This window comes from Rhipicephalus sanguineus, chromosome 5 (assembly GCF_013339695.2).
Source record: "Rhipicephalus sanguineus isolate Rsan-2018 chromosome 5, BIME_Rsan_1.4, whole genome shotgun sequence".
NCBI lineage: Eukaryota > Metazoa > Arthropoda > Arachnida > Ixodida > Ixodidae > Rhipicephalus > Rhipicephalus sanguineus.
The window spans coordinates 198585005-198657093 of NC_051180.1; the positions used below are offsets into that span (position 1 = coordinate 198585005).

The 72089-nt window shown below is 48.7% G+C and overlaps 1 protein-coding gene across 1 annotated transcript; it reads left to right on the forward strand.

Annotated features, from left to right (window-relative positions):
• The first annotated feature begins 18669 nt into the window (after positions 1–18669).
• Positions 18670–53740, forward strand: LOC119395176 (alpha-mannosidase 2C1). Its single transcript, XM_037662456.1, has 3 exons — positions 18670–18685; positions 20218–20460; positions 53499–53740. The coding sequence occupies exons 1-3, from the start codon at positions 18670–18672 to the stop codon at positions 53738–53740; spliced, it is 501 nt and encodes a 166-aa protein (XP_037518384.1).
• The last annotated feature ends 18349 nt before the right edge of the window (positions 53741–72089 follow it).

A 72089-nucleotide genomic window follows, 5' to 3' on the forward strand; every position in this document is an offset into this window, starting at 1 on the left:
GCAATGCTTCAATATAGCTTGCTGAATCATAGAATACAAACGTAATCTTTATTAGACTGCTGTGAAAGCGGAGCCAACACTGGAACTACAGACGTTGATCTGATATGACGCGTGTATCGTAGGAGTACATATCGTAGGAGTATCATGTAGTGTTTATTGCTTTCTTGTAAAATTAGATAGCCAGCACCACAAGCACAATTGGCGTAGCACCGATATTACGCCTGCGTAGGCTCTTTTTCCAAACCAGTTTATAGACCTGGCGTGGCTCAGCGGTAGAATACCTGATTGCCACGCAGAATGCTTGGGTTCGATTCCTGCTGGGATTCTAATATTCATTCTTTCTATTCGTTGAGTCCCCGCTGCCGATGTTGGTTTTCCTTAACGTTTTAGCATTTAAGTAACCAATGTCTGTTCTCGCCATTCTTAGGTAGATATAAACTGTCAATCACCTGTGGCGCATACCCGTACACCGCGGCCCATGGTAAGCGGGTATGTGCCACACGTGACTAGTGGAAAGGGTTTGACGACGTACGCGACAGGATTTTAACGTTATTCCTGTCATGACCCGGCAATCATATTCGTCAAATCCTCTTACCCTCCCAGGCAAATTTTGGTCTACACCAAGTAAAGGAGGCGATCATGAGAGCACCCAGACGTAGGCGGCTAGATAGATAGATAGATAGATACGTAGATAGAAACGCTCAAAGTGCCAGAGGTTCGCTAAGAAATGCTTCGCATTTAATACTCAATCAATTGTACGCGCGTATTTATCGAATGAGATTAGAGTCGACAGAAAGCCTCTGCACTTGTCGCACTTTGGAAAAAGCGAGAAACGGCTATTAAAAACTTCGGCGCAGTAGCTCCTTGCTCCACTTGACATATTTCTTTGGAGTTACGTTGTGAATTCTAAAAGAAAGTTAGCGCTGTTGCCATTATCGACGTGCCATTCGTCCCCGGCAGCAGTTTGTTTGCGTTTAATAACTACGCAAATTTTAGTAGGATGTGAAGTCTGTCTCCAGTATGAGACATACAAAGCTGAAGCCAAACGGTGTATTCGTATGTTGACTAGTCATTTTGCAAGTCGCTAAGCAAGTGTCAGCGTGGCGTAGTGGTAAAGTACTCGGCTCGGCATCCGCAGGTCGGACGTTCGATTCCCAGTGGCGGAAGTTTTTTTTTTGCGCACGGTTTCTTTTTTCTTTTTTTTGTACTAGTGCTTTCTACATCGCCTTCTGTACAATTATTTATGTGTGACGGCTAGGCACGATGTTGCCGACGCTGTAGATCCGTTTTACGCTCCGTCATTCTCCAGCATCCATCATGCCAGCATCCAGCATACACCACGTGCCACCATCTTCCAGCACCATAATCCACCATAATGGTGGATGGTGGAATCCACCATTCCTCATGGTGGATGAATTTTCAATAGGGATCCTATGCTTCATCAGTCTGCTCTGCGCCGGAGAAGAAATCCACGCTGGGGGACTCCCGGGGGCACAGCGCAGCAAGCAACACGCCGGAAACCCAACACCCCGAGGCAACGCGGAGCCGCCGCCGACCCGTCTCGCCAGCTTCAAGGGTCACTTACGCTCGGTGCCGGTGTTGAAGGACTCTGCTGCGCCCGGTTACGTATGTCAATCGCTTGACTTAGTGGACTGCGAACTCTAATTGTTGGTTCAGCTTTTGCTGTTTGGTCATCCATCCGATTTTGCTCATTGTCGCTACATATTTCAACTTTCATGCATGATGCACTTATTCGCAATAATTGTGGAATGTATAATTAGTTCACCCTTGTATTCTAGATAACTGTTCGGTTATTGTGGAAATATCTTTATCTTTGTTTAAACACATTATTAAAGCTTGTTGTTCTTTGATTGGAGAAGGCCCTTGACTCCTTCATACCGGCGATTGGCGCAAGCCATACACCAGAGGCCCAACCCCCATGCCACATTTTGGGAGAAGCTTGTGCTTCGGCCTCGAGTCGTGACATTATCTGGCGTCCGCGACAGGACCCTTGGTGCAAAGCAGCCACCTTGAACGGGTCAGGAACCTTAGCCAATTATCCTTTTTGTGCACTGAGAGTTTTGTATTGTGAGCAACGGCAACAAAGTGAAAAACCTGCATTGATAAGTGCATGATCGCTCATTTGCGTGCCTAAGGTTTGCTTTCACTATGGAGCTGGAAAAGCTTGCATCTAACGTCAGCTCGTGGTGAAGCCTCTTCCCAAGAACATGCTATCGGGCAGACATGACGGAAGGCGGTCTGCCAGAGCGAAAGACCTTTATGAAAAATACAAAAACAACCAATTCGTTGCGTATGTGGACGCGACCAAACAAAATGACCAATGGTATACCGTAAGTGTGGTGACCGGAGAGGGGCAGATTATCAATACCGCCTCGGTACAGGTGCCCTCCGCCGTAGAAGCTGAAGAGACCGTTATTGCTTTGGCCATGACGAGCGCCTCCGCTCGAACGATTTTAAGTGACTCGAAGAGAGCCATCATCAATATCTCGAAAGGGAGCATAAACATTAGAGCGGCGAGGAATTTAAAAAACTGCCAGCGTGACAAAATAATTGAATTAGTATGGGTCCCTGCCCACTCGGGGAACCCTGGGAACGAGGAGGTGCACCGCGTAGCCCGAGGTCTAACAAACCGGGAGGCGCGTCTCTCGGACCCGGTCTACCCTGGTGAGGCACCGACTTCTTTTAATGATATAACGAATATCTATAAAAGTGAACGGCGAGTCTACCCTCCGCCCGATGAAACCCTCACGAGAGCGCAGGCCACGATCCTTCGCCGCATTCAAACTGACTCATTTCCTAGTCCTCATCGGCTGGCGCTAATTACATGCGGATCGGTTAGCCCAATCTGCCAAAATTGCAGCCCGCAAGAATTGGCCACACAAAATCACATATTGTGGGGCTGTGAAGGCTTTCCTCCCCCCAGAACGCTCCTGCCAGCTCGCTCACAGTCAACGTGGGAGGAGCTTATTAAAACTCCCATTAAGGAAACGCAGCTAGCTATTGCTGCCTGGGCCGAAAGGGTCGCTGCCCACGTGGAGCCACCCTGAGGACCGCACCATATGTGTAAATAAAGTTAGCGGAACTGAGAAAGTGGATAGAGGAGGAGCAGGCGAGACAGCGTGAGGAAAGAGCCTTGGCACGAGAGGCAGCAGAAAGAGAGCGAGAAGCAGCGGAGAGAGAGCACGCAGCATCACTTAAAGCAAGCGAATGTGAGGTAGAAGCATTACGTGTTAAACTGGAACTTCAAAAGCTGAGGAGAGAGAATGATAGTGATGTTAGCAGCACTCAAGAGAGGGATGCCGACATCGGCTTGCGGTTTAATGCGAGCAAACTCCTCATCGCATTTGATGAAAGGAAAGATGATCTTGATGCGTACATACGCCGCCTTGCGCATGCTATCAGTTCTTTCTTTCTTTCACCGAGTATACATGTGTGATGTTTTCATCAAATAAACAGTTGTTAGTTTGCGCTCGTGCGTGTACTACCTGTTGTTTTTCCGTCTGTCTTCGTGTTCAAAAACAACGCGTCGCAAGTGTTAACATGTACAACCAACTAACCCCTACCATGGCCCTTCTAGGCGATGTGCCCAGCGGGCGAGGCGGCCTGTGGGATCCTTCAATGACGACAACTAGAATAGTAATGATGGTCGGTGACGACATCAAATTGGCGACCATACTGCCACGCGCGCTTCTTTTATTATTTTTATCTAACAAGTCCGTTGCGCGAGCATCCGCTGCCTTGCGCAAGCGGCGCCGTAAGGTCTGGGAACCTTCTAGATTATGTTAGAATCTTCTTATAGGCCTGAGCGCGCAGACGCGAACAGCTGAGATTATTCTGGAACTAACGCGGCCACCAAAGGCTCGAATGTCCGATGCCGCATGTATGAAAAGCCGGTGCGCCTTGCCGCGGTTCTGTTTATCGTATAAGGGTACTTGCTTGGGCCAGTTGGTATCTATTCATTGTTACGTTATTGCGAAACACTTTGAGGACGAGGACTGAACCACAGGTTTATCGACGGTAGACGCTCTGCTCGGCACTATCAGTGTACAGCGTGCATTGCTTGTAGTCTGACTTTCCGTTTCCCGGCCACAAGTTCAGCCAAATAAAGAGCTTCATCTTGAACACGCCGACTGCTTCCTTCGTCAACGTCACGACCCCGTGATATTACAAATAAGGGCGGGACTTTGTAAGGGCCCAGATGATCGCCAGGCACTCTTTATCCGTGACGGTGTGATTGGTCTCGGTCTCAGTAAGCGTACGACTTGTATATGCCACGACATATTCGGGAAACCCTAGTTTGCGCTTCGCAAGGACATCGCCGAGGCCTACACCGCTGGCGTCCGTGTGTGGGGCGCCAACGGAGTGGCGTAGTATGGGAGGAGACGTCAACAAACGACGGAGCTTTGCGAACGCGTCGTCGCACTCGGACCACCACGTATTTAGGGGCCCGTTACTTCCAAGGAGCTTCGTCAGCGGCGGTACGATGGTGGCAAAGTTTCGAATGAAGCGTCGGAAGTAAGAACACAACCCTACGGATCTGCGCAGCTCTTTGACGGACGTAGTTGTTGCAAATTCGCCCACGGCCCGATGCTTGGCTGGAGCGGGGAGGATTCCGTCCTTGGACACGACTTAGCCTAGGATTGTCAGCTGCTGTGCTGCACACCGGCACTTCTTCAGATTAAGTTGGAGGCCGGCGTTGCTGAAACGCGTCAAAACATGCCGCAGACTTGCCCCATCTCTGCGGCATCTCTGCGGCATGCCGCAGACATGCCGCAGAGATGCGTGGAGAAGTCCGGAGCGAAAACGACGACGTTGTCGAGGTAGCAGAAGCACGTGTGCGATTTCAAGTTGCGCAGAACGGTATTCATTCGCTGGCGCATTGCACAGTCCAAACGGCATGACGTTGAATTCGTACAAGCCGTCGGGCGTATCAAAGGCCGTCTTCGGTCGAGCGTTATCAGACATGGGTACTTGCGCTGAGCGCAAATAGTGTGATGAAAATAATGCTGCTTGTTGCAGGTTGTCAACGCCGTCGTCTATTCGAGGTTGGGGATAAACGTCCTTACGGGTGATCTTATTGAGTCGTTGGTAGTCCACACAGAACCGCACAGAACTGTGCTTCGTTGCAACGAGAACGACAGGAGACGCCCACGGACTGTTTGAGGGTCGAATAACGTCGCGGCGAAGCATGTCTTCCACTTGCTCGTTAATTACACGACGCTCTGCTGGCGATACGCGATATGGACGTTGCCGCAGTGGTGGTTGGATGCCAGTGTCGATGCGATGCGTTACAGCGGACGTGCGGCCGGGTCAAGTTTGCGCGACATCGAACGAAGTTCTTCCAACAGGCAGAAGAACTGGGAACCCTAGACCGGCGTGAAGTTGTCAGCGATGGAGGATAAGTACATCAGCGGGTGACGAATCAGATGTGGAAACATCACTGAGCATACGGGAGCTGGCGCAACGAGTGTTATCCGGTGCGTCCATAACATGTGCGTCTCCGAAGTGTTCCGCTTTGTCGAGACATTCACCTCGCACCTTCGTAACAATGTACGGGAGTCGGTTGCCGTTGGTAATAAAAATTTCGGTAACGACTTGCGTGGTCGCAAATGGCACCAGCAAGGTCCCACGGTGCAAACGCGGTCAAACGGAGAAAGGCGTGCAACGGTGTCAGAGAGACCGGCGCAGTTGACTGACATAGCTGTTGAGTTCGGAGGCATTTTGCTGATCGTCTTTGACGAGTACCTTGCTCGAAGCCGATGGACTGTCTGCTGGCGTCAACTCTGATATTGGTGAGGGTTCTATTTCGGCTGGTGCGCAATGAATTACGGCGTCGTGGCGGGAGAGAAAATCGCATGCCAGGATGACGTTGTGAGAGCATGCAGAAAGTACGATCAATTCGACGGCGTACAGAGCACCTTGAATGATGATACGGTCTGTGCGTACTGCTCTAGGATGAATTCTTTGGCCGCTAGCTGTACGGAGGGAGAGCCCGGAAAGTGGCGCCGTCACTTTGCGTAGTAAGCGGCTGACGACGTTTGGTGAGACTCGAGGCACCTGCACGCGATTGCAATAGCGTGCGACGTGACCAGTTCAACCGCACGGAAAGCAGATGGGGCGGTTGTCAGAAGTGCGCCATCGGTTCGTCGTGGTAGGCCCCATCCATGTCGTAAGACGCGATCGACAGGGTGGCTCCTGGTATGACTGCAGGGTGGGCTGCAGTCGGGGCGTTTGTATGACTTCGGCGTACGCACCCGGCACTCTCGCTTCGAAGGCCTGTGGTCTCGCGAAGGCTTCGGCGTAGCTAAGCGTGCCAGCAACAGGGATCGCTTGGGGCGGCTTTCCTGGCTACAACTTGCGCGTAGCTGAGTGGCGCAGGCACTGGAGGCGGCTGGTGGTATTCAGGAATGACCTCCGCGATTTCCTGCTGAATCGCTCGGCGGAGGGGAGGCAGAAGTGTAGTTGGCTGCTCAACATGTTGCGGCGGAGCGTAAGCCAGTAGAGAGAGAGCAATTTTTGGGCAAGTTGGTGATCCATTATGTGACTAACAGCGCAAAAGAGGACAAGGGACCAGGAAAAAGCCCTGGCGGGCAATTTCCTCCAGCACGAACGACTTGATTCGGCGTGAGGATATATATATATATATATATATATATATATATATATATATATATATATATATATATATCGATACGGTGAGCAAGGCGGACTAGTCAGAAATGGCCGACAAGACAGCGAGATCAGCGTGATGTGATGGTGGTCGACGGGTCATGAAGCGCTGCCGGCGCAGCTCCTCGTAGCTTTGTCACAGCGTGATGACCTCTGCCAGTGTGCGAGGGTTTTTGGCGAGCAGCATAGTGAACACATCGTCATCGATGCCTTTCATAACATTCCTGATTCTGTCAGACATTCTCGCGTCGGCTTTCTTGCCGAGTCAAGGATGTCTTCAATGTAGCTCTTGAAGGATTCACCGTCCTGCTGAGCTCGTCCACGTAAACGCTGTTCGGCTGGGCGGCCAAACAAGTCGAGAAGGGCGGTCTTGAAATCGGACCACGTCGGGAAATCGGTCGCGTGGTTGTTGTTCCACAGGCCTGCCACACCCGAGAGGTAGAAAACCAAGTTGCTGAGTTTGCCTGCCTCGTCCCATTTATTAGGGACGCCCACGCGCTTGTAAATCGCAAGCCAGTCCTCCATATCGGTGCCATCCGCGGCGGTGAAGGCAGGTCGGGGATACGGGCAGGGATGCCACTGACTTTCCTGTCAATGTCGCCAAAAGTCGCCATATTTCTTCAAATTTCGCCAAAAATGTCGCCACTCTAAATATGCGTGGCATGCCGAGTAATAAAAAGTGAAAATTATGTGTAGCCCTGTAGAATACAGTACAATCCATAACTCCTAAATTATACTGACGTGTTCCAATGCAGTGGCATCGCCAGCTTTACCATGGCAGTGCTTGGGGCGTCTGGTTCTCCGACTAGCCGTCAGATGGGCTTGTTCGCGCATGGATTACCAGCCGTTATGAATGGAACGCTCATGATATCTTTCCATCGCAGTCCGCTCGTTGTAAAGGTGAAAGTGTGGTAAACCTCGTGTGAAAATCGCAAGAGCGTTGTTTGTAGACAGCTTTATGTCCCCATACAGGAATTAAAAACCTTTATTGAAGGTAATGCGACAGAACTCTTCAAGGAACCAATCATTAGTGATTATTATGCCGTTTGAGTACGAACTGATACGATACCTGGCGCCACTACCTATTTCTTATAGTAACTTAAAGGGGTGGTGCCACTAAATTTGTGGCTTGCGCGTTCTTTGCTGTAAGCGTTTACTATAGCTCCAGGAAGCATGATGCACGCACCAAGATTCATCTATTCTCGCTAAATAATTTAATATCGCTGTTTGATGTGGACAACTTTCGGTTTCGGTTTCTGGGCGCCGAGGTTGGGCAGTGACGTAGAAGTGTAGGAGGCGTGGTCACGTGACCACACAAGGCTGTGACGCACTTAGCCAGGAAGCTATCGAAACTCGGCGAGTGATGTAGCAACCGATGCTTTGCCGGTACTATAGTGAATTGGAATATACTCTAGTTCACTACAGCCGGTACGTACGTTGCGGAAGTGGCGGAGGTCAGGAGGTCACTCACGTTACTACAGCAGATCTGGTGTGACGTCACTACAACTTTCGTTGCCCATCCTACAGATCTAGGTCAGAGTTGGCGCGCTAGCGATGGGTTTCGATCGGGAGAATGGGCATTTAGGTACACTTTGGAAGTGAATTAAAATATATTCTAAACGTTTGCTGTGTCCGAGCCTTCGTGTGGAATGTCCTTGCATACAGGGGAAACCCAGAACAGGCTTGTTATAGCCTCGAAATTTAATGGCACCACCCCTTTAAATGAAAGAATGTAAAATGGTATATAGCAATTGTTTTTACTGCACATGCTCGCCGAGAACAGCAAGAAATACCCGAGTAATTTTTTATTGCACGCACGCCACGCATCCGCCACTCGGCCATAAATATCCCATGATACTTGACTCCAACGCACTTCCCGGGTTTCACGGAAGGGACACTACTGGTAAACGCTGGAAGCCCCGGGATAATTCGCCGTCATTTGGCGAAGAACTTCCTCCGAAACAGCATAGTTTGTTGACGCCTTTCACGGCAAACGAAGGCCGCGTTTCAGCCCTAAGATGGACTCCAAAAGGCCCAGCTTCATCTTATTGCGAAGTTCCGTGTTAGTCAAGGTTACATCAGAAAAAGAACCTAGAAGGCACTGAGACCGGGCTAGTTGGTACTGATCCATAGTTTCTGTAAGCGCGAAGGGCACGTAACACAATCGAAGGACGAGCGCCGCTTTCAACTAAGGTTTTAACTAAGGTTTTGTTACGTGCCCTTCGCGCTTACAGAAACTGTACATGAGAAAAGACTGTTTCCGCTTCGGCATTTGAGATCGGAAGTGTCAGGATCCTGATGGCTCTAATGGCGCCTCATACCTGACACCACAAGCCTGAATGCTAGCGCCTGATACCAAAAGCTTGTGGTGGAATTAGTTTCGGTTGAAGCGAATACAGAGCGAAGCAGTCGCTACAAAAAGAGAGAGCTAGATGGCGTACGCAGCCTTCCTTCAGATAAATTAATATCATTACAGTGCAATCATAGTACAAAAATCGAATAACTTAATTACAAAGCAACGGAAATAACCTCATCGAAAGTACTGCGTGACGTTTACAGTGCCCTCACCACGCTTTCTGTGCGGTCAAGCTTACACTACACATTCGCCTCGGTGCAGTTTCTGAAGGCTGCCCAGAGAAGCCGACTTCTGGGTCTGCCAGAAAAGCACGTTAATAACAACAATAAACTCTACATACAGAAATAGGGGGGTACTCAAGCAGTGACGAAGTCGAGAAGCTTTTCAGAAAAGTCGTCGTCTAGCCACTTCAGAAGTGAAACTTTAGAGATGCTTAAAGCACCTAAAGAACTTAGTCTAACAGCACTGCCTAACGGCACGCGAAGCAATCCACTGACTTACATTTTGCTGGGAGTTCGCTGGAGGAGGCACCAGTACCTCCGGGATCTAGATTAATTGAGGCGATCCACACGAGAAACAGAATGGGCGTACTGGATTACGTGTAAAGTGCGCGTCCTACTTGTGAGTTCAAAACCAAGAAAATTAGAAAAAATTTCGACCATTCGTTGGGAAGACAATGAGCACAGAATGCACAACTCAGTCGAAACCTAAGCCGAAAATCGCCAAAAATTCGCCATGTCGCACGCACAATTTTAGGTCGCCACGGGCTTCTCAAATTCGCCAATTTGGCGAAAAGTAGCCACTATTGGCAACCCTGGATACAGGGGACAACGGGACAAGCGGTCGGTGCAGGGGGAGCCGTTTGCTGGGCGGCGTCTTGAGGCATGGTAGATGGGACGGTACGGCATCGAAGCGCCAGGGAATGGGGACCGAAGTTGTTGTAAGGGCACATCACTCTCCACCATAAAATGTGGAGCTCACGCAGACTCACTCACGAAACATATCTTACCCTTAGAGCTCCCTCGGAGATGAGACTCACGGCTCAATCTGAGTCTGAGTGAGTCGATTCATGAGTCCGTTAGCCTATAATTAGCCTTTTTCTACCATAATGTCAATGCTCCTTAACGCCAATATCTCGCATAATCGGTGCGCTACTTAGCACCTTGGATCTCGTACCTTTAAATACGAGTTTCTGAGTTTGCAGTTCAATGAGGACCTTTTTATTGAAAGAGATGACTCACACGAGATATTTTTATCAGTAACTTCCCGTGAAGAAGTTTACGGGGGGAGGTCAAGGCACCCCCTCCTCCTTCTCAACTCGCCCCTCTGATCAATAAATATTGAGCTGACGTATGAACGGTAGCGCGTTGAAGTATGTGGGACTATACGTGAGTATAAATTAGAAGGGTAGCGGCTCGTCGTGAGTATAAACGTGAGCCGACATAAGGCTGATAGTAATGCTGAAGTTGAGTAGATAGAACCATAGGTCGGCAAAAAATATGGAGCTCACTCGGACTAACTCAAGAAATATATTTTGCCCTTAGGGCTTACTCGGACTCAGACTCACCAAAATTTTCCTCAACCGGACTCACTCGGACTCAGGCTCACCAAAATTTTTCCCAACACAACTCACTCGGACTCATACTCACAAAAACTTTACTCACCCGGACTCACTCACACTCACGTCGACTCATGAGTGTGTTTGCCGACCTATGCTCTCCACCAATTTGTTAAAGCGTTTATTTGACGGCACTCAAGGAAAATACTCAATGGCGACAGACAAGGCAAAAGCACGGGCTCTCAGCGCGAGCGGCGTTCTTTTAGGAAGGAGCCCCCTAGAAGGAGCTGGAGAGCGCAACTCAGTTCCAAGGCTTCGCTAGTCGGAAGAAGTATTCTCACTGAAGCCGAAGCAATATTAGCAAATGAAGACACACACCTTACAAACAAAGTAACTCATAATTTATTGGTTCACGTGGCGGCCGGTGGACCGGCCTTCGTCAGAGTGAATATGGTTACAGTGCGCCGTCGTTTTTAATCCCTTGGGTGGTACCACAGTCTTTCTTTCTTTTTTTGAAAAGCAGACAAAGGCAGATGAATGCACGTGAGGGGCACCAGAAGCGTGAAAAGATCACGTTTACAGCTTTGTGCGCAACAGTAGCCAAATGTTGGCCACGTGCGAGTAAGCAAAAGACAGTCCGCCTTGTCTGTTAAAAAAAAAAAAAGAGGCCATGCAGAACGCGACAACAAGTGGCATCTTTCTGCGAAACAGCAGGCAGGTGCGGTTGGACATGTGCATGTACAAGACAGACTCAATTCGCCACGATTACTCATTTCGCCACACTTGAGCCTATCACCGTGGCAGAAATGCCGAACCGCTCGCGATGGCTTATTACCTTAGTGTCAAACATAATGGGAAAGTCACACAGTGTTAGTTGGCAGGGACCACACGTTCGAACACAGGCTCTAAAATGTGCCACAGTGGTTTGTCAACGCACAAGAACGCGACAGATAAATAAAAAAATCAGGTGAAAATAAAAAGAATGCAGAATAAACAGATGCAGAGTGAGTCAGGACGGAATTAGTGCGATGCTCCCTGACAGGTTTTTAAGTAGTTGGGTGATTGACAGCATCATCAATTATTCTTTCAAGGTATTTCTGTGTAAGGCGAACGCTCAGTGAGAATCAGTCTTCTTTGTGCGAACATATGTGCTCGAACCGATGCGCCTGGCTGTAATGAATTTCCGTCCTGCAGTGTCTCACATGACTACTACGAAAGTGTAAGTACTTGTGAGTGTCCGTTGGCTTTCTGTAAAGTTTGGAAACTGATCTGTTATTGGATAATGAAACGGTAACGCTTAGAAAGTTTATGCTATGGCCCGAGTGCTCATGAGGAAAAGAAATAGTAAGATGAACCGAAGTCGGTGAATGAAGAATTTTAAAAGGTCCGTTGCCAGACCATGAAGATGTCGTCAGTGTAACATTTACAGCAGAGTGGCTTTAAGCTGCGCGAGGCGATGAATTGTTCTTCTAGAAATATACTGAGTATGTGCAGCGCAATGGTACGAAGACAAGAGAAGACACACAAACGACATAGACTGGCGCTGACTTCCAACTGATTTATTGAAAAGCACGGAGCCCGCTTTTATGCATGCGCACCTGTTAGCAACAACTCAAACGCATCATCAGGGACCATACAAAACCTGCATCTCTTTGTCACTTAGATAAACACTTGGTGTACTTACACACCTGATACCAGATTTCTTAATGTGAGCTGCCTCGATTATTTCTCTTTCTGTTTTTGTTTTTGCATGCTTTATAACGTCGCGCGATCAAAGTGCGGGGTGCATTTACACTTGTTGCAGTGATCTGCCAGATGTCCGCCTGATTCGTTTTTTACATTCAAAAATGCTCACGTGCTCTGATGTTGAAACATCGGCCCGTCTGCCCAATGTACTCTTTTCCACAGCTGAGTGGTATTTTATATACCACGTGAGTCACACAATCGGTGTAACGGTGAACATGCTTCTTCGTGCAGGATTTTTTCTTTTCTTTGGTGAGCATAGGGCAAATCTGGCCTAACTTACATGGCGCAGAAAACATGTGACTCACGTGGTATATAAAATACCACTTTTCATTTATCTTTTCTTTTCATTTATCTTTTCAGAGGTGTATCAGCAGTGCTTCTACACCTCTCAGAGAAGTTCGTGAATACAAGTGTCTGGGTGTCACAATAACAAACAACTTATCCTGGAATGCTCATGTTTCCAACATATGCAAGGCTGCTTTCCAGAAGCAATTTTTTCTAAGACATAAATTAAACAGGCTCCCCCTAACACTCGCTCAACAGCATATTACTACCTCATCCGTCCTAAACTAGAGTATGCGTGTATCGTGTGGGACCCTTATACAAAATCTAACATTGACGCTTTGGAAAAGTCCAACGTAAAGCAGTCCGATTCGTTTTTCCAAATATCGCTCAACCGACTCCCCAACCAGCCTTATATGCCTGCTAATAACATCCAAACTTTGAAATTACGAAAGAAAATTCATCGACTAAAGTTCATTTTCTTGCTGAAAAACAATAATTTTCCATTGGTCGACGTCCCTTCTTGAAGGCATTTTGTAGGACGCCGAACGAGACATCGCCATGCAGAATCCTAACGCCTCATCTCACGAAAACTAACCATTTCAATACTGTTTCTTTCCCCGTGCCATAACTGACTGGAACGGCTTATCCTTACCTAATTTATGCAGCACTCATGCTATTGATGCAATTGGTTCTTGGACATGTCGTTGCTTTTGTGCATCTTTTGCTACTCTGCTAATATATTATTTGGACATACAATGGTGTTGTGCATTTAGAATATTCTTTGTTATTTTAGGCTTCAAATTGTCATTATGCACTATGTTCTACATCTTTTGAAATTGTGTTGTTACTCAATCTTAGTGTTCGTTTCCTTTTCTTCTTTATATCTGTCTACATTGTACTCTTTTGTCGCTCCTGCTTGGACCCTTCCTGGGGCTGCAGTATGTTGTAAATAAATAAAATAAATAAAATAAAATAAAAGAAAAAGCCGGCAGATTCCACGCATTGTGGGAATCGATGTAATGCGAAGCAGCCAGCAAAGAGCTGCATACATCGTCTTGTATGTCATTGAGGAAAATCCGTGTCATGGTTTTCATGTTAACTCCTATTATTTATGTTCGTCACACAGTAACGTCGCGCAATACCAACTTCGGGGTAGATCAAGCTAGCGAAACGGCCGCCAGCGCACCATGAGCGTGGCACGTAAGTCATGCTGTACATGACATGTGTGTCATGACTTTCATGTTAACTCGTGTTATTTATGTTCGTCACACAGTCACGTCGCAAGATACCAATTTTGGTGCATATAAATCTAGCGAAACGGCCGCCAGCGCCCCATGAGCGTGGTACGTAAGTCATGACATGACATGCGCGTCGTGATTTTCATGTCAACTTGTGTTATTTATGTTCGTTACACAGTAACGTCGCAAGATACCAATTTTGGTGTATATAAAGCTAGCGAAACGGCCACCAGCGCACCATGAGCGTGCCACGTAAGTCATGCTGTACATGACAAGCGTGTCATGATTTTCATGTTAACTCGTGTTATTTATGTTCGTCACACAGTAACGTCGCAAGATACCAATTTTGGACATCAAGCCAGCGAAACGGCCGCCAGCGCACCACGAGCGCGGCATGTAAATCATGCTGTACATGACATGCGTGTCATGATTTTCGTGTTATGACTTGTCATTTATGTTCGTCATACAGTCATGTTACGCCATACCAATTTTGGTGTACATTTGATTAACCAAGCGACCAGGAGAGCACAAAGTCGTAGGCGGCTACATAGATAGATAGATAGATAGATAGATAGATAGATAGATAGACAGACAGACAGACAGACAGACAGACAGACAGACAGACAGACAGACAGACAGACAGACAGACAGACAGACAGACAGACAGACAGACAGACAGACAGACAGACAGACAGACAGCCGACAGACAGACAGACAGACAGACAGACAGACAGACAGACAGACAGACAGACAGACAGACAGACAGACAGACAGACAGACAGACAGACAGACAGACAGACAGACAGACAGACAGACAGACAGACAGACAGACAGACAGACAGACAGACAGACAGACAGACAGACAGACAGACAGACAGACAGACAGACAGACGACAGACAGACAGACAGACAGACAGACAGACAGACAGATAGATAGATAGATAGATAGATAGATAGATAGATAGATAGATAGATAGATAGATAGATAGATAGATAGATAGATAGATAGATAGATAGATAGATAGATAGATAGATAGATAGAAGATAGATAGATAGATAGATAGATAGATAGATAGATAGAAGAATGATAGATAGATAGATAGATAGATAGATAGATAGATAGATACGCTCAAAGTCGCAGAAGTTCGCTAAGAAATGCTTCGCATTTAATATATGGCTATGGAGACGAGCGACAGTCTGTCGGTCAAGGCAGAAATGCAGTGAGAGAAGTCTCGCAGACATTGGCGCCGAGAAGAGGCATGCAACCAGTGGACGCCGGAAGGTGAATCCCCTGGTCAGCGCTCGAGTCACCGTGGTACGACGCTGCCACCAGGTTTCCGGAAGAGTAGCACTTATGAGAAACACCATGAGATTTACGCCGTGGACCGGACTGTGAACAAGTCTGGTGAATTGAATGGGCATATAATTTGGCTTTCTGAATATTCTGTAAAGCTTGTACTAATAGCGCAATTCTATTAATTATACCCTAATATTGTCAAAGCCGTCCGAGTAGAAATATGCAACTACACGTACGATGGCCTGTTATATCATTATTTAGCAGCCTGAAATAAGAATATACTTTTTTTGTGTCTGTAAATCTGACTGGTATTTTTTTTTTTTGTTTTGGCCACAACGCCATTCACTCGCGCACCAAAGGACCCTATCTGAAATGTCCGTGCCTTCGTGGTGAATTAGAAGGATCCTTAAAACAGGCTGGAGTCTGCCCGGCGGCTTCGTACCATTCGGCGCTTGTGACACACCCCAGTTGAACTTCTCGCAGACGGTTTCGACTTTTTTATTTTACGGCAAAGCGTTTGTTGGCGAATCAAAGGCAACGAGGGTACGTTGAGACTGTTTGGCGTAGCGCGCAACCACAAGGACAAAGGAGGCGCGCGCGCACAACACACACACACACACACACACACACCCACACACACACACACACCCACACGCACACAACACACAACCAAACACAAACACACGCACACACACACAAACACGCACACACACAAACGCACACACACGCGCACACAGTCACGCACACACACACAGACACACACACACGCACGCACGCACACACAGCGCTAAGGCACACACACGCACACACACACGGCACACACAAACACACGCACACACACAACGCACACACACGCGCACACAGTCACGCACACACATAGACACACACACGCACAACACACGGAAAACACGCACGCACATGCACACAGACACACACGCACACACAGCGCTAAGGCACACACACGCACACACACAAACGCACACACACACGCGCACACAGTCACGCACACGCAGACAGCGCTAAGGCACACACACAGTGTATAAACCAAAGACTCAGAGACACGCGTATAGTGTCAGAAAAGCTGTCTGGCCACAGAAAAGCTGTATCTGGGCATTCACTGCCAAACGTGTGGTTGCGTCCCAGAATTTGAGAGAACTCGTATTCTATATAGGGCTCGGGAAAAAGCAACCGGGAAATAACGAGGCGTTTAAATTCACAACGTGAAAGAAAAATGCGTGAGTGCGCCTTCTTTAGGTTGTACCGATAAAGAAAAGAGATATCTCGAGGTGTCACTTTGAAGAAGGTGGGTGCAGGTAGTTGTGATCAGCGGTGACATGTGCGCGATCGATGCTGTACTTTTTGTACATGTTTTTTTAACACGAAAGTGTTTTATGCCGGGTCCACAAAGATTGAGTGACGTATTTCCGTCACGGAAATGACGTCGAAAAAATGTACACGATCAGATGACAAAGAAAAAAAGTTCCGTCAACAGGCATCGAACCCACGACCGCTGGGTCCACAACAACAGATGCCGGGCACGCTACCCACTGCGCCACGGTCACAGACTCTAGAGGCTTTACAAACGCGCCTTTTATATCTACCACAATCCTAGGTCGGCGGGTGTTGTTGCCCTTTGGGAGCAGCCAAAATAAAGTAATTCGTCATTACTGTGGTCTCCGCGATTAGCACCTGCAGCGCGTTACAGGTCGTCCCATTCGGCGCGTTTTAATTTTGTCAACTCCTTAACACACCGCGAGGTGGCGATTGGCCCAAGCGACGTAAAAGCGTGGGCATCGCTCATGGCATCACGCTAATCCAAACCAAAAATAGCTCTGTGACGCGCGCCTGCCTCACCTGGCTGTAACACCGCGTTCCCCGCTCACACGCTCGCCCCGATATAAAACGAAGGCCGGGTTACCGGGGCGACACGACGCGCTTTGCGTTTCCCTCTAGTCTGCCCGTGGTGTTCAATCACATTTTAACATGCCGCGGGATGGCGACCAATTTCTGCGCCCAATATGCGACGCTCTTCTGGCGATCACACCTCGTTCTTTGATTACGCTTTCACGGCTAAACTACTACATCTACCACAAGGATTCGTTTAATCATTTAACATGAACGTTAGTCGTCCGTATGGGGATGTACCACCAATCATCAAGTGGGTTCATACACAATACACATTGTGCAACTCTCTTACAATCAATATACAGTAAACATTCAGTTACTTCTGTAAGGGCACGCTTTACTTTCGTGGTATTTCGATTCCTATGACGGGGGATCAACCATGTTTTTCCTTATTTTTATCATTCGCCCGTTGTCAGTGCAAAGAACACGTGTGACCAGAAAATAAAACCATTAGTTGGAAGTAACGCTGTGTGTGTGTGTGTTGTGACGCCAAACAGTCTCATGGATCATAACCAACTAGCCCAACAACGCGTCTTGAGCAAGAGGGTACGACGTTGGGTTAGCTGGTGTTGCCTAGCTTGAGGTGAACGACAGCGCGTAAAATAAGCACGAAGAGAGCACGAACAACACTAGCGCTGACTAACAACGTTTTTCATTGTTGCACGAAGATGGACACAAAAAGAAACAGCTTCCCCGCATGCGCACACCACACAATGAAATCTGGACAAGGTGATGGAAGCATCTTTTTAGTGATTATTACAACCTCTCCAATCGCAAGCCTAAGGAGCGCCTTCTAGGTGCGTGATGTCTCTTTTCCTTAGCGATATAGACGCCGTGTTGACACATGAAGAACCTTTTGTGAATGGCGAATGCTTCCTCATTGAGACGCACGCTTTCCTGGCTCAAAACCCTACATGCGCGAAAGTCTAGTGAGCACCGCCCGCCACAGTGAAGAGCGAAATTGCTCCCCTGCTTCTGGCGAAGATTGCTCTCGTGTTCTCGGAGACGCGGTTAAGGCATCCACCGGTCTGGCCGATGTAGTACGTTTCCTTGCAGGACAGCGGAACCTCGTACACGACACCCACAGTACACTTCACAAACTGATGCGCGTGTTTTGTGCTGCACAGGGCCTTTTTGGGTCGTTCCTTATTTACAAGTGTGTGGATTCGGCCTAACTTGTTAGGTGCCGAAAACGCGACAGGTACTGCTACGGCATTGCAACGTTCTTGATCCCGTGCGATTCGCCGTGTACGCATGGGATGAGATTTGTTTTGGTCCAGTCACATGAATCCCGCTTGGTTGGTTGGCGTTGAGTCAACGCAACCAAATGGACGGACGTCCTGTCTGCGTCTTTCCGCTCTTTTGGCCGTTTATTTAAATTGATGTATACCAAAATTTGCATGGCATGATATGAGAGTGCCACGAACATAAACGCAGGCCATAACATGGCAATCATGATTTGCATCTCACGTAACACATGATCTTGCCGCCTGCGTCTCTGTGCTCTCGTGACGGCTTTGTCAACTTGATAGTATACCAAATTTGCATAACATGACATGAGTGTTCCGAGGAAACGTGAATGGGATGTGATGACATGAATGCCATCAGCGGTGCGTCATGCACGCCGCGTAGCTGCTTCGCATAGCATTGATTTCCAGAATGCCTGGGTCTACCGCAGTTTTCATTTATTTCATTTGCTTCGTGTATTCCTTCTTTCGTTCGTGCCATTCTCGTGGCACTATCACAACTTCAAGCTTGCCTTTGTGGCTCCGTTCTTGCCCTCTTCTGTCCTCAACTTGTCCTTGCTCTTCTCCTTGCATTGTCCCGTAGGGATGCGCTAGATTGAGGCAGTCGTACGTGAAAACGTTAGCAGTCATTGGCTTTGGGGAAACAGCTGTCATTAGAGAATATTGTTGTGTCCGTATACGTCTCGCCGTTTACGTTTTACAAGCTACCGGCGCGCTGGATTGCAGCTGTTGCAGGGGTTGCTTGCGGTGCGTGATGGACGACGCCCGTAGCAACGCCTGATGGCGCGGAACCTAACCACAGATACACTAAGCAAATGTTGCAGTGACTGACTTACATGGTTCACTTAACTGCTGGTGTAAAACGTTGGCAGTTAGATATCATTAACTCACTGTACTTTCATTTTTAGGAGTGCTTTGGTATGGCCAAATTGGTGCGACTACTGCAAAGTTAAACATAGACCGAAGGACAAAGAGGCAAGAACACGCAGGACCAGCGCTGATCAGCACTGGTCCTGTGTGTCCTTGTTTCTTGCCTCCTTTTTGCTGTTTAACTTTGCAGAATTTCATTTGTTTTGACGAGAACGCTGACGCGACTGAAATCTTTTTCAAGTGTATCGTAGTCGAACGAAATGCCACAATATGTCACTACTAGCCCTGCCACAGACGTCAAAGGCTCGGGTACCCGGACTAACGCAGACAGTAAGAAATCTATGGGGAAGCATAAATCTCTACTCTCAAAACGTTGGCTACAGCGACACGGCTTGTTCGACAATCCCTCACCACGGTGGGAACTCATATTTGTGTTTTACTCTATAACGAACGTTCTTCCTGTTCGCAGTTTACCTTAAGCTTCACACACTTTGTAATACCACAGTCCCCCATTACTTTCTCAATACGTACGGCTGCACACGGGCACATTCGGCTCACCCGCTTACCTTGGCCTCGAAGAAAATAGAAGGCGTCAGAACGGCTTGGCCAAACAGTGTTTGCTAGATCGGTGCGCAGCCCCGCGCAGCACACCTTTTTTTTCGCCGTGATCGAATATAGCTGAGCTGTGCCGCAACCGAACGGGTATTTATGACCACAGTAGGAGCTTCGCGCGGGTATGCTTCCTGTAAGCGAGGTCTAGGCCAGAACACCGGTGTCCGTGAAGCCAGAGTCTCTGCCACGGATAGCTCGGAACGCACAGCGGCTGCACTGGGAGCCTCCCTGTCTGCAGCTTCTGCCCTTATACCAAGTGTAGCCCGAAGTTTCGTGAGCAGTAGAAAGTTATCGGTGGATTTTGGTAATACTAAGCTTCGACTTCCGTCAGCTTCAAACTTTTCGAAACCAGTAGCTCTTTTGCGGGTTCCTTCTTGGATTGTGAGGGTGTGTAACGTGTGCTTATCTCGCAGGGACATGTGATGACTACAACAGCGGCGACCTGGTGTTTGTCAACACTTTGCCATGGAGTCGGTCAGAAATTGTCTCCGTGCCCTGGAACCGGGAAGAACTATCCAAGCGCTGCTGGATTGAAGGAGTGGATGACAACGCTATGCAGAAGACAGAATGCGGCACGCTGGTTTCGATTGTAGCTCCATCTGCCGGCTACAAAGTTCTTCGAGGGATTTCTTCTCACAAGGTGTCGGTGCTGGCTGGTAAGATGGTTTGTGAGACCAAAACGACGTCGCTGTTGGAGCATACACTGTGACCGTGCCAGCTTGGTCTTGTTGGTGGATGACGCTGTGATCATAAGCAGTGCGAAGTTGAAGCTCATTGAAAAAATTCGCTCGGAAGACTAAGAAAGAACATGGTTGCAAAAGGCAATAATAAGAAGAAGGGAGTCATATGCAGCGCCGGGCAGTATCGAAGATGCATGTATCTTAGATACTATCTTAGATGCTCTTTGGGTATCTCGTATCTGTATCGCGATACGTCTCGCAAGACAAGTATCTGTATCTGTATTTCCGATACATTCAATAATGTATCGTGCATTTTAAGATACAAGATACTCCTATAGGAACATCACCGTACGAAACAATAATCGCTGGCTCAACTCCGCTTCTAAAACTGGTACCGGTGCCACTAAGCCGCTTGAATAAAACTAAGGGCAGTGACATAATTTCATTTTTCAGCCAGAGTCTACCAGTGAGGGCGGGCGATGGGGTGTGCGCGTTCGTTTTGGTCGAGCAGTGCAAGATGACAGCGCCCGCGGAGTCTCGACAGAACAGGCGCGCGAACGTCTATGTTTAGTTCACGTGTCTTTCGTTTTCTCGATTTTTCTTTTTTTTTTACTCGTGCCATTGCCATGACACTTACCCTTATCCACTGTCCGGCGCCGTGTAGCACAATGCGCGCGGCTGTTATCGCGTAAATTCTGATGCCGCTCTCCTGCGTTGTGCTTCGTTACGAAATCTGAATCATAGGGCCGCTTTCCGTCTCGTGGCTTTCACACATGTGCAAATAAAATTCCAACTATAGCACCACTAGCAGAAGAAATCCTCGTGTACCGTATCTTCCTGCTGTCGATCGAATCCCGGCCGCGGCGGCCGCATTATCGATGGAGACGAATATACTTGAGTCCTGTGTACTTCAATTTGGGTGGACGTTAAACAACTCCAGGTGGTCTAAATTTGCGGAGCCCTCCACTATGGCGTCCCTCATAATCCTATCGTGGTTTTTAGATGTAAAACACTAACAATTATTATTATCTTCCTGCTATCTTTATTGAAAGAGTTTTTGAAGCCATAATTTAATTGTTAGCACAAATCCTGTCCTAGTTGTCCTTCTTTTGGATCCCATACGTTACGTAGGGCTCTGAGCAGTTTTTTTTTTCCCGGTCTGTTCACTGCAATATGCCTTTTGTAACGTGCTGTCAAAATAAGCTCTCTGCTTTATTCTTACTTTGAGCTGTCTACTTTATTTCTGGTACTGTTTACACATTTATATTTTTATTGAGCTTACTGTTCCGCCAAGGCTATTTTGAAAACAAATATGTAATTATGTGAACAGGCGTGCATTGAATATACAGTATGAAACATTCTGCTGCTGAGTAAAATAGCGAATTGAGTTTTGCATTATAATAATGGAAGTAATTAGGGGACAGCTTGATGTTAGGAAGGGGATGCGAGAAACATTGCCATATCAAATTATTCGTTTTTTTGATAAGCGTCCCGACGAGCCGTTTCCGGCAATTTTTCATAGGCACTAAGCGTTTTTTCTGCTTTACCTTAACAGGTAAGTTGACGATACTTCATGCTTAATTGCCATAGCTATTAGGGGTGCCGCCTGTATCGTGTTTCTATGCTTATTCACTATGAATGTTTCATACGTAAAGGCTTTTCTATATTATTTATATTGCTTTCCTTTTTAGGCCTCCCTAATTTTTTTTTTACTATTACCAATCGCCAGGTGATCGAAGCAGCGGCAATAGCGTGAATACGGCGGTGCCCTGCGACGATTTGTGCAACTATACTGCCACGTGCTCTTATTCATTATTTTGGTGTGATCGGGCTTAAACCGCAGAAAATTGTTAGCAGCGCTCGGCTCAAGCCGCGCCGCGATGTTTCGGAATCTTCACGATTGTTTCAGATTGTTCTTTTAAGATTACGCGTGAATCCCGGCCGCGGCGGCCACATTTTGATGGAGGTAAAATATGAGAGGCCCGGTTAGAATAACAGAGAGCTGAGCTAGTTGGTAAGTAGTCATTCTAAAAAGACAGGGCGTGCAAACACGGACACAAGAAATAAGTTAGGACACCACAAACGCCGACTAACAACTGTGTTGTTAGTCGGCGTTTGTGGTGTCCTAACTTCTTTCTTGTGTCCGTGTTTGCACGCCCTGTCTTTTTAGAATGAGAGGCCCGTGTACTTAGATTTGGGTGCACGTTATAGAACCTCAGGTGGTCAAAATTTCCGAAGCCCTCCACTACGGCGTTCCTCATAATCATATCGTCGTTTTGTGATGTAAAACCGCAACAATTATCATAGTTATGCGCAGAACGCGGGTACTCCAGTTCATTCAGGAGCTTACGCAAGTTGGGTTGCCGATGTATGTATAAAAGACGACGCGTTCCGTCGATGATCAGATTACCGAGGGCTGACGACTTTTATTGCCGCTATCAGTGTACAGCATGCTTCGCCTCTACTTGAGTTAGCTTAGTTAACTTGGCACAAGTACGCCCAATAAAAGAGTTTCGTCTCTACCAAAGTAACTGCCACCACGTGCCACCACGTACCAATAATAGGTATGAGGCGTTTCTGGGGTACACAAGTTATGTCGTTGAAGAAAAATTGTTAAAAGACTGCACGTTAGTGGCTATATCGATAACGAACGCTTTACGCCAGCAGATAAGTAGAATATGAAAGGTCATTGCAGTTTTATGAGCTCTACGTACACACAATGCGTCACGAAAAATGTCGCTAGCAGCATTGTTGCTGCTGTACACTGCTGATTCGGTATTGCGTAAACGGTCTTTTACGGACGAGGTAAAACTCCAAACCGGTATTTGCGCCATCGTGCGAAGGCTTCTTATTTGAATGCTTGTGATTAGATGGCAACCCGCTAACTGCTCGGCTAGCTGAGCAGTGACTCCCATCAATTACAAACATGAGGAGCAAGCGCCGCCGTCAAAGAAGAGCTGTCCTGTTAAGCAGCCAAAACAAACCCCAATAAGTTCTTTCGGAAGTAAACTAATATACCTCGAGGAAGAAGGACAGAACTTTGAGGTACTACCAGACATTTGATTAAAATAAAATAAAATTGGTGTCATTAAAGGAATTTTCAAGCAAACCTTTTGTGCATAGGCGTTTGCTATACATTATAGAGGTCTATAATAACAGATTTGCGAATGTATCGAAGTAACTTAAGATACAATTGGGAAGTATCGTATCGGATACAATTATTGCGGTAGTATCTTGTATCTGTATTTCCAATACTTCTTGCCTGAGTATCTTGTATTGTATCGCGATACAATTTCAAAGTATCTTTGCCCAGCCCTGGTCATATGTATCCTATTTAATCATCTTTTATCCCGCAGGCTAAAGAAAGTATGAAGTCGCGCATTTGCCGTGGTCTTCACGTATGCCAAGAACGCATGGAAGTACGAACAAAGCGGTACAAGGGGGCCTCCTTGTTTCTTAGTAGACACGACCAGTGTTGGTTTCATTGGTTTTGCCTAACAAAGAGGCTATGGAAGGTACAACTGGTCAGCAAAACGCAGCAGTAAAGCTATCATCTAGATCTTCTACATAGGGCAGACAAGCCGTCATGTAAGTCAGAGATGGAGCATCACTATCATCACGCTTGACCACGTCCACTGCAGGGCAGAGGGCTGTCCAATGTTTCTCCAGTTGACGAGGTGCTGTGCCGTCACGTTGTCCCCAGAACGTTCTCAATCTCATCTGCCCACCTAACTTTCTGCCTTACCCGCCGCGGTGGTTATGGTGCTCGACTGCTGACCTCAAGCTCGCGAGGTGAAATCCCGGCCGTGGCGGCCGCATTTTTTACTGAGGCGAAAATGCTTGAGGCCCGTGTACTTAGATTTAGGTGCAGGTTAAAGAACCGCACGTGGTCGAAATTTCCAGGGTCCTCCACTACGGCGTCCCTTTCGTCGTGGTTTTCGAACGTTAAACCCCACGAAATATTATTAACTTCCTGCCTTCTCCTGCCGCGCTTGCCTTTTCTTGGAATCCTGTATGTTAATCTAATGACCGGCAGTTGACTTCTAGTTACATGCCCTGCCCATGCCCATTTCTTCTTGATTTTCACTTAGATGCTTTTAATGTGAGTTTTTTAATGCGAAGCATTTCTCTACCGGCCAAAGGCAGTTTGAACGTTTGTCTATCTATCTATCTATCTATCTATCTATCTATCTATCTATCTATCTATCTATCTATCTATCTATCTATCTATCTATCTATCTATCTATCTATCTATCTATCTATCTATCTATCTATCTATCTATCTATCTATCTATCTATCTATCTATCTATCTATCTATCTATCTATCTATCTATCTATCTATCTATCTATCTATCTATCTTGAGGGCCAACCTCAAGTGTGGTAGCAGTGCTGGCTAACCGCTCTGAAAACCATGTAACAAACATTGCATGTCTGCTCCTATGACGCAGCGAGCGTTGGTCGACCCTGGAGGAATACGCCGAAGGCCGCTACTCATCATACGCAACCCATCGCACCGTTGCGTGCACTTTGTTTGGCTAAACGGACGTATGTATCCGACGTGTGTAGCGATCTCACGTCGGATCATGAGCTACCCTTTAGGCGCGAGTGAACTCGACGTGCCTGGTAAGCCCTCGATATGCCAACAACTACCAAGACGCCGATCTAGCTCGTAACGCGTGCAAAAAAAAGCGACATAGGCACCTGCTTGCTGACATGAAATCGATTCCCGCACTGCCGGAATTGTGTCCCTGACCTACCCTGCTCTCTTCTTCTCCCATACTTTCTGATCTATAATTTTACTTTGCACGGCTCGCTGAGTCGTTCTTAATTTAAGTTGAACCATTTCATTAGCACCCAGGTTTCTGCCCCGCAAATTAGAGCCTGTAAGATACAGCTGTTATATGCATTTCTCTTGAGCGATACTGTCATCCATGATCTGAGAATACCTGGGAAATGCGCGCGCTCGGCCCCATTCTTCTAGTTACATCAGGTTCATGTTTCGGATCTGCGGTGAGTCCCTAAGTATACGTATTATTTTACCACTTACAGTTTCTCGCTACCTATCAGAAACCGCTCTTGTCTTCTGAGACAGCGTAGCATCAGTTTTCTGCATATAAGTTGTTATACCCACTGTTCTGTTATGCCTGTCCATTTCAGTGAGCATGCTTTACAATTCTAGAGACAATAATCTTGAACAGGGAGCGTCGCTCGGACAAGTGGTCTTCAAGTTGCTGCCTCGAAGAGGACAACACCGCTTGTGTAGACGTTGGCGGCACCCCCTCCTCAAGATTCTCTTCAAGCCTCGGTCTTTTCCTGAACGTCGGCCTTATTTGGAATTCTTTCCTTGTTTACTCAGTAAAGCAATCTCATCAGCAAGCCGTAGGTTACTAAGGTATTCTCAAATAACTATTGTCCTGAGGTGTTCCCATTTCATTGCCCTGAATATATCCTACAAACGCACGCTGAATAGGTTGGAGAGGTGGTGCCTTATGCCTTACGCTCTTATGAAGGAAATTTTATTGCCTTGTTTACGGAGGACTGTGAAGCTGCTTTAGACATTTTCCGGGATTTTCAGACGCGAACGGTATTCTGAGCAGTGCGGACGTGTTTCACGTTGAAGACTTCGCTTCACTTCACTTCACTTTTATTTCCTTAAAGACCCCCTGTAGGGGTATTACATAAGGGGTGGTGTATAACAAAAAAGAAATATACAACGGTGTTTTTAATGGCTTCTGCAAACATAGATGGGTTAGTGATGGCACAGATGGCGTGAGGAAGGCCGTTCCAGTCTTTTGCTGCTCTTACGAAAAAGGAGGCTTGGAATGCAGTGGTCCGGGTACGTGGTATTGCGACTTGTAACGGATGACCAGTGCGATGGGATATGTGCGGAGGGGGCGTGATGTACGGTGGATGATTCAGTGAACTGAAATAAAACATATGAAAAAGAGAGAGAGTGGCACACTGTCGGCGTGAAGCAAGGGTTTCCAGACCTGATTCCGCCTTTAGAGATGAGATGCTGATATCGTACGAATATGCAGAATGAATGAACCTGGTAGCCCGATTTTGAAGTGATTCGAGTTTTCTTATGATGTATGACTGATGAGGGCTCCAGATGGAAGATGCATACTCGAGTTTGGACCTGATAAACGATTTGTATTCAAGCGTCTTGACGTGAGGCGGAGTATGGCGTAAGTGTCGTCTGAGAAACCCGAGTGATTTATTAGCAGACGAGATGATGTTAGTAGTGTGATGACGCCAAGACAGGTCATGAGCCAAGGTGATGCCGTGGTATTTGAATGATTGAACTGATTGTATGGGAACATTAGCGATGGAATAGGTAAACTCAAAAGGGTTACGGCGGCGAGCAAAAGAAACAAGCTTACATTTAATAGGATTTAAGTTCATTAACCAACGGTTACACCATGTTTGTATGTTGTTAAGATCATGCTGAATTAGTGTTTGGTCATGAATGTTGGTTACTGATCGGCAGATTACGCAGTCACGGCAAACATACGAAAGTTGCACGATACATGCAATGGTAGATCGTTAATGTAAATTAAGAAGAGTAGAGACCCTAACACAGACCCATGCGGGACACCTGAAGTTACAGGTAGTCGTTAGAAAAGTGATTATTAACAAACACAAATTGGGAGCGATTAGTCAGGAAAGATGTTATCCATGCAAGTACGTTAGGATCTAGATTTAACAGAGATAATTTAAGAATTAGGCGTTTGTGAGGGACAGTGTCAAATGCTTTAGCGAATCGAGGCAAAGAGCATCAGTCTGAATGTTGCAGTCAAGGTTAGAATGTAAGTCGTGAATGAAAATGGCCAGCTGCGTTTCACAAGAATAACCTCTTCGGAACCCGTGTTGAGAAGGATGAAAAAAGTGCCTAAAGTCCAAGAAGTAGACGACATGTTCCATGATTTTGCAGGGGATACTTGTTAAAGATATAGGACGGTAATTTAGTGGAGAGTCTCTGTTACCTGATTTGTAGACTGGAACGACCTTGCCTACTTTCCAGTCTGCTGGCAGAATGCTTGATGATAATGACTGCGAAAATAACAATGTAAGGTATGCGGCACACACATGTTTAACATTTATGAGAAGTTTTGAATTAATGTCATCCACATCTGCAGAAGAAGAAAGCTTAATGTTTTCTATAATCGAAATGATGCCGTCCATAGAAAATGTAATTGGGGATATAGACTCGGTGCTGCGCGCAGGTGAAGAAAAATCGGAAACTGAACTTTCATTTGTAAAAACAAAGAAAAAGGCCTCGTTAAAAGAATAATAATAATAATAATAATAATAATAATAATAATAATAATAATAATAATAATAATAATAATAATAATAATAATAATAATAATATAATAATAATATCTGGGGTTTAACGTCCCAAAACCACGATATGATTATGAGAGACGCCGTAGTGGAGGGCTCCGAAAATTTTGACCACCTGGGGTTCTTTAACGTGCACCTAAGCCTCGTTAAAAAGGTTCGCGCATTCATTGTTGTTGACTATATCGCCATGCGCATTTGAGAGACTAATGGTGCGCATCTCTTGAGAGTTTATGACCTCCCAGAATTTGCGAGGGCTGGTTGCAAGCATTTTGGGCAGCTCATCATGAAAGAACACATGCTTGCAGTTTCGAATGGTTCTTAGATAGTCATCTTCCGCGGCATAATATTTTTCCCATAAGGACGGAAGTTTAGACTGTTTGGCTGATCGGAAGAGGCGTTTTTTCCTTGTTCTTAGTTTCTGAAGTGTACGTGGGAAGCACGGCTTGTTCGGTTTGCGGTGAACGTTATTTTTGGGATAAACTTCTCGACAAGACTGGCTAACTTATCTCTAAATATAATCCAATTCTCATCCACAGAGCATGTATGGCTTATTCTCTCGACTCAGGAAGAAAAGGTGCCGGTTCATTATTGATGGCACTATAATTGCCCTTGTCGTAAAGACGGATTGTTTTGGTGACAAGATGGCGTTTTACAGGTCGAAACGAAAAAGCCGCATGGATTACCTTGTGGTCAGTGACGGCACGCAGATATGTAATTGATGATAAGCTCTCTTGATGACTAGTTAGTATTAGATCTAAGATGCTGGAATTCCTCTCTGTAACGCGGGTCGGTTGGGATACAAGTTGGGTTAGATTGCAATTCAGGCAGAAATCTATGAAGTCTCTTGCGGGCTCACTGCCCACAGCTGACGGAACGTTACTACTGCAATCTATTTGAGGAAAATTGAAATCGCCGAAAAGGAGTATCTCTGCTTGTGGACACTGTTTGCCAAATCCACTCGGGTTATTGTTGAGCTTATATGCGAAATCTGGGTGGCTGTTCGGGGGCCTATAACAAACGCCTACAAGGACAGTATGAGGGTAAGCACGGCAAACGACCCAAAGAATTTCAAGTTCAGGAGAGTCGGTCCTGGCCACCGAGCACGATAACTGTTGGTGCACAGCGGTCAGAACCCCGCCTCCACGTGCGCCTGTACGGTCCTTACGATAAAGTTGAAATCCAGGTAGGTGATCTAGCACTTTTGCATCGGTTATATCATTTGTCAGCCAAGTCTCGGTTATCACCAATACATTACTGCTTGATGATAAAACAAGCTCAGAAAAAGTGATGCGTTTAGGAAAAACCTGCGCGGGTTAGCAAAGACTACCGAAAGTGACAGGCCAGATTGAGTTGTGGGGGTGTGCCCGGCATATTTGTGCCGAGGAAATCGCTACGATGCTTCTCTTACAGTTTGCGATTGCTCATCGTAGACGTAGCGCTTGTGACCCATTAGTAGTGTTTTGTAAGTGATGGAAAAAGGCAGCGACTTGGTTTTAGCAAATGCAATCAATTGCCGATGGACGTTTTGTACACGACGTGAAAAATCTTCACCAGCACTAAAAGTGGTTCCTTTAAATTTCCGTCCATTAGAAAAGAATCTCTCCTTTTGTTTTATGGAATGCGAATTTAACTATTTTGGGGCGATGGTGGTTAGTATCCTTGCGGCGACCCAGACGATGCGCGCGCTCAATTTCTTTCAGATCGATGGAAATACCTAGATGATCATGGCAGTGCTTGATGACAAGTTGTTCAACTTGGGCAAATGCTTCCGATCCAGTTGATTCAGGAGGGCCATAAAATATGAGGTTATTGCGCCGAGAATGATTCTCGGCGTCATCCACGCGCGCTTCAAGCTTGCGCAAAAGGTCACTCGCGCGAGCGGTGTCTCTTCTGAGCGCTTCCACATCAGTACGCAATGAAATAATATTTTGACAGTGCCCTTCTAGATCAGTCACGCGTCTATGAGATCTGCTATAGATTTATCTGTTGATAACAAATGAGACTTAAGGTCCTGTACCTGACTGATTAATTTCGTCTGACCGGCAGACAATTTGTGCAGTTCAGTTAGTACAGCATTAGAAGCAGGACCAGGATTGCTTTCAATATCACCCGACATCATCAACAAGGCACGAATCACACGAGAACACTCAAGTGCAACAAGAACGTAGCAGTGTGGGCTCGGCAGCTGAAACAGCAGGTAATTACTAGACTTCTTAGCGAAAAGACTAAGTTTTACTAACCTGCATGACAAGAGTGAAAGGATTAGGGGTCTGGTGCACAGCCGCCGAGCCCACACAGCGCCGCCGGCAAAGGCCGCTCTTTTGTAGTCGACACAGGCATCGATGCCGATGCTGATAGCGTCGACCAGGTTTTGTCGAGGACCATGTAGCTGACCAGTGGCGCCGGAAGGGATCCAGATCTGTTGCATTTGGTGAAATCCAGTGGTTCCAAGTACGTTGTGGTTGATAAGCTTGAGTCGAAGACCAAGAGGGCGTGACAGGTAAACGTGCCACTTTCGCTGGAACGATGTTGATACTGCAACGGTGTGGTCAAAGAAGCTGGCAGGAAAACGGAAGGCAGTATGCGCAGGAATGCGCACTGAAACACTTGCATGACAAGAGTGAAAGCATTAGCGGTCTGCGTTGGTGCACAGCCGCCGAGACGACCGACCGTTTGCGTTGAGTGAATCGTTTGTTGATGTTGTTAGCCACTTATTTTTTCACGTTAGCTTCACTTCTTAAACCGAGTCAGTTTTTTTTTGCTTTCACTCTTGGCAGTGTGCTTGGCCGGCGGGTGTATCGCGGAAACTTCGGCACGAAGAGCTGCTGCGTCCCACCCCAACTGGTACCGCAGCAGCCACGTCGTTTCATTCGCTGTCTCAAAAGGCGCGCTCACAGCGTCACCAAAACTTGGGCGCACGTGATCTTATGGTGCTTCACCGCCGTGGAGCGCTAGATTTTGTGATTTCTTATGATATCAGACGGCCTTTTGTAGCGTTAGCTACACTTGCGTAGCCGGAGCCGATATCGCGCGGACCCTCATGAGCCGTGCTGCGCATGCGCGAGGATCAGTGATGTGCGGCAGACACACTGGCGCCGGCGCACGCGCAGCTATTTGCCTTCGCTGTGCAGTCGCCGTCTGACACTGCGCTGGAGCCGCTTGATAGCGTCTCTGACTGGCGTTTGCATGTGGGTAACGCCATGGAGAAGGAGAGCGCAAATGCTGCTCGACGGCGCAGAAGAGCCGAGAAGCTTATCTCATCGGATCCCGAAGTATTTGCCTGGCAATTAGCGGTTCAGCGTACGAAGAATGAACAGAAGAAGGCTAATAGTCCTAGACAACCTGGAAAGCTAAGAATAAACAGCCGAATCTTTGCTAACGCTACGTATATCCTGCATAGCCGAGCTAAGCCACTGCAAATTTTTGAAAGACGCCAGAATTGGTCGTAACTAATGACGCTAGCATTAGTAATATGATACCTTGGAGCATTTACGATTCCATTTCTAGATTAACAGACACAAAACTACTAATTAAACCATAAAAGTCGCCAACAAATATTTTGCGGTCAGTGCTCCTTTAAGTATTTGTATTCTTCTGCTTCGTGACGATGCCCGCGAAATGAAAAAAGTGTATCATGTCACATGCCCGCTTGCGCGCCGTGATTGCAGTTTTCCGTAACGTTCCGTGTGCAAACGGCCGTGTTTATGGCCGAGTCTGCTGCCTCTCCGAAGGCGACAGAGCAGCGACGATGGTGCGTGATGATGCTCCTGTTGCTTGCGGCAGCACAAGCGACAACCGCTGCGTCTGCTTGTCGCTATTATGAACCGCCGCGAGGGAAGCATATCGTTTGTACGCAGAACGTTAGCGAGTACTACAATCGCGGTGCGCAATTGGGCGTGTCACATGGTAATTTTTTTTTTCACGCATCTTTCGTAAGGAGATGGAGCTCCTTCTGTCCACGAGTGTGTGTGCTTGAATGTTCTCCTATGCAAAACCAACTCGCCCAAAAGTTGGTGCTGTCGAATAATAAATATGTAGAAAGTAGACACATTCTCATCGGACGAGTTGCAAATCGATGTACAACTTTCTAATTGGCGTCTTTTCTCCAGCTTCGTTGCTTTATAAGTTCGTTAATTAATCTTGCCTGATTAAGCGGTGAGGCAGAAGACGCAGAATAATGACTCACTTCGTGCAACAGCCCGATATACACATTCAGTCGCATCGACATATACGGCGGTTACCTGGGGCACACTGTGTAAAATCGGCAGTTTTACCATTTATTGCTAAAGTCGAAGGCTTAAGACATATTGTGTAGGGCGACGCATCTTTCTTGGATATTAAATCTCCTCCATATTTTATGAAATCTATGGCTAAATAGTTTTCTCCGGTCGTCTTTCTTCAGTACTTGCTGTTTAGCGCCCTTCGGCCCTCATCGATAGTTACACATGAAACGTCAGTTTCAGGGACACAAAAAGAAGCGACCGACGAGGACTGCCGCTGTTCTCGTCAATACGCGTTGTCCCTATTTCCTAAGCTCAACCTCGACGCACTTGCTTAGTCCGTGAAAAAAAAAAAAATCAACTTTCAAGTGTTCTGCAAAAATTCGCAACAGTAGCAGCCCTTTGTACGTCATAATTCCGAAAAAAAGGAACGTGGCAAAAGTCCATTGAATGATTGCTACAGTGTCACTTAAAATGTTATATTGATGACGCTTTTTTTGTTACTAATTCATGGGGTGTCATTCACCATCTTAATAAGCACAACCGTGTTCCCTACAAGGGTATGTCTATTGACATAAAAGACCTCTTCTATTCCAGTCCACATGGAGTTCTTATGAGTGTCATCGAGCAAGCATTTTTTTTAAAATTTGGTGCAGTTGATTTCCAGAATGTTGCAGTAAGAGGCTTTCTCGATTTGCTCAAAGTGTACCTCACTGTAACTTTTCCCCATGGAATGGAAAAGTTACAGTGAGGTAGCGAGTTTAGTGACTTGTTTCCAGCGCACGTGGACACAAAGACTGAAGCAAGATTAGCAGGGACAGATGTGGCAAAATGCTTTCATTTCGTGGAAGAGTACCTAGTTCTGGTTGAGTGGAAGGATGCTTCCTTTCAAACTTCCCTTTTTAAGGAATTTCTTAACCACTCGTTCCTCACTCCCGTGAGGGCTGAGAACGGTTCGCTCAAGTATCATGATCTAAGTACGCGAAGCGCCACACATCTGGATCCAGGGTGAGTCCGGAGGATTTGATTGCTTGAAGTACAGCTTGAAGGCGCCGGAGGTGCTCGTCGAAGGTTGAGGCAAACGCAATGACGTTGTCCGAGTACACGAGGAAAGTTTGCCACTTGTCGAATAAAGATTCAGTTGTGAGGGAGCGCTTGTGGTGTGTGTTTCCCTTCTTCGTCGTTTATTTGTGCTCAAAGCTTCCAAGTTTCATTCATCCTCAAAGTTTTCATTTCATACTGCCAGTACTGTATTCATAACGCGTTGGATCGTCGCAGGTGCCGAGCAAAGACCAAAAGGCATGACCTTGAGCGGCAAGAGGCCTTCTGGTGTTATAAAAGCAATCTTCTCTCGGTCTCTGCCGTCGACTTCTATTTGCCAATGGCCCGGTCTCGAGGTCCATCGACGAAGATACTTCGCGTTGTGGAGGTCGATCCAGGGCGTCGTCTATACGTGGAGAGGAGACACGTCCTTTTTTGTGATTTTGTTCAGGGGACGATAGTCGAAGCAAAAAACGTAGAGGGCCATCCTTCTTCTTCACTAGCACCACGGGGATGCCACGGACTCTTGGACGGCTGGATGATGTCGTCGCGTAGCATTTAGTCGACTTGTTTCTTAACGGCCTCGCGTTCTCGCGTTGAAGCTTTTTACGGGCTCTGACGGAGTGGTCTGGCACTTTGCTCTGTAATGATGCGATGTTTTGCGACTGGGGCTGCCGAATTCTTGGCGACGACGAAAAGCAGTTTGTATTGCAAGAGCAGGGTTTTGAGCTGTTCTTGCTTATGATTCGGAAGGCTGGGATTGACTTCGAAAACTGTCTGAGGAGCGTGGTTCGTCTAGTAGGCTCGGAAGAATTAGTGAGGGCGAAGGCATCGGTGGCTTCCACAGTTTCTTCGATGTAGGCGCCGTCGTGCCTTCGTTACGTGCTTATACTCGTTGCTGAAATTTGTGAGCATCACTGTTGCTCCCCCGCAGCTCGGCTATTCCTCTGCGAGGCAAATCTCGCGGTTAATCAACTCGTGCTGATCGCCCTCAACGACGCCTTCCAGGGCTGCTGATTTCTGAGTGCCGACGGAAATGATGACGCTGGAGTGAGGTGAGAATGGTGACCTGCAGTTCCCGCACATTCAAGGCGTGCCCCTGCGGTGTATGCAGCGGTAGGGCTTTTTCTGGGATAGTGTTATCGACTTGGATCTCGGGTCGATCGCTGTACCATGAAGGTCTAGGAAATCCAACCAAGGATGACATCTCTCGAGCAACGCTGTAGAACTACGAAGCTTGCGAGAAATCCGGTTGGTCAATGGTAACTCTCGCTTGGAGATTCCTGCCGGCGTTACTAGGTGACCTCCAGCTGTCCGGATTTCGGACCTCCAGCGGTCTAACTTCAACTCGTGGCGAACGGTCCACTGGTGAGAGTCGGTGGCGGTGTCGCTAAGGTGATGCTGGCCGTCGATAAGAACGTCGAGGTCGCTAGGTCGTTGTCTTGCGTTGCGGTTAGGTCGGCTACGTCAGTTTGTCCCGCTGCTTCGACGTTGCGTCGTCAGGTATTCTTCGTGCCGCGAAGTTTTGACGTCAGGGCTCCGTCCGGCTTGCGGCGTGTTCTTTAGATTTTGTCGCGGCGTCGTTGTCGGCGCGGAAGATCTTCGGTATTTTGTCGTACAGCAACCGCTCCTCCATCGGTTGCTGCCCTTAGTTTTCCGGATACGGGCTAGGCGACCGGCTCCGGGTTGGGCCAGTGTATGGTTGGCGTTGGGGAGAGACGTAGCGGTCTGGTGACGGCGAGCGCGGAAGTTCCTGGGGGGTCCATAGCGCTCCTGCGAGATAGTCGGCGATTTCACGTGGCAGTTCACCTCGTTCTGGACGTGGCTCGTTGACGGCAAAACCACGCAGTCCCATCTGTCGATACTGGCAGCGGCGGTAGGTTTGACCAGCTTCTCCGCAATGGTAGCAGAGTGGCTGGTGGTAGGGGCACGCCAAATGTCGGTCTTCCTCGCGGTGCGGTGTCTTCACGTGGGCGCGGAGGGGAACGTCACGACGCGTGGCGTAGCTCATGGCTTGCGGCTGAGGCTGTGGCGGTTCAAGGGTGCCCAGCGGCAGCTGGATTTCTGCTCGAATGACGTCTGTTATCGAGTCCACTTGAGGCTGGGGAGGGTAACAGTTTGTGCAGTTCCTCCCGCACGATCGCTTGGATTGTTTCGCGCAGGTCGTCGGAGCCGAGGGCATGAACATCTGTGCTGTCTTGAACCTATCGGCTATTGGCGGTTTGCATTTCTAGCGTGTTCTCGATGGTCGTAGTTTTTTAGACAAATTCTTGGTCAAACTCGACTTGCTGCGCAACCAGTAGGAAAGAAGGAGGGAGACAGGAGAGAGCGCCCTCCTTCTTTCCTGCTGGTTGCGCAACAAGTCTAGTTTACAATGTGAACCAATTAGTCTGCAATAACTATTGCTTGGTCACTGTTGGGTGGGCTCCGCATCAGTCCCGCGAAGAGCCCCTGCTTTTAACTCCTCGTATGAGGAGGCGAACTTTCTTTTTTGGGCATGGCAGGATCATCGTGGCGGAACAGTCTGGTCATCTCTTCCGTGAAGAGCGCCACGTTTTCATTTGGCAGTTGCACACGGATTTCGAGCAGAGCCTCGGCCCGGTCCTTGCCTACGAGGTTTTTCAATGGGCTAGGGAACTGGTGCGAAAGATGTCCCACGTTGTCAGGATTCATCTTGGTTCTCGAGACAGGTCGGAGCGGTGTCCTCAAGGCAAAGTGGACGTGCCGTAGCTTGTCGTCACAGGTCCAGGTATAGAAGAAGCGACGCGGTCGTACGCTTCGAGCCAGCTTTCCGGGTTTTCAAATGATGATCTGCGCAAGGTTGGCGGGTCACTGCGTTGTAGCACAGCACGACAGTCGCGGGCGGTGGCACTGGGGCTGTCATCGTTGCCTCCGTCGTGGTCATGGCCTTTGTCTTCCGGGTGTTATCGGGTAGAAGCCCGTACTCTGGTACTAGAGCTCGTTGTCTGCGGCTGGCTCGCTGGTAGGGGTTGGCGTTAATGAATTCCTTGCGACTTGCACTGGGTTCACGGCTTCACGGGGGCGTCGGGAACATGAACGAACAGCACTTCCACCAGACGTCACGTGTCGTGACGTTGACGAAGGCAGCAGCGTCGGCGTGTTCAAGATGAAATTTGGGCGAAGCAGTGCCCGGGAATGAAACAAACTACAGCGTATACGTGGCATGATAGCAGCGAACAGAGCGTCGGCCACAAAGCGCTCTTCAACCTCAGTTCTCATGTCCCCGTGCAACTTAGTTGCTCGCCTGCAATATAAGCTAGACTAGCAGAACAGAATTTCGATATACGCATATTTAATTAAAGGGCGCTGCGACACAAATTAAGCATGTTTTCAACGCTTGTTCTGGTACTGTGGAATGCGCCGACATCATTGCGTAAGTGGCAACGCTGAGAACGAAGCTGTTATAATTTTATTTCACCGGATAATCTACGCTGATTTCAGACTACAGCTACACACATCGGCTATTTTTGTTATGGGAAGTGACGTTTCGTCATGTGGCAGTGACGACAAAGGCTGTGCGTTTTGATTGGCTTGACGCGACTAGTGCCATGTAATATTCATACGGTGGTAGCTAGGCCATATTACTGAGCCATAAAAAAACCCTTTTTCATGCTTTCTCAGAAGCAAATCATTCCTGTTTCTAACTGATGTATTTTCAGAACAACTATCATGACGTTAGGTGCCCCGTGGAGCTAGTGGGAATAGTGTGCCTGGATTCGTGCGCCCGCATCAAGGCACCCTAGGTGGGAATGGTAATGAAACGATACTCTTCCGCGTTTTGCCTTTTGCGGCTCGGGCGACAGCGGCCACACCGGAACCTGCGAAACACGCAACGCTGTTTGACACGATCTGTTAACGAAAAAAGAAAAAAAATCCTTAACGCTTTTCGACCGACGCCTTCCGCGTCATCGGGCGGTAGCGTTTCGTCCGGGCTCCCGGACCATAGAGTTTCCTACAATGCCCGGAGCCATCCTTGCGTTGCGCGGGGATCAGGGATGCACTTTCAATTTGCAGTGGCGTGCACTACTACTGACTCACGTGGTGCGTCGTAGCCATGGTAGCAATGCCGTCAGAAAGATTGGTGCCGAGGCAGAGTTGTGGCAAGGCACTGTGTGAAGGCCACCATGAGACAAGACTTCCGGCACGTCTCTATAAGACGCGCACGGTTATCGGAAACGGCCTTTGACGTCAGCGGGAGAGCGAAATGCCAAAGGGAGCGTTCCTTGTCGTCGTCTGCTCGAGCTTTGCAGACTAATAGCATCAGACACCAATTTTCATAATTCTTTTTGCGTTTGTTTTGTCATTTATTACTACACGCATTCCAGCGCTAAATAAGGCAGTCGTAGAAACGTCGCAGAGCCCCTTTAAGCACACGGATGTCGCACACGCGCGAGAGAACACGATTGATAAGCATTTGGTTGTCGGCGTTGCAGATGACGAAAGCAATGATTTACGTTTATAAACGTGTGTAAGGCTCTGTCGATGGCTTAAGCTGAGACGCGCATATATCAACACCAGTGCCACAGACGCTGCTGCGGGAAATCAGTGCCGCCACACGGGAATCGGTCAGCGCAAATATCCAAACAGGCATCTCTCTTTGCAAGCTTCGCAAGGCAGTGTGCGCCGAAGTGCACAGTTGGCATGCCGCATGCGCCTTTAGCTCTACACTCCCTTATTTCAGGGCGAAGCGCCTTAGAGTCGCGGCTTGTCGGCGTTGCATCGTCGTCTCCTGTCGCCGCTTGCATCGTCGTGTCCTATCCATTTGCTTGAGCGCAAGAGCGCGCCACCGCCTCAGCGCTCACCGTGTGGCAAGAGAGAGCGAACGGCGCGCGTTAACTATGGAAATGCTCTATCTGCGAAGAACGGTGAACTACCAGCTCGCGAGGAACGAGAACGCGTCCTCGCCGCGAGAGAGAACGCCGACGCAGGCAGCTTCTGCTAGCGAGTTTCTTGAAACATGGCTGATCCCTCTGTCATAGGAATCGGTATAACACGAAACTGAAACGTGTCGTCACAGAAGTAGTTGATTGTTTGTAGTGCATTGGTATATGAGCTTGTACAATGTCTACTGTTGTTTGACAGATATAGCACCGCTTGATGTGGGCTGACCCACGTTGAGGAGTAGTGGAACGTCTCCGTACCGACGACTAACGCCCATGATCGTGATTTAACCCTTACGGTAGCTGAAGTTCTTAGCATATACGTGGACACCGCATATGGTTAATCCCGCGCAAATATGGCATCAACAACATAATGAACACTGATTCTCGATATGTACTCGTTCAAAGCATCGTGAAACGCGAAGAGAAACGCTACGCGCGTCGTGTCTTCCCTGTAGCCTGGCCGTTAATTTTTACAGGGAGAGCGGGCAACGCGGTGCGACAATTAGGCGAGCGTCGGAGAGCTATTTTTCGATATGGATGGATGCTATGAGCGAGGCTTCGGTTAAAGCCACCACTTCGCGGTGTGTTAAAGCGTTGACGAAATTACACTTCTATTGGAAACGCGCCGACGGTCGTAGCAACGGCGTGTTTTAAATGCGAAGCATTTCTTAGCGAACTTTTGGCACTTTGAGCGTTCTATCTACGTATCTATCTATCTATCTAGCCGCCTACGTCTGGGTGCTTTCATGATCGCCTCCTTAACGTGGTGTAGACAAAATCGGCATGGGAGGGCAAGAGGATTTGACGAATCTGACTGTCGGGTCATGACATGATAACCCGAAAATCCTGTCGTGTACGTCGTCAAACCTTTTCCTCCAGACACGTGTGGCACATACCCGTTTACCACGGGCCCCGGTGTACGGGTATGCGCCACAGGTGATTGACAGTTTATATCTACCCAGGAACGCCGAGAACAGACATTGGTAACTTAAATGTGAGAGCGTTAAGAAAACCGACATCGGCAGCGTTGACCCGAAGAATGGAAAGAATGAAAATTAGGATCCCAGCAGAATCGAACCCAAGCATTCTGCGTGGCAGTCAGGTATTCTACCACAGCCCACGCCAGGTATATAACTGGCTTGCAAAAACAGCCTATGCAGGCGTAATGTCGGTGTAACGTCAATTGTGGTTATGGGCTGGCTATCTAATTTTGCAAGAAAGCAATAAACAATACATGATACTCCTACCATGTGTACTCCTACGATACAGGCGTCATATCAGATTAACGTCTGTGGTTCCAGTGTTGGCTCCGCTTTTATAGCAGTCTAATAAACATTACATTTGTTTTCCTATGATTCAGCAAGCTATATTGAGGCATTGTTCGACCCGGAGGAACACATTAACGAATGTTACGTATGATCTTCATATCATCGCACTGTAAAGTGCACTTAGTCCGCCAGAACTACGCAGTGTCCTCGCCATTTCTTACGAGGCTGGGCGATGGCCTCATACTGACCGAGGATGATGCTAGATTGAGTGACAGCCGCTTTGTAGACTAGGCTACATACAACCAGTAGTCTACGAATACGACAAGCGCCATCCACTGATGTTGGTCTACGTAGCACTATCCAGGCCTACTAGCCTCGACGCCCTATAACTCACGAACGAGAAGGGTGACTATATGTTCTGACTTGTCGCCGGCTCTATCGACAGACAATTTGTCGACGAAATGACCGAGGCATCCACGATTTGCAACTGCTGTACTATGCCTCATACTTCACTTCACATGGACCCCTCGTCACCGCGATCACGACCGGATTCAATAACAAGTCATGACCATGCTGGTGCTCACTGATCACGGTGATGATGACCTTGTTCAAGAACTGTCAAGAACCTCTTCCACACATTCACACGGGTTCGTAAAACGTGCATGAGTTTCGGGACACGTATAAGCACTACAACTTCTTGCACACATGCACACCGGTTCGTAAAACGTGCATGAGTTCTCGGGACACGTATAAGCACTACATATCAGCTTACCGCTTCTGGTGTTGGTTATACCCACGTTGCCGTTGGTTATAAACATATGCGGCTCTTCAATATATATGTGCGTATAAAATTTATACAAATCTATAGCGCCAATTTGTAACGTTTCGCTTCCCGCCGCATGCTTCGCATAACATCGACTCCCACGGTACGTGGGATCTGCCGAATTTTTTTTTTGGATTTTTTTTTCGAGCCTGGTCGCACACATGTCCCGCACCTTTATAAAGGGGACGCTCATAGCATCCACGTATCCATCCAATCACTGTGAGAGGCAAGTGTAAAAGATAAAAGGCTTGTTCATGGTCTTCGTTATGCGTTTGGCGGTAGCTCAGTGGGCTAAATGCCCCCCAGCCATCGTCGCGGACTGAGGAGTCATGGGTTGGACTCCTGCAACGGAACTTTTTCTTATACTTGTTTTTCTTTGCCACTCTGATAGTGTTCATTTTGCTGACGTATTTCCGTGACGGAAATACGTGATGAAAGTCCTAGTGGACCCTGGCATCAAACACTTTCGTGTTAAAAACCGTCTGCTCGCGCTGTACAACCGTTCACCGGCCACCCCGTATATACAGGTTGTTTTTTTTTTGATTTTTTATAAAAATTCTGACAGTAAGCCTCTTGCCGTTTTCGCACATGAACTCTATGTCAATGTGGAAAAACTTTACCGCATTTAAAATGACACGGTTGCCACTAATGAACAAAACTCGTTAATTAAGTTTTTAATAATTGACTTGAGGGCAAGTGTTTATATTAGAAAGTTGTAGTGCGTGCCAATTTATGGCGCACCCATTTTTTATTAATCATGAATGTTGCGCGTAGTTCGAGATATTCATCATCGAATGTTAAGACGAAATCAAACTGAAGTGCGGCGGAACACCGGGACGACATGTGACGGGAAAGTGACGAAATTCGAATGAAGGCGCGCTTTGCGCGATCAGTTTAGATTTCGCTCCTGACATTCGATGAAGAATATCTAGAACTACGTGCAGCTTTCGTGGTTTGTAAAAATAGGTATGCCATAAATTGGTACGAACTACAACTTTCTAATATGCTGCCCTCAAGTCAATAAACAAAAAGTTAATGAACGAGTTTTTGCTAATTAATGGTAACAGTGTTATTGTGACTGCGGTAAAGTTTTTTCCGCCTCGACGTGGAGTGCATGTGCGAAAATGACAAACCTTACTGTCATAGGATTTTTGTAAAAAATCTAAAAAAACACCTTGTATAGGCACTGGATCTTGACCTGCAATGTAGTGCCCGTGGGAGATTTCTCTTGTGCGTTGTTTAACAGTAAAGATTCGCAGCGCGCACGTTAACTAAAAGCGGACTGCGGGTCTTTGTGTCTAAGCTTTCTTCTGTCTCTCATTGCCCATTAGCAGTGATTTTGCTGTGGGAAACACCGGCGCACACTGCATGCTTCGCCCCTCCACAAGTTTCACGTTAGTGGAGCTGAAACGCCCTTCCCTGTATGCTTCGCCCCTCCCCAAATTTTTTTCTTTTGCTTTCTTCTGGCAGCCAGTGCTGCGGACACGTTGAAGCTAGAGTTACGGAGCCCATACTTTGGATGGAGCTGTTTGTTCGGTAGATCATCTCACTCATTTTTCCGCAGATCGCGGGCCCTCGTATGCTCTTCAAAATAGCGCACGGTAAGGTAATGCAACGCCGCCGTGCGATGTAAAAGCAAATAGCGCAACATTGTAAAGAGACGTGTGAAAAAACCACTGGAGGGTTCATCCCTCTGCGCCCCCCCCCCCTTCTTCAGTTTTGCATAGGGATAAATACGCGCCTGCATACAAACGCACGCACGAACATACATAAAGTATGCTTGCACACCCCGAAAACCATTTATGCCTACGCTACTGCAAGGCACGCACACGTATACGTTCAAGAAAAGCACACTAAATCCGATCTCGTCCACAGCGCAATATACACAACCAGTGTATTTATAGTATAATATAGTTAGTAAAAGAGCAGTACGTGCTCGGGCCGCTCTCTTTGTACACAGTCGAAACGCGCGATCAGTGTTTTTGTTTGTTTTACTGCGCACTGCTCACGTACATGTCCAGGCTTTGCTTCTTTCGAAAACAAATGTGAAACGCGCCATTTGGCAGCGCCGCCTGTTGCTGTAGAAATGAGCCGAGGAAGGCGTTGCACAAATCGCTCAGAAGCGACGTTGTGGTGGTTCTTGGGCGCTCATAGACGAACAGCCAAGTCAAGGACAGAAAAACATTTATGGGCGTCACAAAATAACAATTACGTACACTTTCACTGGCCACACAATACAACATACCTAAAGTCCTAAACGTTAGAGTCCTTCACTATGGTCACGCGAGTTCTCGGCGCGTCCTCACAGTCGGACGTCACTCACGGTACCGTCGAAGGGGCAACGACGCAGTCAGGAAAGGCGCACGGGCACGGTGCACGAGGGCGCACGAGCAGACCCGGAACTGCTCGCTCAGGAATGCGAAGGCCCACGCTCCGCCCGACGTAGCACCAAGGTCAGGCCCTCAGCGACTGGTTGTGCCGGACCCGAATCTGGAACAGGCTCAGCTGCTCGCCTTGGTCCGCACGCTCGTGCACCACAGGAACAGCACCACAGGCCCGGTCCGGAGCACCCACTCGTTCCAGGGACACGCCAAGCCTGTCCCGGCTAGTCTGGTGGCACCCGATCGGTCCGTTTGGTCCCTCAGGCCGAGCGTACTGCTGTCTTGCAAGCCCGCCGCGTTCTCACTCAGTCCGTCGGCGTTCCAAAAGCTCACGCGCTTCACGTTCGTCTCCCCCTCTCGCGCACTCCTTCATCTTCTTGAGTTCTGTTCTCTGCTTCGGTTGTGGGTAACCGTCTATTACCACATTTCCCCCAACTTTCAGTACATTGTGCCGCGGATAGCGTTAGTATGGACGCGAAACAACGGAACACAGTAAGAGCAAAGGCAATCACCGAGCACAGGCAAAGAGTGGGAACATTGCAAGCCTTCTGTTACTACACAAACACTGTTGATCACTTGCCCGGCGCACTCACGCGTCGCACTCACACGGCGCACGTCACAACGAGGCGCGCACAGACTGCCGGCTGTGCTGATTAAAGACGCGCCGACGCACAACACACACAATGCACGATTCACACCGTAGATGTTGGTTGTCTCTGCACAGCGGCGACACCACATCATGATCCAGATAGTCGACCTCAGTGAGTGTTGTTGTCACGTCGCTTGTATGTCTTAGTCCTGTGGCGCTGAAAGTGACTCTGGGAACGTGGTGGTCGAAGCGGCGGCTGAGGCGATAATGGTGACTGATGCATCTGTGCACTGAGGCTGTCCGTACCATCGCTGCGGAGCGTAAGAAACCTCGGGCGAGTTTGAATGAGGCGCCCGGTATTGCGTTGCTCGATGGAGGAGTGTTGCCTGGCTCGACGACGTGGTGGTACCCAGGGCGTCGTGTCCAGAGGCAACCATGTCTCATCTTGTGGGGTAGGTGCACCGCGGTAATGCGTCGCATCCGGTCGCGAATTCGGCCACGAATTAGGCCACGGCAAGGTCGATAGCTGCGACGATCCAGATGGACGTGTAGTTGCTTGCCATCCCTTCGCGCATGCCGTCTGGGCATCGCTGTTTACTGCAGATGGACTGCCATCACTGGGTTCGGGCCCAGGTGCACGTAGCCGGTTCGCTACACGACTTACGGTGACCTGGTCTTATCGCCTACCACGACGATTTGTAGAGGGTTTATGCGTCTTTTCCTCGATATCTGTGCTGCTACTGAAATTGACGGTCCGGTTTTCGAACACTCTCCTGGTGCCCAGTGATACGGCTCCTTTGATGTTTCCAGGTACAACCATAAAGTCTCGCAGGCGGGGAGCACGAACTTCTCCCCTAAAAACTGGTGTATCCAGGAAGACCACAGCTTCTGGTAGCTAGTGCACTGTGCGGTCAAGGAACAGTACCGGCCGATACGTACCGGTCACTTTTTCCCTTGTCACGAATGCCTGTCGCACTATGACCGTATCGCAGCCAGTATCGCGCAGTACGGTAACTGGGCGTTTATCCATAAACCCTTTCACAATGGGCACGTTCTCAATGTTCTGAGATACGAAACTTCGGCTGACTGCCGTGTTGACAACAGGTACCTTTTCTCCATCTTTCAGAATGACGTATTCTGCATTCCCTGCTGCTTTTTCCTCGTTTCTTTCATCTGATATCATGCAAGATGCTTCACATCTGTCCCCTCTACCGGAGAAATACTTATCACTATTGTGACCAGGGTCGTAGCCAGAAATATTTTTCGGGGGGGGGGGGGGTGGTTCAACCATATGTTATGTATGTTCGTGCGTGCGTTTTGTATGTGTGCGTGTATATATACGCAAGCAAAACAAATATTTCGGGGGGGGGGGGGTTGAACCCCCCAACCCCTCTGGCTACGCCCCTGATTGTGACCATGCACTGGGGAACATGCTTTCGTGCGCAACCAGCGTTCAGCTGCCCTGTGCCCTTTTTTATCGCGCAGAAAACAATGGTCGTCCGCCCGAGGCGTCTTCCTTGCGAGCTCCGTTCTTAGAGATGTGGTCGGACCCGTTTCTCTACATGCTCATTCCTTGCCCAGATTCACCACTGACTGAGCGTCCATGAAGTTGTCTGAAGTCTGCGCTTCTCCTGGAGCGTTCGGCAGTTCCTCTCCTTTAGGAACACTCTCAGCGACGGAAGACAACTCTCCGTAAATTGCTCTGTGATAATCAGGTCTCTAAGGGCACCGAAGGTCCTGTCAGTTTTCTATAGCTCCAACCAATGGTCAAAATAACCAGCGAGCCGGGCAGCATACTGTAGGCCGGATTCGTTGTCTTCGGGTGTGGCTTTGCGAAATTTTTCCCGATAGCCCTCTGCAGTGTACCGAAACCGCTGCAGTAATGCCGCTTTTAGCTGGTCGTAGTTTAATGCAGCTGTCGGATCTAACCGGCCTATCACAGTTAGGGCTTCTCCAGTCCAACATAAGCTCAGTGAAAGAGCCCATTTCTCACGGGGCCACCCTTGGCACGTCGCGACCCGCTCGAACCGCTGTAGGTACGCGTCGAGATCGTCCCGCGCTTCGTTAAAGGGCGGTATCAGTTTATGAGGGCTACACACATTCGGTGCAAGTGTAGTGCTCGCGGCAGATCCACCTGGTGCACCAGCGTCGGCTGACTGTCTCCCCGCGCTTTCCTGAAGTTTAAGCTTCAGTTCCAAAATCTTAAGCTCCTGTTCCTGAAGTTGTCGTTGTCGTTCAGCGCTTTCCTTCGCTTCTCATTCCCGTGCGCGTTCATCGCGAGCTAGGGCGCACTCTTTCTCGACCCATTCTCTAAGCTCAGTCTTCTCACGCCCTAGTTCTCGGCCAAGTGCAAAAACTTCCTTGTCCATGGCTTAGCCCAGCATCTGAGTAATGGCTGTAATGTTAATAGGCCTGGCAGGCTCGCCAATTGTGGTGGTTCTTGGGCCCTCATACACGAACAGCTAAGTCAAGGACAAGAAAAACATTTATGGACGTCACAAAATAACAATTACGTACACTTTCACTGGCCACACAATACAATATACCTAAAGTCCTAAACGTTAGAGTCCTTCACTATGGTCACGCGAGTTCTCGGCGCGTCCTCACAGTCGGACGTCACTCACGGTACCGTCGAAGGGGCAACGACGCAGTCAGGAAAGGCGCACGGGCACGGTGCACGAGGGCGCACGAGCAGACCCGGAACTGCTCGCTCAGGAATGCGAAGGCCCACGCTCCGCCCGACGTAGCACCAGGGTCAGGCCCTCAGCGACTGGTTGTGCCGGACCCGAATCTGGAACAGGCTCAGCTGCTCGCCTTGGTCCGCACGCTCGTGCACCACAGGAACAGCACCACAGGCCCGGTCCGGAGCACCCACTCGTTCCAGGGACACGCCAAGCCTGTCCCGGCTAGTCTGGTGGCACCAGCTTGGTCCGTTTGGTCCCTCAGGCCGAGCGTACTGCGTCTTGCAAGCTGGCAGCGCTCTCACTCAGTCCGTCGACGTTCCCAAAGCTCACGCGCTTCACGTTCGTCTCCCCCTCTGGTGCACTCCGTCATCTTCTTCAGTTCTGTTCTCTGCTTCGGTTGGGGTAACCGTCTATTACCACAGACGTGGTTTCGATATCTGACGCGTGCTTGTAATCGCAGCGCGAAATAGAATGGAGATGCATTGCGGTGCAAGGTTATCTTAGAAGTTTGTCATTCACACCTCCTCGGCATCCAACAGCTTTCTTGAACGCCTGCCTCAGATCGGAAGCGCACGTCACTAGAGAACTACAGTTGGTATTTGCGAAAGCTCCGCCAACGGCTGCTGCTCAACGTCTCTCTCCTGATGGAGCCACTAGCCCACGATTCCGCGACTGCGCTCAGTGTTGGCGAAACACCAAGCATCGTCCCATATTAGTGCTCGTTCACACAGCCGTCAAACCACCCGTCACGTCACCGTCACGTCAAAAAAACGTACAGCAGACGCGACGTAGCTGTGTGCGAACAGACCACGGCGGTTGCAGCGTCGGCAGCAGCACGTTTTTGTGCAGTGTTGACCGACAGATGCACCAAAATAGGAATTGTCCTCGCAGCTCAAATGGTTCGCTCGCGACTGATGCTCTCCCGACTCCCCTGGGCTCTCCTCTTCGCACCACACACCCACACCCACACACACCACCACACACACACACACACCACACACACACACACACACACCACACACACACACACGCACACGCGCACGCACGCGCACGCACACACACGCGCACGCACGCGCACGCACACACACACACACACACACCACACACACACACACACACACACACACACACACACACACACACCACTTGTCCCCCCGTATTATGGCCCATTCAGTCAGGCGCGCGTTCAGTGTTCCAAGGCCACTGACCCGGGCCCGTATGCTAGACGCGTGGCTCTTCTCGGAACTCCAAACGTAAACTGATTTCTTATTGGTCCGTTTTCTAGGGGTGGGGCTCCGTCCCCGTTCCGGCGACGGAATCGTAGAGCACTGCCCTACGACGCCGTCAACCGTTTTAGGGGCGAAGCTCCTTAAGGCGGCACCCGTTCGTCCCTCGTCGTGCTCGTAGTAGTGAGTAACAAGTCTTACCCTTTGACCTCCAAGGTGGTGCCGGTGGGAGATTTCTCCTGTGCGTTGTTGAACAATAAAAAATTCGCAGCGTGCGCGTTAACTAAAAGCCGAATTCTTCTGTCTCTGTAGAAGTGTAAGTGTTAGCTAAAAGCCGACTTCTTCTGTCTCTCATTCCCATTAGCAGCCATTGTTTACCTCCAAGGTAGTGCCTGGTGAGATTTCTCCTGTGCGTGATTAAACAATAAAAATTTTGTTCAAAACGCCGTTGATTGATGAAATAAACCAACGAAAGACGCCAGATGTTTTGTAAAAACAAAACGAAAGAACGCCAGATGTTTCTAAAGCAAAACGAAAAAGACGCCAGCTGCTTAACGAAAGACGCAAGGTGTTTCTAAAGCAATGGTTTTCTAAACAATGAAAATTCACAGCGTACATGTAAAATTAAAGTGAGCTGCAAGTCGTCATAACTCATCGAACCTTTAGTATAAACGCGCCCGATCTCACGTCGGTGATGATGTACTGGGCAGAATTCACGGAAGATTCACGGTTTACCGATGAACCTCCGCAGCTTCGCCCACTCATCATCATTCACTCCGTGGATATGCTGTGATTTTTTTTCCGGAGAAAACGTCTCGGAAATCCTCTCCTCTGTCGGATATCGGTGTTGTGACGGTGACGTGACGGGCGTTTGACCGCTGTGAGAACGAGCCCTTACGGTTGCTGTATTGGCTATCTACTTTTATATCAATGTAAATGTGCACCGATGACACCGCAAGCTACAGTCGAACGCTGCGCGAATGCGCTAACGACAGCTACTTCTGATGCGCACATCATCGTACCGTAGCGCGCACTGCCTCACGATCAACACACGTTTCTGGTCTAACGTCAGACCATTAGACACTCTTTAGGCGCCAGTGTACTATCGGCGTCAAATGAGACCCCAACACCGGCAAGCCTTCGCAGTGGTATAGTGCGCGCCGTCCAGCTTTACCCCACCCGGCTTTACCCCATGCGCAGTGGGGTAAAGCCGGGTGCGCGCGCCTGTCAGTGGTGATGAGAGGACGGCGACCATGCGAAGGCCTGGCGGTGTTGGGGTTTCATTTGACGCCGATTGTACTTGGCGTGCCCAGCAAGCTCGTAATATGCGCAGAACTACTCAGTTTACACAAAGACTTGGTTGCACATCGTAAGGCTTGCCGGAAAGCAAGAAATCCGGCATGGGCAGCTCCGCGCTGACTGCTTTGCACGAATTTGATTCCCAGAATGCATGCGATCTGCCAGACTTGTTTTTTTAGGGGCGAAGCTCCTTAGGGGGGGGTCGTTCCCTCCTCTGTACTAATAATATGTAGCCACCTCTAGTTTATGAATTGCTCAATAGATGGCGTTGTGAGCATACTAGTTGATGAATGTTACAATAGATGGCGCTGTGAGTATACGAGTAAGGAGAGCATGAGGAAATGAAGAAGTAGATGGGCAGAGAAGGTTTTCAGGTATTTGTATAGAAAAAGCGTTGACACGCAGTGGAGAAAAAGAACTAGGAGGCTCACCAGTAAATATACGGCTAGCAGTGCGGGCGATATGGCAACAAGGAGCATTAAGCGGAAGGTCAGAGAGGCGGAGAGGACTTATTGGATGGCAGCGATGGAAAAGAAGCCGGCTCTGAATAACTACCGAAAGGGAAAAAACGAAATAAGGAGGGAAAGGTTTTATGATAATTCAAGGGGAAGCGCTTTGCTCTTTGAAGCAAGGTCGGGCTGCCTTAGAACGCGTAGTTATAAAGCGAGATTCATTAACGAAGAAGAACAGTGTACATGCTGCGGGGGAACTAAGGAAACGATGGAACATGCACTGATTGAATGTGGCGATATTCACCCAGGTATACGTGTGGGCACGAGTCTACAGGAAGCCTTGGATTTTAGGGACAACAATGGAAAGCTGAACACGTCCGCGATAGAAATAAGAGACGGTTAGAGTATTGGTGGCAGAAAAGTAGAGATAAAGTACAAAAATAAATAATGGGGAAAAATAAGGTCATTGTGCTTTAAGAGGCAGAGAGATGGACCGTGAGTTTATATTTTTTTTGGTATAATAACATAGATTTAATCAGTGTAGATAAGGTATTAAGCCAACTTGAAACAAGGAAGTTTTTTTTTCTTCGAGCCTGGTGGCAGACATGTCACCGCCCCGTTATAAAGGGGACGCGGACGCTCATAGCATCCATCTGTGGGATGCGGAGTCGGTGAAGGACGGATCCCAACATAAAACGAAACGATGTTTATTAACGTAGTAGCAGCAGCAGGGCAAGCATGCCGATGCTGCGCTTCGGAAGGTTAGAGAAACAAACATGAAACCAAGCTTGGTAGCTTGGGTGATATAGCCAGCAGTGGTGACGTAAGCCTCCGACGAAACTGCGTGGCGCTGTCTTTTATCGGAAGCGTGTTGCAGCAAGTAGCTGTGTCACGCCGGGCTAATCAGTGACGAGACGGAGGCTGCGTGGGTCTGTGCGCAGTGGTCGCCACACATCCATCCATCCATCCAAGGGTGTGCGAATACAAGTACCTCGGTGTATGGATAAATGAGGGTGACAGGTACATGGGGGTACAGGAAAAAGCCTCGGCAGCAAAAGGAAAGAGGAATGCTGCAATAATGAAGCACAGAGCGTTGTGGGGATACAGTAGGTACGAGGTGCTTCGAGGTCTATGGAAAGGTGTAATGGTTCCGGGGCTTACTTTTGAGAACTCAGTGGTGTGCATGAGGGCAGAGGTGCAATCGGGAATGGATAAAAATCAACGGACCGTGGGACGCCTCGCGTTGGGTACTCACGGGAAGACGACAAATGAGGCTGTAAAGGGCGATATGGGATGGGCAGGTTTTGAGGCGAGGGAGGCTCAGAGCAAAATAAGGTTCGAAGAAAAGCTAAGGAATATGAAGGAGAGTAGACGGGCAGGTAAGGTGTTCAGTTATTTGTATAGGAAGAGCGTGGACACACAGTGGAGAAAAAGAACTAGGAGGCTCACTGGTAAATATACGGCTGGTAGTGTAAGCAATATGTCAACAAAGAGCGTTAAGCGAAAAGTCAGAGAGGCGGAGAGGATTTACTGGATGGCAGCTATGGAGAAAAAACCGGCTTTGAGTAACTACCGAAAGGGCAAAAATGAAATGAGGAGGGAGGCATTTTACGATAATTCAAGCTTTACTGTTTGTAGCGAGATCGGGTTGCCTTAGAACGGGTAGTTATAAAGCGAGATTCAGTAAAGAAGAAGAACAATGCACGTGCTGCGGGGAAGATCAGGAAACGGCGGAGCATGTTCTGATTGATTGTGGAGATATCCACCCAGGTAAGGTGGCTAACCCAGGTGTACGTTTGGGCACGAGCCTACATGACGCCTTGGGTTTTAGAGACAATGGAAAGCTGAACACACCCGCGATTGAAATAAGTAAGACACGGTTAGAGTGTTGGTGGCAGAAAACTAGAGAGAAAGGACAAAAAAAATATTGGGAAAAAAAATAAGGACATTCTGCCGTAAAGGGCAGAGAACGGAGCTGAAAATTTGTTTTTTTTTTCTGGAGTAAGGTAGTTTTAATTGAAGTAAAGACACTAGGCCAACACTAGGAAAAAGAAGAGTAAAGGGTTTTTTTTTGTGGAGCCTGGTGGCGCACTACTCACCGTTATAAAGGGGACGCTCATAGCAGCCATCCATCCATCCATCCATCCTAAAATTGCTTATAACAACACTAGATGGCGGTATGGTTTTCTTGTAGTTGACGATGAAAGATGGGAGATGGCGCTGTCAGAAGCGCGTCGAGGTGAAGTACAAAAATAAATAATGGGGAAAAATACGGTCCTTCTGCCTTAAGAGGCAGAGAGATGGACCGTGAATTTATATTCTTTTGGTGTAATAACATAGATTTAATCAATGTAGCTAAGGTATTAGGCCAACATAAAACAAGGAAGGTTTTTTTGTTTTTTTTTGTCGAGCCTGGTGGCAGACATGTCACCGCCCCGTTATAAAGGGGACGCTCATAGCATCCATCCATCCATCCATGAAGCTGCGCGACGCCGCCGCCAAGATCCTGCCGTACGAGAGCGGGAGGCCGAAGCGTGTCGTCTGGCTGCGCGACGACGCCGCCAAGATCCCAGCGTTCGAGAACGAGAGGCCCAAGCGGCACGGCAACGGCGCGAGGACCCTGCCGTACGAGAGCGAGGCCGAGGCGGCACGAGAACGGCGGCAAGAGGGATATGTACACGCTTTATGTGCAGTAAACTCCGTGCATTGTTCGCGAAGCCGGAGCACTTGCACGATCGCGTTCCGTTGGCTTTCGTTGGGCATGTGACCGACCTCGCGTCGTGGAACGCGAAGAGGAACGCTACGCGCGTCGTGCCTTCCCTCTTGCTTTGCCGTTAATTCTCACAGGGCAATTGTATCAGCAAACCTTCAATCGCCCTCACTGAAAAAGAAATAGATTACCTAAGTTCATCCGGCCAGATAACCTAGACATACTCTGGTTGCTTCTCCTGACGTCTTTTCGCGGTTCCGTGGTTTTTGCTTAATAATTCTTCTTGGTTCTTGGTTCCCTCTCCATGCCTGCCGTCATGCGCAATTCAAATGAGCGTTGATCACGTGTGCCTACTTGTTCTCGTTTTTCTATGTTTGTGTTAATAAATTTCAGTTGGAAGTCAGCGCTAGTCCTCGTCGTTTCTTCGTCCTTGTGTATTACACGCGCTGTTCACGTCAATATGGAATACCAACTAGCCCGGTCACACACCTTGCTTCGAGCGGGGAACGCGGTCGCTCTTGGCGCACTTTCTCTTTCGCTGGGAGTCGCGCTCGCTCTTGGCGCGCTTTCTCTTTCGCTCGGGAGCGGACACTTTCCCTGCATTTCACCGAACACAAAGCGGTGATAATGAAGGGACCGCGTAAACCAATAATAATATCTGGGGTTTCACGTCCCAAAACCACGATATGATTATGAGAGACGCCGTAGTGGAGGGCTCCGGAAATTTCGACCATCTGGTGTTCTTTAACGTGCACCTAAATCTAAGTACACGGGCGTCTACCGTTTCGCCTCCATCGAAATGCGACCGCCGCGGCCGGGATCGAACCCGCGACCTTCGGGTCAGCAGCCGAGCACCGTAACCGCTATACCACCGCGGCGGACCCGCGTAAACCAACTGTACAATAAAAGTTTGGTGTTTAATATATAGACGGCGTTTCACACTCTTTATATGATGTACCGGGCGAATTTCACGGAAGAGTTTCACGGTTTACCGATGATTCCCTCCGGAGCTTCGCCCCACTCATAATCATTCATCCCGTGGATATGCTGTGATTTTTTCTTTCGTACCCTTATTATGGTTGAGTACTGAGCGTTCGATGTTTGTTATCGACGGACTGGCGCAATTGATTATTAGTGCAATGTAGAGGTATTTTTGGTTGTCCTTCCTCGTCCCGTACATTCGTCTTGGCGCTTCCGCAGTGTCGTCGTGCAGGATACATTCCTCGTTCGCGCTTATCTGCATCCTTAAGCCTGTCTTCGTTGTGTAACGTTGAACTTGTCTTGCGTGTGGAAGTGCTAAACTGGAAGGGCGACTCTTTTGCCTCGGTAAAATATTTGTGGAAAATATATCTCCCCGTTGTTCTTACGTACGGACAGTGAACAAATCCTGTTTGAAATTTTAAAGGCTCACTTTGCTGAATACCATTGTTCGTAGTATATCTGGGCAATTTATGTGTGATTGTTTTTCTTTGAAGACGGGACATGTCGTTTTTGTTACTGGCACGCTAGAAGTACATCAGAAGGAGAATCTTGGGGGCTCGTTCTTGCTTCTGAGACAGAGCATTGATGAGGACTAACCGACAATCAAGCCAAGGAAAGAATAGGGGATGTTAGTCGTAGTAATTGGGATATTTTATTTATTTATTTATTTAAAGCATACTGCGGTCGAGAGACCAAGCAGGGGGGGGGCATAAAAAGAAGTAATTGACAGAATAAAATCAATAAAAAAAATGGAAGCAATAAAAAGTGTGCAAGAAAAGAGCCAACTTCCAAGAGCGCCCTTCCGGAGGCTGTCGTCAAACACGCTTTTGTGGTGACATTACGGCTGCCCGTTTCAATTTGGTTATTTAAAGTTCTGGAGGAGTCTAAGCAGCCGAACCACCCTACCTTTTACAGGACGGTAAATAGCATTTGGAAACGGCAATATCTTTATATTGTCAAAGGTACGCCTGAGTTCCCCTTGAAAGGAGGTGGCGTGCTTTACTGCATGACGTCCAATTAAAATTGTCCTCGTGTTTGGGTAAAGAAGCAGATGTTTTTGCTCGCAACTTTCTCTAAAACGTTTCAGTGGAAACTGCTCCTGGCGTGATTCGACTGCGCAACCAGTTCGTGGAGGCCAAGCTGAACTACATCTGCGAGGTGTCCTCGCTGAAGATCCTGGGTGGTTCCAAGGAGCTCGTGGCTGCAGACAAACTAGCAAACGTGTTTGTCATGTTCGATGACATTCCGCTGTATTGGGATGCCTGGGACGTGATGGACTATCACCTTGAGACGCGAAGGCCAGCGGTCAAGCAGGTGCGCTTTGACTGATGCTAAATATCACAGTTTAACTAAAACACTTTTCACCCGTGATTAAGCCACGTAAAAAGGTTCACAAATTGTGTTCAGCTGATCGATATTGTCGTCAGCCAAACGATGCTTAGACATACGGTGACAGAATTGAAGTGAAATTTTCTTTCTTAAATGATGGGCATGCAGTTGACGTCAACCGCGTGAATCGTCTGTGCTTGCCGCCATATTGCCGGTCGCGATTTGATGCGCTCGCAACATTTGCTGTATAACGTACCATTCTTGCGTCTGTGCCTTTGCTCTATACGGGTGCTTACTTGGTTGTTTTCTGGTTGCAATAAACCAGAAATATCGCCATTGCGAAGAAAAGTTCACTTGGCCTGCAGAGATAGCCAAGCATCACACGTAGGCCTGCTCGTATTGAAAGACGGGGAGGTTCAGTGTGATGTTGAAACGCTGCCTTGAGTTGACATCACTCACTATACGTGAATACGACAGGCTGTGTTTTGCCTCAGCCGTTAAAAGCTGTAATCCATCAAGAGCCGCAAGTGACTCTCGTAGTGCAGTGGACGTGCTTCGTAGTTTCCCAAACAGTACACGCAAGAACAGTTGTGCTATTTATTTCGAAGCGCAATCTTTGTCCAGGAAGCTGTGGAAACTCCTTGCGACTCGTGTAACCAAGACAATTGAATTGTGGGAACTCATTTACCCGAAGCATTATTGCGCAGTCCGACAAGCGCAGGTTGCCGTGTCTGTCTTTAGTAAAGCTAAGGCTATAGTATACAGCGCTTAGCGCTGCATGGTTATACATGCACGGCTTTGATGGAAAACACGTGCGAGCAATTTTTAATTTTCCTCGATAATAAACACTTCCGAGACGCAGTGGATGCGCCGTGTGTTAATGCGGTGAAACCACAAGGCCCATCTCCGTGCAGCGGCCGCTGACTGGTTCGCATGAAGTCGATTCCCGCAGCGCGTGGGATCTTGCGGAATTTCTGTCAAATACTCACACAGCTATGTCACCGTGCACGAAGCATTCCAGGCTTCAAGAATAGGCAGCGTGTCACGACGGTTCCACGATGCTACCGCTTGATCGCAAATCGAGGTTCAGGGCTTACGCCTTTTTTTTAGTTATCTCAAGTTCATTGTACAGCTAGTGCTACACTGTACTGACGACGAAGTAGAAAACAATGCCGTTCAAAGAAGGGCTTCCTGCCTTAGTGCCTGAAAACTAAGAAATTACTTTGTTCGCCACCGGATTTTAGAGATTTACGAGAAAAGATGTTCTAGCAAACATTGTTTTATTGCGATAGCAATTATATGACATTTTCGAGGACGTTTTGCTGTTGGCGTCGCCGTCATGTTCCGTACAAAGTCCAAATCGGTAACATCCCCCCGCTTATCGTGTGTTCTACCTACGGAGCAGGAATTCTTGAGGAGGCGAAACGGCGCTCGCTTGGGCGTCCTCATAATGTCACGCAATCGGTACAGCACTGACGCGCCCTCTGTCGTACGAGTCCGCCAGCGGAGAAAGAAAAATCGCGCGCTCCGACGAAGCTCGCCGGTTCAAGGCCATGCGGCGCCGATTCGCCGTTCGCGCTTTACGCTCAAGTGGGCGTGTTTCTTATGCGTTTAATAGAGTGCGCTGCTGGGCGAGTTGGTGCATTTTCTGTAAATGAAAGCAGAGCGCAAAAACGACGGGACACAAGAAGACGGGACGGGACCAACTGATTTTATTACGAGATAATTGGGGGGAAAAATATACAGAGCGTACGTCAAGCAGAGCGTTGCGCTCTGCTTTTACTTTTTAGGCGTTCTCGCCGGTTCCATAATTTCCGGAAAATTAACGAAAAATGGCATCACATACTGGAAAATTACTTGAGTGAGATATCTTGTACAACGCGAAATCTATAATTTTTCGTAACGGGAACTCGATAGGTTGGGTATAATTTTAAAGGCAAAAGCCCTAGATACCTCATCAAACGCAAAAATTGACCGTTGGCGTCCCGCGTATGCGGCGTCAACATGAGTGATGTAAAAAAATCATCCCGTGATGACGTCATAAATCGCCAAAATATGTGACGCCATCACGACGCCATGGTGACGTCACATGACTTCGTCGGTTCGCATTGCCTCCGTGATCGGTAGTTCGTTCACGGAGGCAGCGCAAAATTGCGTTAGGTGCAGAAAGCTTCTGAATGGGCGTTGGGTAGGATAGACACATCGACTGAAGAAGAAGCAGAAGATGGCTTTCGCCTTTGTGAGTTGTCTTAGTCTAATGCATAAGGGGCCCTGTGAGTTTTTTCAATGAATGATGGGACTTACTCTCCGAGAAGTGCTTCTCGCAAGCGTAGTTACGGTGCGTGCGCTCTCCCCTTGGTATGGCACGAGCCCACGCTTCCAACCTCACCTGGCAGGCTTTGAAGGTTGCGTACCCATTCCTAGAAGGATGCGTATCCACTGCTGCAGTTCGGCACGACACATTTCCGCCCCATCCTGAAGGAGCACTGGTGGAAGTCTGCAAAGTGCTCTCCTTTCTTGACGGATCAATACTTCTTTCTACGTGCCTTTGTTGCGACGTGAAAAGCGTGCGAAAAGTTTTACAAGTGAGCGCCGCCGGCACAACGCGAAATCTAGGCACTGAGCGCGCTAAAGAGACAGAAAGCCTGAAAATCGCGAACGAATGCGCGACAGCTTGCCCGCGCGAATTGGGAACTGTCCCTCCCAAGGCCATCTACGCAAGCGTGCGCACAACATGCGAGCGTGGAGTGAAAGGACCACGCCTACGGAAGACGTCGTCATCTCAGGGGCCACAACTAGCAGCTTGTTTCAAGCGCTCTACGGCCTATAATTCGGGCAGTATTTATTAATAACTGCAGCTAAAATATCTGTCACATCTGTCAATTAATGTCACAGACAGAAATCTGAGAAATTTTACTCTGTGCGAGGCGGTATCACGATTTTTTATGCGTCGCGTCCATAGAAGAGCAAGTAAACGATGGCAGCACGCCGGCAGCGTCATCTGTCGTGCTGCGGCGAAAAGGCCATTTCCTCCGTGACGCTATCGCGCCGCCCCCGCGCGCTGTGGCGGCCAAGCAGTTTCTCCTCCTCAAATACTTCTTCCTCCGTGGTTCTACCCGCGGGTAAAAGCGGGGGCGACGAACGCGGCTGAAGCAGAGGTGGAACGAGCCGGCCCAGCTCCGTCGCCCAGAGGGCGCATGCGTGCGAGGCCTGCCGTCAATTGCTGCTGCTCAAGCAGAGAGAAAACGCCCCGCCCGTCTTGATCGAGCGTGAAAAAACATGGGGTCACGTGTCGCCCTAGCACCAAATGTGAATTTTGATTATAAAGGCGCGGTCGCGATTGCTAGCGCGCGCGCTATCCGGCAGGCATCAGGTGACGGCTCCTATACCCTTCTATGTGCTGTGCTCTGAACGCGGAGAGACTGTGCGAAATCCACTTCTCGCCCTGGAGCGGCCGTATTCTCTTACACCAGCGTTTCGTAGAGTTACGCGAGACCGGCTCCAAAAGAGTTAGCTGCCAGCCTTAATTCGTATAGCAGTACAATTTGTTGCTGTCGCATTCATTGCTTCGTCCTTGCGGTGCAGGACATATTTTTTCTCGTAGATATTTAAAAAGTGTGCCTAATAATATTCGTATTGCATACAAAATTGGTGTACTGTATTGTCATGCGCGCTTCTTTCTTTTATTTTAATGTGATGTGGCTTCACGCACAACAAACTCGCGAAGAATCATCGCGATTGTTTCAGACTTCTTTGTTAAGACTACTGTTAAGACTGGATTCTGGAGCTCACGCGTGCACCAGCGATAACGCTGGAAGGTTCGATCGTCCTGACTTAAAATATTCTAGCGCTACTTTTGACGAGGACAGGACTGAGAAATGCATGGAAGAACAGCGCTCGTCCTGTCACGCACTTCTCTGTCCAATCCTCGTTGGAAGTAGCGCTGGAATATTCTAAGTGAGAATATGTGAGCAACTAGCCCCGCAAAGTGTTTTGTTAATGTTTGATCACTGATGTATAAGAGACGATGCACTCCACCGACGATTAGATTGCTCACGGCTGACGAGTGTGACCGCCGCTGTTAGTGTGCAGTTGTATTGCTTGTACTTAGACTTTTCATTTCCTGGGCACAAGTTCGCCCAATAATGAGTTTCGTCTTGAACAGCTCGACTGCCGCCTTCTTCTCCGTCACGATCGCGTGACAGTATTGTACACCTCGGAAATGTAACTCATTTGTGAGGACGAATTTCGCTTGCAGTAGACGTGAGCTTGCTAAAACAATTTAGCAAGCTCATGTATACTGCGCGCTCATATATCGAGCTTACCTGTTCCAGCTGCTTGGTTTTAGAGACGTGCTGTATATGATTTTTCTACGAAGAGACAGACTTTACTTTAAGAGATAGTTTATTTGGGCGCCCGCAGCAGCTCGGCGGACGCAGGCGCCTCTCAGACATAGCTGGCTGCCTGTGTCCGCATAGCTGCTGTGGATGCGCAACCATAACTGTCTCACGTTTTCTAAAGAAGTGTTTCTAACGTGCCCAATACCTGCGGCAGCGCTGCCCACGCCTAGCACCAACGTACTATGAGCACAATAATTCAAGTACTATTGAATGTCCAGTGGTTCCACTCCTGCGCCAACTGCGCCAAAGTGCGCCAAATTGTATTTACTGCGCCATCCTGATAATATCGACGAAATTTGCGCCAAACTGCGCCAAAGTCTCGGGTTTGGGGGCGTCTATCACGGGCAATCGCACCGCCGGCGCGTCAGAACATGTGCAGCTCGATCTTGGGGCTGCCAATAAAGTCGCAATCATGGACCAAGAATTATTCCGCTGAATAAATAGCGCTCGCGCGTGCGTTCCGAGTAAGCCACGATGCCATGCACGGTGCCGACGCAGCTTCTGTTCTGCAAGTCGGCTCGACAGCAAAACGCGCTCTCCGCAGAGGCTCGTGACGTCTAGGCCTATCGGTAGCGAGAAAGTGCGACGGCGATTCATCGGCGGACGTCTTCTGTTCCAGAAACGCTGCTGATAGCTCGTTTCAAGCGTCGCACGGCACGTAAGGAAAGCAATGTTCAGTAATAACCACATGAGTGCCGCTAAAATGTCTGTCACTTCTGTTTCCGGACATCGCGGAATGAAATCTGGGATCGCTCGCAGTAGATATGGGACAATATCGAATTTTCCTTGCTTCGCGTTTATGGAAAGAGCACACGAACGGTGGAAACGCGTTGACACTTTTCCTCAGATATACTTTATCCATGGATCTTCATCCAGAACCGCTTTTTCGTAATTCCTTCCGCCAGCACGTCTGAGTTTGTAATCACTCTGCGGTAAAGAGCCCCTAAAAGGCCCTGCCCTTTCGAGCTCTCGTGCTAGGGTTCCAATTCGAATTTTTTGCTTGCTTTTTTAAAAATGTCATCTCATTAGTAAAGTCATATCCCCTGGTCGGAGCAGCCGCAAATGGCAGCTGTCAGTAGCGGGCTCGTCGCTGACGGCCCACAGTGAAGCGGCTACGCCATGTTACACGTCCGCCCCTCGCTTTCGGGGGTCAATAGCTAACGGTTAAAAAATGCCCCCCTCCCCGAAGGGAATCGTGAGGAAATGCGAATGCATTTCTTGAGCCGAGAGTACATGGGGTAGTAATTTTAATGGCGTAAAGCTGGACACATCGCGCGCTCAAGTGTCTCCCTTTAGGGCGCCTCTTTCAACGAACGCTTCCTACGTGCGTTCGTAATCACCTCAGGGATGTTGCCACCGCCTTCAATGCAGCACAAACGCGTTTAGAACGCGCTGTTTCAGGCTGTGCCAAGGCAGCACAAACGCTACAAACGCGTTTCAAACGCACTGCATTGAGGCGGTGGCGCAGGGAGGAGAGAGAGCGAATGGCGAGAGAAGCGGCGAAGCACTGCACCTACCCTCTCCTACACTCTCGCAACACATGCTCCGGTTGCTAGGGGCGAGGATAAGCGCGCGCGCCCGCATCTGTTGCTATGGGAGAGGGAGTGAGAGCGGAGAGATAACACCTGCCGGCGCGCGGACAACGCCGGATGCCTCACATAGCCCGACTAAGAAATGCATTCGCATTTAAAAAACTAAGTTTCGCTTAAGAGCGAAGCAATGAATGCGATACCAAAAAAATGTATTGTGAAACGAAGTAAGACTAGCAGCTAACTCTTTTGGATCCGATCTCGCGTAACTCAACAAAACGCTGGTTTAAGGGAATATGGCCCCTCCAGGAACCGAAGCGTTTTCTTGCTCTGAGTTCTCTAAACGCGAAGTAAGCGTTGAAAGCACAGCAAGTTTACGAGCCGTCTCCTGATGCCTCGAGATAGCGCGCGCGCAAGCGACTGCGCCCTTCGAACGATGCGGTCCCCCCCCCCCTTCCGCTCCCCTGGCGTCCCTTCATGCTCCTTACGAAAGACGGGCGGGGCGTTTCCTCTCTGTTTGATGAGCAATCGACGGCAGGCCCGCACGCGGGAAGATGTTATCTCATGCGCTGTCCGTGCGGCGGAGACAGACGGCCGGCTAGTTTAATCTCCGCTTCAGCCGCGTTCGTCGCCAACGCTCGCGAGCTTTTACCCGCGGCTAGAATGCGCGTGGTGATGTTATTAATTTGGACTTTATACGGAAAATTACGGCAACGGCGACGGCAAAAATCCGCCGAGGGTGTCCATAGAATTGCTATCGCAAGGGTCAATGTACGGGTCAGATTTTGCGCCCCCCCCCCTCTTAGGTGATTAGGGGGGGCAGGGCGGCCGCCCTGCCCCCCCCTAATATTCAAATATTCGTCGACTATTACATTCGAAATATTCGTATTCGATTCGAAAATCGTGTGTTCGAAAAGTTTCGAATATTCGATAACTTCGAATATTCGAAAAATTCGAATATGCGATTCGATTATCATGCATAAAATAACTCGTCTTCCACATTTCTGCTGCGTTCGTATCGCTAAAAACGTTGCCGAGAGGAGCGATAAACATCGTATGTACACGGAGGCACGATATCTGCCTGCAACAAGCGCCCCAATACGTATGATTTGGTGGTGCATCTCCGACGTGCAGCGCTGTTGGCGATCATGTAACCGTACATTTTCAATATTATGCGGCCGTAACGTGCCGCGCTACCACTCGTTCACTATGCGGGACCACTTCTGAAGAAAGACAGTGACCCACGCGACTGGTGGCGGACTGTTCAGATACCCCAGTCTGGCAAAGCTTTGCCCCATGTAACTCCCTATACCCCACTTCTGTTCCAAGCGAGCGTGCCTTTTCAGTGGCAGGGGGGTGGGGGTTGTCTCTGTTACAAGGGAGCGCCTGATGCCTGATCATGTGGAGCAACTCATATTTCTTCATGACAACATCTAGTAATTACTTTCATTGTGCCGTGTTATTTGCTTGTGTTGTGATGCATTGTGCTAGCCTGGACATTGTGTTCTGGAGATAGCAGTGTATGTTGTGTTGCCAGTCAGGTTGTTAATGTTTTTTTTTAAATAGGTACATGTTAAATAAAATATTGTTACGAGGCATTGTGGACGAGACGAAGAGACGAGGAAGAAGCGGGAATGCCGCGCGAGATGCTGGCAGCCATTCGGTGGCACAGTTGCTTGTAAATACTGTAAATATACTTGCTGCTGTCTCTCTCGTGTATTCGTCATCCCCGTGACAATTTGGTGGAGCTGCGGGGTAGAAGAACCGCTGTACAACGGAGCTCCGCAGTGGTCGTCGACTCGGAGTTTCCAGGATGGAAGACGAGACCGATGCTCTGACCACTCCTGCTTCGGCCACGAGAACGCCTGCATCGGCCGCGACAACGCCTGCACCGGTCCCGGCAACGCCTGCACCGGCCACAACGCCGCCAACGTACGTGCTGACGCATCCGAAAAACCCTGGGACGTTCTGCGGTACGGATGAAGTCGACGTCGAAGATTGGATTGCTGACTATGAGCGTACCAGTGCTATCAATCGTTATGACCCGACTCTCATGCTGGCCAATGTGCTCTTCTACCTAAAAGGCACGGCAAAGGTATGGTACGAGAACCATGAGGAGGAGATCGGAAGTTGGGACACATTTAAGCGAAAACTGTGCGACTTGTTTGGAAAGCCCATGGGTCGAAAGGCAGCCGCAAAGAAAGAGCTGTCTACCCGTGCTCAGACGTCCACTAAACCCTACATATCGTACATTCAGGACGTGCTGGCTCTTTGTCGTAAAGTCGACAGCGACATGTCGGAGTCGGACAAGGTTGGCCACGTGCTGAAGGGTATAGCGGACGACGCGTTCAACCTATTACTGTGCCGGAATTGTGCGACCGTCGACGAAATTATTGAGGAATGCCGGCGTTTTGAACAGGCCAAAAGCCGACGTATTGCCAAGTCATTCTCTCGGCTGCCAAACACCGCTGCGACGTCCTCATGCGAAGATGGACTGACCTCTCATCTGCAGTCGTCACCGGCATCCGATATTACACGAATCGTCCGTCGGGAAATCGAAGCAATTGCACCTGCTCTTCCCAACAACGGCCACGTTGATTCGCACCTGCCCTCAGTTTCCCTGGTCCAGTCAATTGTGCGGGAGGAACTTGGCAATTTGGGCTTCGCTGTCTGCGCCGTTGCTCAGTCCCGAACATCTGACGTCCACCCAAGGTCGCCGCCTCGCCCCAGGTCACCGCCCCAGGAACAACGGTTTTATCCACGGTCTCGTAATCCGGCTGAATGGCGAACTGCAGATGATCGGCCGATCTGCTTCAACTGCCGCCGTATAGGTCACGTCGCACGACATTGCAACAACCGTTGGTCTTCACCTTTAAGAACCCGGTATGCCACTGCTAGCCCCGCCGACAGCTACCGCCGTTCCCAGCCTCCTGAGCCGTACCCCGATAACTACCGCCGTTCCCAGCCTTTCGAGTCATGCAACGCCGATGCCACTGCTACGCCGCACAGCCGCTCGCCGTCGCCCCGAGGTCACCAGTCCCGTTTGCCGCCAGCGCGTCGCCCGTCGTCTCCGTCTCCTCTACGACGACGTCCGACCTCGCCGCTCAATCTTCGACAGGGAAACTAAGAGATGCAGCTCTTAGAGGTGATGCTGCACCTTCTAATTCCACCTCAAATCCTCTTCTTGTACTGCCGACACGACGAAATTTGATCGACGTTGACGTTGACGGCCTGACTGTTTCTGCACTTGTTGATACTGGGGCACATATTTCCGCGATGAGTGCTCGACTTCGTCGCCGCCTGAGGAAAGTGCTTACTCCCGCTGCTCCTGGTATTATTCGTGTCGCTGACGGAAGAAGTCCTGCCGTTATAGGAATGTGCACAGCACGCATCACGATCGCCGATCACCACACATCTGTTTTGTTTGCTGTTCTTGACCAGTGCCCAAATGACGTAATTCTCGGATTGGATTTCTTGTCTACTCACGCCGCCCTCATTGACTGTGCAACCGGCGTTCTTCAACTTGAACTGTCTCGGCTTGCTGATAGCCCAGCTTCACCGCCAAACCACTTGTGCTCTGTGGATTATGTTCGGCTGTCACCGCAAGCCGCCACGTGTGTGGCCTTGACGACATCCCCACCTCTTCCCGACGGCGACTACATAGTGTCTCCATTAGTTGACATGCTGTTGGCCCGGAATGTTGCTGTGCCGCATACTCTCGTGAATGTTGTCGATAACTACGTACAGCTCCCTCTCCTCAACTTCAGTAACTCGACCCAAGTTCTTCCGCAAGGCATTTCGTTGGCCAACATATCAGCACTTGATGCGTGTAACATCGTCGCATTAGACACAGGAGATTGCTCGTCCGGTGTTGCAGCCAGCTCAGCAAGCGCACCCCCCGACGAAATCGCGAAAATGATTGCGCCTGATCTTCTGCCTGGTCAAGCTGCGCAACTTCGCCACGTTTTAACGACCTATAAGGATATCTTCGACTTCGATGACCGCCCTTTAGGTCAAACATCATTCGTACGGCATCAAATACATACCGGCGATGCTAGTCCTGCCAGACGGCGGCCATATCGCGTGTCTCATTCCGAACGCCAGGTCATACAGCGAGAAGTCGATAAGATGCTCTCAAAAGGCGTCATTGAGGCCTCCTCAAGTCCATGGGCATCACCTGTCGTCTTGTTCAAAAAGAAGGATGGCAGCTGGAGATTTTGCGTCGACTGTCGTGCCTTGAACAAGATAACCCGCAAAGACGTATACCCGCTGCCACGAATCGACGACGCCCTTGACTGTCTTCATGGTGCGAGATACTTCTCATCCATAGACCTGCGCTCGGGTTACTGGCAGATTTCTGTTGACGACTTAGACCGAGAAAAAACTGCCTTCGTCACACCGGACGGCCTCTATCAGTTCAAGGTTATGCCTTTTGGGCTGTGCAATGCCCCGGCGACGTTCGAACGCATGATGGACTCTCTCCTCCGTGGCTATAAATGGTCCATCTGTCTCTGCTACCTCGACGATGTCATTGTCTTTTCCCCAACGTTTGAGAGTCATCTAACTCGTTTGTCGACCATTCTAGCTGTTTTTCGTCGAGCGGGACTCCAGCTGAACTCCAAAAAGTGCAATTTCGGCCGGCAACAAATCACTGTGCTTGGTCATCTTGTAAGTGCTACTGGTGTACAACCTGACCCTGACAAGATTAGCGCTGTCAAGCACTTCCCTCTGCCTTCTTCCACTAAAGATGTTCGGAGCTTTGTTGGCTTATGCTCATACTTCCGACGCTTTATACGCAATTTCGCCACCATTGCCCGACCGCTCACTGACCTTCTAAAGAAAGACGTCCCCTTCTCGTGGGGCCAGGACCAGGCGGCATTCTCGACGCTGATCAACTTGCTCACTTCACCACCAATACTGGCCCACTTTGACCCGTCCGCGACTACGGAGGTTCGCACAGATGCCAGTGGGCATGGAATCGGCGCCGTCCTCGCCCAACAACAGGGGGGCCAAACACGTGTGATTGCATACGCCAGCCGCCTTCTCTCCACATCTGAGCGGAACTATTCGATCACGGAGCGCGAATGTCTTGCGTTGGTCTGGGCTGTCGCAAAATTTCGCCCCTACTTGTATGGCCGTGAGTTCTCGGTTATTACCGACCACCACGCTCTCTGTTGGCTGTCATCGCTCAAGGACCCAACTGGTCGCCTTGGTCGCTGGGCTGTACGTCTCCAGGAGTATGCCTTCGACGTAATTTACAAATCGGGCAGGCTGCACCAAGACGCCGATTGTCTCTCGCGTCATCCGGTGGACCCTGCTAGCCTCGCTGACCATGACAATGATTCTTGTGTACTCGCCATATCTGATTTGTGCGACATCGGCGCAGAACAGCGTCGGGATGCAACCCTCAAGATGGTCATCCACCAAGTCTCCTCGGGATGTTCCGACCCTTCTCTCCGCCAATATGTCCTACGCAATGACATTCTGTATCGCCGCAGCATGAAGCCTGATGGTCCAGAACTTTTGTTAGTTTTCCCCGACACCTGCGTGCAACCATTCTTCAACATCTACATGATGCTCCGACTGCGGGACACCTGGGCGTTTCACGCACCTATGACCGCGTGCGGCAGCGGTTCTTTTGGCCTGGCCTTTATCGTTCTGTGCGCCGATATGTCGCTGCTTGCGAGCACTGTCAGCGGCGCAAACGTCCTGCTCTTCCTCAGGCTGGCCTGCTTAAACCTATTGACATTCCATCCGAACCATTCTTCCGCGTCGGTCTCGACTTGCTCGGACCTTTTCCTACGTCCGTGTCAGGTAACAAATGGATTGCTGTCGCAACTGACTATGCGACCAGGTATGCCATAACACGTGCCTTGCCAACTAGCTGCGCTACAGACGTCGCGGACTTTCTGCTCAATGACGTCATTCTTCGACACGGTGCTCCGCGCCAGCTTCTTACGGATCGGGGCCGCTGCTTCCTCGCAAGAGTCATCGACGAACTCCTCCGTAGCTGCTCTACCGAACATCAACTTACTACGGCCTACCATCCGCAGACTAACGGTCTTACCGAGCGCCTCAACCGAACTCTCACGGATATGTTGTCAATGTACGTCTCTGCTGACCACCGTGATTGGGACGCAACCCTACCCTATGTTACTTTTGCCTATAATTCGTCGAGGCATGACACCGCCGGCTATTCGCCGTTCTTTCTTCTGTACGGCCGCAACCCTACGCTGCCCTTCGAAACGCTCCTCCCTTCTGATACCGTCGTACCAAGCGCGTATGCTCAGGACGTCGCTTCTCGCGCCCGCGAGGCTCGCCGAGTCGCCCACGCCAGGCTCTGTGATTCCCAGGTATCGCAAAAAGCGCGCTACGATAACCGGCACCGCGACGTCGACTACCCGCCTGAATCTCTTGTCCTACTCTGGACGCCGTATCGACGCGAAGGCTTGTGCGAGAAGCTTCTCCCTCGATACACAGGGCCCTACAAAGTTCTCCGCAAGGTCACTGACGTTGACTACCTCATCACTCCCGTCCATCCGCTCTCGTCTTCTCCTACACCACCTACTGATGTCGTTCATGTGTCGCGCCTCAAACGCTACTACACTCCCAGTGCTGAATGACTTAGGAGGCGCCGTGACGGCGCTCCATCCGCCGGGGGTGATGTTACGAGGCATTGTGGACGAGACGAAGAGACGAGGAAGAAGCGGGAATGCCGCGCGAGATGCTGGTAGCCATTCGGTGGCACAGTTGCTTGTAAATACTGTAAATATACTTGCTGCTGTCTCTCTCGTGTATTCGTCATCCCCGTGACAATATTGTTACTGTGGAGGCATTTTTCCTTTGATATTCGATATTCGATTCGATATTCGAAGGTGGATATTCGTATTCGATTCGTATTCGAAAAATTTGATATTCGCACACCCCTAATCGAAATATTTCTAGCCTTCATAAGAGCCCCATAATAATACTCAGGTGCTTGAATGTTTAATGCAATATGCTTCTGTATTGCACTCCACGATATAAAATTCGCTGCTCCAAAGTGCTCCCAGATGCAAAATTAGCTGCTCCAAAGTGCTCCAAGATGAAAATTTTGCTGCTCCAAAGTGCTCCAAAACGGAAATTTTGCTGCTCAGAAAATTGCTCCAAATCAGAAGTCCTCGGTAGCATCACTGAATGTCGCACAGCGCGTGCAACCTGGTTGCATATCTTGTTCCGGCTATATTGGTGTTGTCTTGTTCAGATTCTCTGGAGCCGCCGTGGTGTCCCAGTGGCCACGGTGCTGGCCAGAAAGGCGCGGGTGCGATCCCGCATTTCGATCGAGGCGAAATGACGGAGTGCGTTAAAGAGTCCGAGCTGGTCAAACTTATTCGGAGCCCTCTTAGCCTGCGTCGCTTCCCACAAACCTCTGCACTTTGACTTGTTGAAAGCCTCTGCAAACCTGCCCGTCGTGTTTCCGCAGCATTGGGGGTCTTTGATAGTGAAACATCTTACCGGTACTTACCTACGGAGCAGAAACCTGGAGACTTACAAAGAGGGTTCAACTTAAATTGAGGACGACGCAGCGAGCGATGGAAAGGAAAATGATAGGTGTAACCTTAAGAGACAGGAAGAGAGCAGAGTGGGTCAGGAACAAACGCGGGTTAAGGACATCATAGTTGAAATCAAGAAGAAGAAATGGATATGGGCCGGGCACGTAGCACGTCGGCAGGATAACCGGTGGTCATTAAGGGTAACTAACTGGATTCCAAGAGATGGCAAACGCGTGAGGGGGAGACAGAGAATTAGTGGGTAGATGAGATTAAGAAGTTTGTAGGTATAACGTGGCAGCAGAAAGCACAGGACCGGGTTGATTGGCGGAACATGGGAGAGGCATTTGCCCTGCAGTGGGCGTAGACAGGCTGATGATGATGATGATGATGATAGTGAAGAGGAAAGCAGGATTTTCATTTTTGTCCGTGTATATGCAACCTGCACTGAGCGATACGGAACAATGTATTTTGTGTAGAATTCAGTGAAGAAAAAAATAACAGCACGTGGCTCTTATAAAGCTGTTAAATAACAGCTGTGTGTCAGCGTTCCTTCTATAACTCTTTATCAAAATGAGTATAGTTTTTGGTGGATAGGTTTTGATCAAGCGGTGGTATCAGAGATTGATTTTTCTTCTGTGGTGTTGTGCGCATGCTTGAGGGTTCTTAAGCTAAGCTTTCGGAAGAATAAAATTTAGTTGCGAATGTGCGCTTGTCCGTGTCTTACGTGTCTTCTACGTTCCTGTCTTAACATTTGCGCCATCAATTGAAGTTCAGCTATGCACCAACTAGCCCGACAGCAAACGCTATTAAACTGTTAAATATCCATGAAAATTCTTCAATGCTGCATTTAAAGTGTATATAGCAATCCATTGAAAATCTTCAATATTGTCACGGGGTCGTGATGTCGACGAATACAGCAGTTGTCGTGTTCAGGCTGAAACTCTTTATTTGGCCGAACTTGTGGCAAGGAAATGAAAACTCAAGCTACAGCAAGACACGCTGTACACTGATATCGGCGAACAGGGCGTCGGTCGTCGATGAAACTGACAAGCGGTGAAGCCCGTCGGCATTTATGCATGTGCCGTAGAATATTCCAGCGTTATCGCTGGTTGTCGCGCAGTCTCTAGAATAAGCTCGAGTGTTCGTGTCTTGCGCGCAATCTTAACAAAATGATCTACAATAATCGAGAAGCTTCTCGAACAATGAGGTGGGGTTTGCGCTGAGCGTTGCTGACAGTCTTTGTGGGCGAAAACCGAATGCAGCAAAAGTGATAATAAGAAACGCCCGTGTCAATATCAACATGCATTTTCAAGGCTTTGAAGCTACTTCATTTCAGATGAAGTGTTGAGAATCCTTGACATTCGTTTTGGCTTACCATAGTGTATGCTGTTTGCCTTACTCGCTGCAAGCTTGGTGGTGCAGTTCACCAAGCCGTGCCTACCCGACGTGGTAGGCAGTCTTGCTGCGATCGATGTGTACAAGCCTTTATGTATGCATTGCAGTGTTTGCACTGGTTATTGGCGGTGGCGCATTTGCCAGGTGTATCGATTTAGCTGTCGTTTTCGCGTACAGTGCAACAAACCATTTTAAATGCGAAGCATTTCTTAGCGAACCTCTGGCACTTTGAGCGTTTCTATCTATCTATCTATCTATCTATCTATCTATCTAGCCGTCTACGTCTGGGTGCTCTCATGATCGCCTCCTTAACTTGATGTAGACCAAAATTGGGACGGGAGGGTAAGAGTATTTGACGAATACGACTGTCAAGTCATGACATGAATAACGTGAAAATCCTGTCGCGTACGTCGTCAAACTCTCTCCTCCAGATACGTGTGGCACATACCCGTTTACCACGGGCCGCGGTCTACGGGTATGCGCCACAGCTGATTGACAGTTTATATCGACCCAGGAACGACGAGAACAGACATTCGTAATGTGAATAAGAGAGCGTTAAGAAAAACCGACATCGGAAGCGTTGACCCGACGAATGGAAAGAATAAGAATTAGGATCCCAGCAGGAATCGAACCCAAGCATTCTGCGTGGCAATCAGGTATTCTACCACAGAGCCACGGCAGGTCTATAACTAGTTTGTAAAAACAGCCTATGCAGGCGTACTGACAGTGCAATGTCAGTTGTGTTTGTGGTGCTGGCTATCTAATTTTACAAGAAAGCAATAAACACTACGTATGTACTCCTACGATACAGGCGTCATATCGGATTAACGTCTGTGTTTCTAGTGTTGGCTCCGCTTTAGCAGTCTAACAAACATTACATTTGTATTCCTATGATCCAGCAAGCTGTATTGAAGCATTGCTCAACCCGGGTGGAACGTTACGTGCCATCTTCACATGATTGCACCATAAAGGGCACTTAGTTTGGATATTACTGACGTATGTACTCTAACGTGAGGGCTGAGGTTACGTCGCATCATATGTTACCCTTTCAACGCTAGTGTTCTCGTCGTGCCTGGCAAGCCCAGGATGCGCACATTGCTACTGCACTTACAAAAAAACGTCGATCCGCTTCTGAACGCTTGGCTCAAAGCCATAAAGTATAATAATAATATAATATCTCGCGTTTAGCGTCCCAAAACCACGATATGATTATGAGAGACGCCGTAGTGGAGGGCTCCGCAAATTTCGACCACCTGGGGTTCTTTAACGTGCAACTAAATCTAAGTACATGGGCCTCAAACATTTTCGCCTCCATCGAAAATGCAGCCGCCGCGGCCGGGATTCAATCCCGCGGCCATCGGGTCAGCAGTCGAGCGCCATAACCACTAGACCACCGTGGCCATAAAGTACAGCATAGGTGGACTTACTGACTGCTTCGCATGAAACCGATTCCCGCAACGCGTGGGATCTGCCGAATTTTTTAATTTGTGAGGTCTATAGATGGGAGCATCACACAGCGATCAAAAATATAAATGCGACGAGGAGGATGAGCAGACGACGCGGCACGGTAAAATTCTTGCGCGCGGCCAGTTGGGGCTGCGTCAACACTGCGCTGCTGTTTGACTCTTTTAATTAGGAATACGGTAAAAACTTTAAGCAAGCGCGTGTACTGTGTTGCGGAACAGCCGTCTTCTAAAAACAGGGTAAATATATAAAACTAACGTACCGACAGATGCTGAGGCGATGCGAGATTATGTGCCATTGTAGGAAGTGGTGGCACTGTGTACTGGGAAGTACGAACTGGATAGGGAGCCAGGAACAGAATTTAAAAAAAAAAGGCCAGATGTGCATTTCGTGTTTGTTTTTATTCTCGAAATAGTTTACCAATGTAATCAAACTGCTAGACATCGAAATCATCGTGAGTAGAGCAGCGAGACAGGACACCAGAAAGGAACAGACGAGCACAGGCGGAAACTAACAACTGATTTTATTGAAGGGAGATATACAGGTTTATATACCAACAAGCTGCGCAGGCGCACCGTCACAACGACCAATGGGGAGAAAAGAACAACGTTCAGACAAGGCACGAAAGAAATTGAGTTTCTGCTTTGTACAGCACAGTGGATGTGTCGCTTCCTCGCTTGCTTTTCTGATTAAGAAAGCTTGTAACGTTTCACCAGTTGTTTTATTGACAGCAAGGTTGTTCAGCAAATCCTTGCTTGTCCAAGAAACTGTCGCCAGCGTAAATGGTTATCTGCCGCCGCAGAAGTTGTGGTAAATCCCACTGCTGCTCACCGCTGGTCCGTGAAAAATGATGACAACTGTTAGCCCAACAAGTGGCTGCGAAGCGACGGCGGCGACCCGGAGTACGTACAAACGAGATAATATAGTAGGGAACGCGAAAGGCAATGGCGACTGCGAGGAGACCCCGAAGCGACGGAAGGCCGACGCCAACGACGACGTGCCCGTGGATTTATGAGAGGTGCGAACGCTTGGTTTCAGCGCCAGGTTCTGCCTGTGCAGTTTGGACATGCGTGTCGTGTCTGTGACTGTCTGCGGTCTGAAAATCAACGTAGAAAACAGCCTAGCGTCACCTAGCTAAAGCCTAGCAACGTCATAGGAGAAACCTAGAACCAAGCCGCATCGCCTAGCTGAGGCCTAGAAAAAACCTAGAAGCAACCAGATCTTCAGAATCGTGCAGTTTCGCTGTTTTAAACCTTGCGCTCTTAGTGCAAGCTTCGCCAAACATTTTTTTTGCTTACTTCGGCCTGGGATTTTTGCGCATCGGAAACGTGGTTCACAATTCGAGCACGCCATGCATTGGTCAATAAGATGACTTGTCTCCTTCTTAGTTCAGATTTCTCGCCTGTTCCCTGAGTCGAATTGTGAACCAGGCTTTCCATGCGCAAAAATCCTAGGCACAGGTAGGCAAAAAACAGCTCGTGAAACGTTAGAAGCGTTTTTAAGCAGAAAAGCTGGTGAAGAGTGTGTAAGCGACACATGCATCGCGCTGCACAAAGCACAAATTCAATTTCGTTCACGCCTTGTTTGAATGGTTCTTTTTTTTCACAGTGGTCGTTGTGACGGTGCGCCTGCGCAGCTTGTTGGTATATAAACCTGTATATCTGCCATCAATAAAATTAGTTGTTTGCGCCTGTGCTCGTCTGTTCCTTTCTGGTGTCCTGTCTCGTGGTGCTACTCACGACGGTTTCTATGTGCAAGCACCAACTAGCCCAACAGTCAACTCCTTTACACGCTACACATCAGATATTTGTACTTTTGTTATTGTCGGTACACCTAATGTATCATTTTTGCAGTTGGATTAAGGAAATGTGGTTTCTGTAACGTAGCACTAACGATAGGTGTAGTATATGCTAAGTAATGCTGACCGGTTGTTTTGTATACAGCTCCGATGGAAAACATAAATTTGTTCTTCGCGAGAAGAAAGCTGGGGTAGTTGGTTTGTTAAACTTGGGATACCAGAGCCGCAGTT

Coding starts and splice junctions, on each gene's coding strand:
- LOC119395176 (XM_037662456.1), top strand. Junction 20,461..53,498: donor CAAGGTGTCGGTGCTGGCTG/GTAAGATGGTTT, acceptor AAAACGTTTCAG/TGGAAACTGCTCCTGGCGTG.